Below are 72,089 nucleotides of genomic sequence, written 5' to 3' on the forward strand. Positions count from 1 at the left end.
AGAGGTTAGTTTCCCTTTTTTTAATTGGATGACTGGCCCAAATCTGCTTGGTTTATAAACAGTAAATGGCCTCATACCTGTACACCCTGCACCGGGCTGCCATGACGGTGGTCGGCTCTACAATGTGCAGGAGACACAAAGGAGGGAAATTGCATTAATATTTGAAATAATGAAGCCGTGTGGTCATTAGGCTGGTCTCCTGTGCTTCCATAGCAATACATTAAGCCAAGACAAGCGTCATGTATTTTACATGGTCCTGTCAAAGTCGAAGATGGATCCCGCGGCATAATGATGTCCTTTTAGACGGTACTGTAGGTACAAAGAAAGAAAGACACGAAGAGAGAGAGAGAGAGACAGACACCAGACTGTTCTCTGTCCTCTGGTCACACAATTGACCTGGTTTGCCTTCTAAAGCCTCCGGTTACCAATCTGAGCAAGAGCATGCCTGCATACAAGCTTGTCCTGCACTATCCCAACACACACACATACATACACATACACGTAACACATGCGCACACACACTGTGGTGAACTTCAGTCACCTTTCACCTCAGTGGAGATTTTGGCCCAAATCCCCCATGGGGCACTGTCTGAGCCAGTGATGACATCAGATCCTTGACCATTATAACCGTGCATGTCAGGTGACTGTAACACCCCTGTGTGTATGTGTGTGCGCGCGTGATCGACAAGGTAGGGTGAGGTAGCACAGTGACGCTCATGCGATAATCAGTAAGTAAGCCTCAGGGTTCAGTGCTCATTGATTCTTTAAACTGAATGAGTTCCAGATACTCCAGAACTCTGGCATGTTTAACCTTTGCACCTATTTATTCACACTTTTTGGTCTAAATAACTGATAGGTAAAGAGATTTGGAATTTCTCCAGTAGATTGTCAAAGCTGACGGCAGCAAAACCAGCTCTAACTGCTGCAATGTAATCCCTGTACATCAATACCAGAGTATGTCAACTAAAACAGCAACTGAAAGGCTTACATTGTTATATCTTTTTGTTAAGGTAAGGTGCTTATTTAAACAGACACAGCTGTTACATCACTCTCTTCAAAGCCCCCAGACTCCTTTGACAAAAATGGTCATTCACTTGTTGTATAATAGAGAAATTGCTAGCTAAATGTAATAGTGTTATTTTTTACTTTGGTGCGTTGGTTTGTTCAAAACCAAAAAAAAAAAACAACAACAAAGAAAAACTAACCAAACAAGGCAGCTGTAGACAGGACTTCTCGAGACCTGCAAGTAAATGACAGTAAAAGATCTTTATCTGTCGGGATCCTTCTGTAAGGGCCTGTGACCACAAATAGAGTTTTTTTGCATTGGCAGCGTCTATTTTCTACACAAAACCAATTAAGTTCAGCGTTTTCAGCATCCTATGTTTTTTTTTCCACACTGCCACGTTCATCAATGTCAATTCTTCCTCACCAACCAATCTAAATCAAGAAAGGGCGGGACTTCAGATATAAACTTTGTCAACAACAATGGCGGAGGAGAAGCTGATCCTTTTGATTAGCTGCTGCTAATGCCAGGACACGATTCCTTTACCTTGTTTTTATGTTTTCTTTGTAAAATTTCCTTGAATAAATATTTAACATACAGAGCAATTTAAAACAGATTTTGGTAACCTAGCAACATAAAAATCGCCGATGAGAAGCGCTCTGAAAATTAGGTCGTAGGCACCGCCAGCACAAAAAACGCTGAGCGTGGACACAGGCCCTAATGTTATCAGACACTACGGATAGCAATCTGAGCCCGTCATTGACAAAAACAACCACTTATGTGGACTTACTTTGATCATGCGCATTGGCCCACAGAGATTAAGTTACAGCCATTCATTTATTTTTGCAGCCGTTGGTGTAAGTAATCCAACCTATTTGTCATGCAGAGCACAAAAATGTCAAAATAGGGCCCAGGATTAAAAACAACAGCATTGCGTTTAACAGAATTTACATTTTGTTTCACCAAGACAGATTTTTGTGGAAAAATGTTGGAAAAAAGTTTTTTTCAGCTCAACCGGGAAGAAGTTACTGTTCTTCAGTATGAACGCAGCTAAAGCCTCAAGCATTTTGTGCAGCAGCAGACGGTGAACGACAAAACAGAATCCTTCCAAAGAAACATAAATCCTTTATGCAACAGGAACCTACAGGGCATTAAAGGTAATACAGTCTTTATAAGGGAAATGTTTCCCCTTCAGAAGTTGTCAAAAGATTTTATTGTATTTTTATTTACATTTCACACTGAACTCCTTTCCTTCCTCCCTTGGCGCCCTAATGTACCCTTGCCCAGGTCTGACAAGGTTATGTCAGGCAATAGGCTCAGAGGAGCTATTGATTTCCCCTCCTCCCTGCTGCTTGTTTGCAACATGGGAAGGGGATCACACACACACGCACGCGAACACACACACACACACACACACACACACACACACAGTAACAAACTCTTTTTCTGTTGAAAGAAAAGTATTTGAGCACTTATCAAAGAGTATTTCATCCAAATGTCATGTAGTACGGTTTATTTTAAGTCCCATTAACACATAACAAAACAAATGTTGTCTGTAAAGTGTTAATTCTGATGCTTTCCACCCATTATTATAAGATTAAAAGCCTTACACTTGCCTAAGGTGGTGAAACTGGCATTTGAAATCATGCGATAAATCATGACGAGAACCCATTTGTTTCTTCGCTTGTAGTGACATTTGTGTGGTAAAAATCTGTTTACTACAACTGCACAGAATGATGCCTTTTGTTTGTGAGCATGTAAATATCAGTTTAAAATGTGCTTTTCCAATTTTGTCTTGGGGCATCATCAAATATAATAAACAACAGACTACAAAACAACAGGGGACTTCTACAAAATGATTGTTTCTTTACTGAGAAACATTCGCAAAGTCAATATAAAATCAAATATTGCAACATTTTCTACAAAATGGAAAATAAAACTTTTTTCCAGCGTATATGACCATTCATTGCTTTATCTTCAGATTCATAGGTTTAACAATGAGTAACACTAAAGCTTGTTTACAACTGGACGGTGGCAATGGTCGTTATCTGTCTAAAAAAATTCACCTTACAAGCACCTCAATCTGAATAAATTATGATGTATAATTTATGTAGAAGCTACATCCAAAAACATTAGCTTGGTCACCAGCTCTAAAAACGCCCATATTAACTCTACCCAAAGTGTAGAGACAATATATTTCTGTTTTGGTTATTGAACGCTCCCCCTAATTTCACCCCTCTCCCTAAACTTGGCCTGTTTCCATAAGAAAGGGCTTTGCTAATGTGATTGCTGTGGTCATGGGTCTGCACTGATCTTCTTTTTACGAGGGAAAATGAGGTCTGATTGTTGGAGGCGCGTCTTGTGTCGAGGTCCCACAGCTAGATAGACAAGAACGGCCGGCCAACACTGGTGAATGAGTGGCAGTGTGCCAAAGCCAATAAGAGGCAGCAGTGGGAGCCAGGGGGAGGGGAGACACTCATGTATTATTCATAATTATTCGAATAATCCCCAGACAGTAGAGTTTGATGGTCTGTGTGCGTACTCGTGTGTGTGTGTGTGTGTCTGTGTGTGTGTGTGTGTGTGTGTGTGTGTGACAGTGATTTAAGGTAAAATAAATAAAAAATGGATTATCAGTTGGGCTCCAGCTTCTCTGCTTTGGGATGTTAGCTGTCTAAACTACACCAATTATTCCAGATTGATCAAAGAGCAGAAATTACAATATCTGCCCTGTTGTATCACAGTATTTACCTCATAACTAACCAAGGGTCAGCACTGCACTGTGTCTGCTGTATGGGAAGAAAACCTGCTTACTTTGTGGAGTTTAAAATATGTTCCCTATATGTCTTGAAAATCAAGCAGTACGTCTGTATGTTGATTTATCATATTCCCTGCTGAAGAGTAACCTGCAAGCAAGCTTTGTCCAACTTAGGTTTGCATGTACCTTATGTTGCATGCTTTTGGCCTGAACCTTCCATTAAACCTACATATGTTCTTCATGACCTGCTCCCAGCACATGGAACTAATACACTTGCTTCTGGAAAAGTGATCAAATAACCTACAAACTCAGTTTTATATGCTTTTATCACTGATGTATAATCCATATTATTTCATCATTGTTAAAAATGAAAAAATACACTGTGTGCAGACAGTTATGCATGCAGATGAAATGACTAAATGTTAGCTAGCCAGTTACAAGGGCACTCAGAGGTTAGTGATAATTTGCTGCTTATATAAAAGTTCTTATAAAAGCAGCTGCAGACAATGTTCAAGTGACAAATTCCCTGTCCAACAGCCCAAACACCTTCCAAAGACACTTAACACAGGTACATCAAAGAAGTTATACTACACTAAACTAAAGATGTACATCTCAAGAAACTACGTACTAAATATGTACATCAATAAATTATACTTAACTACAATCTCAGAACCCATCTGCTATCGTCTAATGACGATCTAGCCTCTGGGGACAACAGTGAACATGTCGGGCATGTCTGGTTTAGCTAAAAGGACTTCTAGCACTTCCTGTCCCATGTGCTGCATTGTTTATAGTCCATTTAACAACTTCAGAAGCAACCGTGTGTTCAGATCAAAGTGAAGTGAATTTTGCCCCTCCAAATATATCAACAAAATAAAAGCCGTCATCTCTTGGATCATTCCATCCCCCAGAGGAGCGCCCGTTCATCTGTTTGTGCTGAGTCTCAGTTTCACTGTAAACAGTAAGTTACACAGAGGCTGCACTCTGGCTTACTTCAGCGGGATGAAGCCGAAACAGAAACAGATTTTCTTATGATCGAGTTTAATTAACGGCTCTTCAGTTTGCTGAAATAACAACATCATGGTGCAGGTAAGCAACAAGTTAACATGAAGCTTTGTCAGGTCTGTCCTCAAGAGGAGAAGAAAACTACTTTAACATGAGAAGTTTGTTGAACGGAGGTTGGATCGATCGTTTCTGATGCATGGAAGTTGGGAAATCTAAATGCTGAATGGCTTTCGTGACACAACGTCAAGGGGATTTATCTCAAGTTGAATTTTTGATCTAGAACAGATTGTTAGTTGTTTGTTTTAAGCTGAACTCGCTGCAGATGTCTGTTTATCGGGATTAAAAAGAAGGTAAATCATTGTCAGATGACGGCCGATGGGAGCGAGGATGACATTAGGGTGGATTAAGATCTGCCTGCTTTTGCGCTCCACATGGACTGCTTTTCCTGCATGCGCCGCAGCCTGCTGATACGTGATTGGTCAATACTAATCAGACTCGCGAACTACAAAAAGAAACCTGAACACTTTCCATACTAAAAATCCATGCCCCTGCCTACAGAAGTTTACACTGTACATACTGTCTACATTAATCTGTAAGTAGAGGTTAACTAAACTATAACAAAATAATAAAACAAAGTGCAGAGTTATTGAATGTGCAAAAATTAACCCTGTGCAAAGTTTTATTTTTCAAAAATCCAGCACACCCATGCACACACCCAGGACCGGACCGTCAACAACTCCAGGATGCAATGATGATGACCCTCAACTGATCGTGTCACACATAATCTATGCAGAAGTGTGGGTGTGGAGAACTCAAATCCTAGTGAGGGTCAAAAAGGATTTTGGGGGTCGATGCTCTCATCACATCTTAAAAGTCAAATCAATCTAAAAATATACACATATTATATAACTTTAATTGAATTCCTGTTCCACTGCCTGCTGCAAACTAAAGACGAGTAAAGGATGAAGCGAATGAAAGGAAAAGGTTAGCAACACCAGACCTGGACTCCATTGTTATGCTTAACTGGGGTCAGTTCTTTGATAACCACAGTCTCTTGTCTGACTTCAGATCCGACCCTTGTTAACACTGTCTTCCATTATCACCATCATCCAGCACAGCTACCGCCTCTCTTCTGCAATCATCTAAATGAGAGAGAGAGAGTGGAGCATACACACATAGATAACAAATCAGACTTCCTGTTCATAATGTTGTGACCATTACAACATTGCACAACGAAGTGTCATGTTTCATTCCTGTTTAGTTTTGTATTTAGTGATTTTCTGTTTTACTTTGTCACTTTCCTTTTCGTTGTATTTAGCTTTACTACCTGTCTTTTGTCTTTTCCTGCTTGTGTGATTGTGTGCCCCGCCCTTATTGTTTTCACCTGATTACCAAAACCTCCCCACTGTATTTAGTCTGTAGCCAGTTTGATTTCATCTGCTCCATTTTGTGAGTATGATCCTTATGACACTCAAACCACCCATGGACTCTGCAAGTCTTTTGTTCTGCCTTTTGTATGCTTTATGTATGTGTTTAAATAAATAGTAAATCTGCTACTCGGTCCTCTCCCTATGTTTGAAGTCATAATCTCAAAGATTTTCATGTAAATAAATGTCTGTTATGTCACAATCTATTGCCGAATGTGATAACACAATGGTGATTTAGCCTATGGCCCACTGATGAAAGCCTTTGCATTTGCAATATTACTGGGTGTCACAAGCGGCACTTAGTTAGTGACGCGTTTTCCATCACCCAGAGAGGGTAGGCGGAGCTAAGCAGCATTTTTTCCGGTCTCTGCAAGTGTTGCGAGTAAACAGTAATCAAGTATGGCTGAACAAACAAAGAAAAGATGGATGACTACAGATACAACTTCAAAAATAAGTGAAAATCCAAAGAAAAAGAAATACATTCAACATTCAGATGAAGGCAAACAGTCTGAAAAGAAAAGTGTGCTCACGTAATTACCGTCTAAAGGGGAGGTTTGTGTGTTAGTGTATCGCCTTAGGTGCCGCCAAAGAGAACGAAACTGAGATCTTCGAGATTACAACTTTTGAATATTGGAAAATATTTTATTCTATCTGGATTTTTGTTTTTGGAAAAGCTAAAGAGAGACAGGAAATGCTATTTCTCTTCATTGACATCTATCCTACGCACTATTATGAAGTCTTAGAGGCCCGAAAGACTTAGAAAAACTGTTAAGCCAATTTTTGTTTGAAAAATAAAAGTACACAGACACAAATACACTATACTAAAATTGAATTTGGAATTTGTGAGTCGCAATGTGTCACTGCCTGATCTGTCAAGACCCGATCACTTGATCCTTCTCTCGAATAAAATAAACATGTAATGACTTTTTTTGTCTAGCTAGCTGTTGTACGATTAAATTGTCTACTTTATAATGCTACTGCCTACATGTGCAGGAGGCAAGCTAATATTTGAGCCAGTCTCGAGTTCAGTAGTTACCAGCCATAACAGGAGTACCGCTCAAGTGTCTGTTATGTAGTTATTTATATGCCTGAAACTGCTGGCGGGGGGTAGGTGTCGACGAAGACGACGCGATTAACTTCAGGCTGCCTTTGTTTACATTTTCCAGGGCAAAAATTTAAAGTGATACATACGACTGTTAAAGAAAGCAGGACCCACCACTTAAGCAGGTACAGGAGAAAATAAGCAAAGAGGTACAGCTTTGTTCACAGAGCTCGCCAAAATCGACACAGACCGAAAGTTCCTCACAGTAGCTTTAAAAATGCCGGACGTTTATTCAAGGGATGGAAGTTCTACCTGATAGTCTGGCATCCAAGGCCTAGCAAATATAAAGACAGTACATGGAGCTACAGTGGTGCTCCCTCCACCTCTACATTTATACAAGATGGCATGAAATGTAAAAATGTAATTGATTGAGAGGAAGACTTGTTTATCATATTCCTTTAATTACAATGCCATCTGAACCTGTCAAGACTGCAGATCTCAGATGACACTGAACTGTAAATTACCTTGGCAACAGAAGCTTCTCACCTGAACTGCCTTTGATTTAAAATGTCTTCGTTTTGGAGTGAGCTAACCTTAATAACAAACAACTGCATTCATTAGTACATGAACGTCTCACTGTATGGCAGCTGTACCAACATCATGTACTTATATCCTTCACCATGATTGTCTGAATCCAGGCTTATTATAGAGCATGCTGACAGGTTCATCTGAAGTGTGATGTCCTTTAATTTACACTTCGTACTGCAAGGCCATTTTTAAATGTCATGGGCAGGCCCTGAATCTGCTGTGCGTCCATCTTTAAATATGTGAATGGAAGTGTAGATGGTGTCTGTGTGTCTGGCCTGAATACATGTTTCTTTAGATTAGTTAATGGGATTCCACTAAAACTCTCCTAGAGACACCGTGACCTTTGAACCCAGATGGGGCAAAGGGGAGGTTTGTGTGTTAGTGTGGGCAAGTCACAACATTTCAGAATCTAAACAGCACATGCAGTAACTGTATATATATATGTTTTCATATATGTATATATTAAAGTTAATATCAAATGGTTGGCTAACCCCAAACTCTTTCACAATCACCCCTTGCAGCTTTGTAGTTCTTTGTGCTCACATTGTTCGATCATCCTTTATCTCTTCAGTGTCCAGTTAGAAAAAAAACAAAGTTGCTCAAAATGGCATTTTGCACTTAAAACAATATCTTTTCAGAATAAATATTGATTACTCTAGACCAGTGCCAACCAGTCAGTCTGGAGAAACTCAGTGGGCAGCTAAGCCATTAACTGTATTTAAAAAATGAATCTGTATTCATTTATGTAGGTTTAAACACAAACTGCTAATATTTTCCCTTTCCAGGTAACCTTGTGCCACTTCCAGCTCTACTTTAGGTTGACCACTGCCCACTTTTCTTGTTAGCTAGACCAGGCTCAGCAAGGCACAGTGCCATGACTTTTTGGATGGACACCTGTCTGTCTGTTTCTGGTGAGTTGCACTGTCTTTATATCTAGCAAGTCATACGTCAAATTTACTCCTATTCATGTTTGTGTCCAGGCGCCGCACATATCCACGGATCCCCCGCAAGGCCTTTTCTGCGGCCTCCAGGATGTTTTTTGTGGCTCTTATGCACTGCAGTCCTTTCACTCCCAGGAGTTTAAGTGTACACTGGAGTGAGTGACCAGCGAAGCCCCGGCACCCAACTTCAACAGGCTCGCAGCAATGCATTGTTGCAGCATCACTTAAAAGTTGAGATTGTTCATTATTGTTAACACAGATGTTAACAATTAAAAAAATGGACCATCACTGGATGCTCTGTCATTTTTCCTGACTGCATGATAACTCCATCTGCTCAATGGTAGGTGTCAAAATTCCCATTTTTCTAAGCACTTTAAGGAAATTGTAACACTTTGTGGTTGACCTTGTATTAAACCACCAAGTCACCAAGAGATCCATCTGGAGCTGTTTTTTTCCACGTACTCGGAAAAGTAGATGTTTGGATTTATTATTACTCCTTTAGAAATTGCGATATAAGATCAGAAGAGCTACTAAATGGACCTTTTAGCAAGTTTGTTGTTACAACTTCTTTTTACAAGGTCAAGAACTAACCCTCCAGTGTCAATGAGCAGGAATCTGGACCTGAATTAAAGATCGATCAGTCCGTTCACTCAAAAAAATAATTATTCCAAAAACATGGACTTTTAAGCATTTCAATTACATTTCCATGTAATTTTATTACACTAGTTCAAGGTAAAATGTCACCTTAAATGCAATGGTTTTATATCATGTTGAGACAACTTAAATAAAGTTAGTAACTTAGTGACTATTATTGTAAATAAAGTTCTGATTTCATTTCATTTAGTTACATTTTACCTAAAAATATACCTTAGATCTTATTAGGGCCGAGAATCTTTTTTTTGAGTCAGAGTAAAATCAATCTATTCAAATACAGTTTACTCGAATTGTTTTCATTGAGTTTACACCAAACATACATACCTTATGTTTAACTGTTATTGTAAATGAAGTATTGATTTAATTTCATTCAGTTTCATTTTACCTAAAAATATTCCTTATATTTTAATAGGGCCAAGAATCCTTTGAGTGTTCAATTATGTTTTTATTTCTGCCTTTAGAAATCAAATCTATCAATCCTTTAGGAGCAACACTGAGAACTGTTTTTCATCAATGACACTGATGTCACCATGTCATGTTCCATCAATCGCAATATTAATTTGAAGCCGAAACAATAGATCGCTGTCCACGATGCTTTGCATCCAGTCTGCAAGTCTGCGTGCTTTTGGCAGGACCCCCGTTCCTTAAAATGAGCTGGGGGAGGGCCAGCTTCCGCACCCTCCCCTCTCCCTTTCTTTCTCTATGTGAAACGCCTCGAGCATCCACGGTGCTGAACTGTCTCTAATCGATTTGTCTGTGAAGGCGAAGCGTCACACTCAGAGTACCACAATGCAATTCTCCCTCTCTCTTAGTGACATTGCTCCCCCACCCCGAACACCTAAGGGAGTCTGAGTGATGCTGAGACTCCTCTGCTGGGATAAAGAACGGGAAAAGTCCTCAATCCACCAACAACAACAGTGTAGTTGTAACACTAGTAATGACAAACACCACAGAGGGTGCTGCTTCACTGTTCTTACTATTATCACTACTGCTGCAGCACGGTTGCTACTAATAATACTTGTATCAGTACAACAGGGGCTTGATTAACACATTTCCAAGTGAAATAATCATGCATGAGGGCATACGTTTGAGAAGGATGTAATCAGATCACTCAGGGATTTCATTTTATCTCTAAAAAGTGGATTTAGTGATCCTGAAATCACCTGATCATCCTGAACCACAGAAATGCTCAGTTACAGAGTTTAAGCTGTTTGCTTTTACACACACTTTTTTCACCCTGTGCTTTTTGTGGTAAAACACACGTTAGAAAGTAAAACAGAAGCTACAGGGTCCTTTGAAACAGACGCTGAATATAAGCTATCTGGTGTATCTTCGAGATGCCAAAGAGGGGGCTGTTACAAAGTGTCAGTATTTGATGACCTGGGATGAGAACGTGTTGGACATTTGAAGGATTCCACATGAAAAGCTGAGCATCACTCTTGGTAAGGTAAATGGTAAGTTTTATGAGGATTGAAACATCACTTCTCTTCCAGGTAACCTTGTTCCACTTCCAGCACTACTTCAGATTGACCAGTGCCCACTTTTCTAACTTGTTAGCTAGACCAGGCTCAGCAAGGCACAGTGCCATGACTTCTTGGATGGACACCTGTCTGTCTGTTTCTGGTGAGTTGCACTGTCATTATATCTAGCAAGTCATACGTCAAATTCATCCCTATTCAGGTCTACATGCCAATACACACTGACTTTGTGTGCGCCGCGTGAACATTTCTATTTGCTTTTTTTGGCTTTTTGTCCGAACCAACTGGAGAGGAGCACAAAGCTGCAGACAGTCAACAACATCCATGTTAGAGTTGAGATTGTTCAGGTAAATGAAAGTTGTATGAGGATACATTGGACTGTGCTACTTTTGACAGAGAGAGTTAAAGATTTAACTAAATTAACCTGAAAAGGAGAAGACTTCAAACTTTGAAAGTGAGAAGGTCACACTAAGCAACATAAAGTGTTTTTATATATTCCAGGAGGCAAAAAGAGAGGGCTTCGGAAACATGAAACATATTTCAATCACAACAGAACACATAGAGGGACTTTGTCTTGGGGTTTTGTTTCATTATAACAAACTTTACAAAAAATAACAGTACTACAAATAATAAACAACATTTTTAAAGAATATGTGCAATTTATAATTTTTCAGAGTGTTATGAAAGACCTTTATATTAACATGTATGTGCAAAACTTTAATAACAAAAAGAAAAATATGTTTTTAGTTTAGTAAGTATTATTATGCATCCTTTCAAAATAAATACATTTAAATACACTTACATACACTATGAGTATTTGTATACTAAGTTAAAAAAAATAGTTAAAAATGTTTGTGAGCATTTGTTATTTTAGTCGAACATGTAACTAACATGCCACTGGTTTTGGTATGTTAGTCTGTGGGTGTAAGGTCAATGAGTAATTACAATGGCCGTGTACCAGCTCTTTAACAAAGTGTTACCTCAACACACTGCTGCTAATCTATGTTGGTACCCTGCTGAGTTACACAAAGCCAACACTGACCTGCTGTGTACAGCCTGACCTGGCATCTGTATGCTTCTGTTTGTGGCCACCCACTGTGTCTGCATGTGTGTGTGTGTGTGTGTGTGGGTGTTTGCGTGGAAATGTGTGTGTGCGATGGGCAGTATCTCCTGTTTCACAGCAAGGTCACAGGCAGATGGAACAGAGAAACACACACACATAACAGAAACAACCTTATTGCAGCTATTAAGGAACACTTGTACATACCCCTGAAAAATGTTTGTGAGCAGGTGCAAAATGCAACAAAAACACAATCTAATTCTGTCTTTCTTAAACATACACTGCTGCATGCACACAAAGCGTCTCACACATTTCCCATTTAGTCCATTCATGGAGCAGTTTAGTAGGGCTCAAATGGATACGTGGGTACCTGGCAGAGCCGCTGATCAAAGCCCGACTATAGCTTGGTGTGTGGCACTCATAGCAAAATGGGGATCATCACTGTGAGAGTGGAAGCTCTCAAGTTGGTAGACATGGAGGAAATCCACAGGCCGCATGAGTCCTTTTTATAGTAATGTGAAGAATAAAGGTTCTCATTTTCCTTATTTTGCTTGTCTCTTCCCTTTTAATTCTGACTGTTGTGTACAGAAAGCTAATTTAGAAATCAATTTTGCAATTTATTTAGTGTTATTTGCTCCCACAAATTACAGTTAACTAACTTCCAACTTAGCGTAGGAGACCTCCAACTTGCATTTTCTACCTATTTCTTTCATTTTCTTTTCCTAAAACATTATTTCAGGGAAGAGCTGAGGGCCAATAGTACAAACAAGTGATTGTTAGACTCACTCTGACTCTTTCCTACGAGTAAGGGCAGTTGCCAATTTTTGCAACTTTCCAAAACAGATAATCTGACAGTTAGACTTCCACAGCAATGAGCCAGATGTTTGGAAGTCCCTGTCTCTCCTTTTTCAGTTTGGCATCATTTTGCAGCACAGAACAATATGAAACAGTGTGACAGGTAAAAAAAAGTGTTTACTTTAAAATTGTGCTATAACTACAGTGAACTCTTAGCTTGCTTACATTGCAAAACATGTCAGGGATGTGTCTGTGTAGAAGCACAAAGAGGGACAAGTGTGAAACTGAGACACTGAGACACTTACTGAAGAAAATGTCAAAGACTGAGTTGTTGGGGACATAAAAAAAAAAAGAAGAAAAAAACCGACTCAGAGCAACAGAAAAAGAGGGATGAGGTAAAAGATAGACAGAATAGAAATGGAGGATGGGGGTAGAGTGAGCAGGAGGGACAGGGAGCCTTTAATTGCTTGGAGGGAGCATGACAATTGAGAGGAGAGTAGAGGGAGGAAAATCTCCAGCAGTATTGATCAGTCCGGCTCTTCCATTTCAGTCGCCTCCAACCCCCTCCCGCGTCTCCCCCTTCACCCAATTTGCACCCGTAATTTAGATTGCAGTGTGTTTGTGTTTGTGTGTGCGTGCATATGTGTGTACGTTGAGGTCATTTTGCACAGTGTTTGTCCTTCACTGTGTGCCTACATCTCTTTTGTATTCATTTACTTGTTAATGCGCCTGTCTATCACGTGTCAATGCAGAGAGACCTGAGGTATGGCCAGAAATACTGCAGTAAACAGAGTGGACACTGACTTGTGTGTGTGTGTTTCTGTGTGCGCTTATTGGATTTTTTATATATTAGGGAAATATGTCAATGTTATGAGTGTGTGTGTGCAATTAGACGCTTCTGTGTATTTTAGGGTGTTCAAGTAAGTGTTATCTGAATGTAGCAGGTGACGGGCACGGTAGTGGTTGTGGTGGTGTCGGTGGGGGGTATCCTTCCTGATCGATCTCCTCTCTCCCTTTGGAGTGACCCTGCGCCTCCTCCTGCGCCTCCGCCTGGGCCTAATGAGACACTCCTCATCATGGGACCAACACATACACACCCACACACTCACAGACACACACAGGAATATACCATATATACAAAATAAATAAATAGTAATCAAACATAAGTTTGTGTGCAAAATTGACAGAAATGATCATTCTGCAAATATTAAGAAATGATTATCTAGAAGCTATACACACAGATTCACAGTCTAGGCTAGGGGGGTCACAGTCAAGGCTGTGACCTTCCACCCCTGTCTCAGTCCCAGACTGAATCAATTCCTAACCAGACAGACCCCCCCCATCCACCACCCATTCCCCAAACACAATGACCAGAGCCCTGCTGGTTCTGCAGACAATAGGAGGGACCACCAGAACCTTTAAAGACTGTGTGTGGGGGTGTGTGTTTGTGTGTGTTAACTTGTGTGTGACGGAGTCTGAAAAGGTGAAAACAGCAGCCTGTTAGTGGAACACTTAAACTCACTGGACCAATAGAGTGTACTCTTATTGTAATATATGTCATCTATGAAGTTATGTTATGACAGAAAGCCCAATTCAATTTTGCCTACAACAGACAGAAGGATGGTGATGTTGGGTGGTTCTCTTCAACAAAGCTTTCCGGACCACCAAAGGCTAGGTATTTGTTTTGTACCTGGCACCATCAATGCACAATTAAGACAATTTTTTGTCAATAAAAAGAAAATGTATTGTTTACAGCGAATAATCACCAGAAGAGGACCTCCATGTCTTTGACAACCCCTGCTAATCTTTCACACCTGAAACTGTCTTATTAGCTTGTTAGATTGCTTCATAATTTAATGACCGCATTGATGTTCCCAAGAGGGTCAACTATTTCTCTTTGGAAATGCCATGAGCTTTACTTCATGTGCTCCCTTCATGTAAAAAGTCAGCTTTGCTCAGTCTAATTGGAGGATTGATATGGAATTTGTTGAGCACATTCATGATCCCAGCTGGATAGATTCTTTTGATTTGAATGACACCATGACCTTTTCTTTAGTGCTACACCACCCTAGGTTGTTGAATTTAGAAAACTAATTAGTAAGAACCACAGATTATCTTGACACATTTTTTGGTTTTGTCCAATCTTTGTGGTGTAATGTACATGCAGCAACAACTGTGGTCCAGTTGTTACATATCATATAAGTCTGGTAGTCATGCTTGCAACATGGCACCAGGAATGGCAGTGTGAGCTGTTTGGTCAGTCAGTCCACCACTTTGCTCCAAAACTGTTTGTTCCATTTACACTGCTCAGCCATAACATTATGACCACCTGCCTAATATTGTGTAGGTCCCCCTTTTGCTGCAAAAACAGCCATGACTCCTCCAGGCATGGACTCCACTAGACCTCTGAAGGTGTGCTGAGGTATCTGGCACCAAGACGTGAGCAGCAGATCCTTAAAGTCCTGTAAATTCCGAGGTGAGGCCTCCATGAATCGGACTTGTTTGTCCAGCACATCCCACAGATGCTCGATTGGATTGAGATCTGGGGAATTTGGAGGCCAAGTCAACACCTTGAACTCGTTGTCGTGTTCATCAAATCATTCCTGAACCATTTTTGCAGTGTGGCAGGGCACATTATCCTGCATAAGAGGCCACTGTCATTAGGGAATACCGTAACAATGAAGGGGTGTACTTGGTCTGTAACAGTGTTTAGGTAGCTTGTATGTGTCAAAGTAACATCCACATGAATGGCAGGACCAAAGGTTTCCCAGCAGAGCATTGCCCAAAGCGTCACATCACACAGGCCAGCCTTCACTCCCGATGCGCATTATTGAGCCTTGGCTGCCCGTGACCTTCTTGCTGGTTCATTGGGTTTTTCCCCTGGCCTGCTTTTGGTAGGTTCTGACCACTGCAGACCGGGAACGGCCCACAAGAGCTGCAGTTTTGAAGATGCTCTGACCCAGTCACTAGCCATCACAATTTGGCCCTTGTTAAAGTCACTCACATCCTTACACTTGCCCATTTTTCCTGCCAACACATCCATTTCCAGGACAATAAGTTCACTTGCTGCGTAACATATACCATCCACTGACAGGTGCCATTGTAACGTGATAATCGGTTATTCACTTAACCTGTCAGTGTTCATAATGTTATGACTGAATGATAAATGTATATACAAAGTTACACCAATCAAAGAGGATTTTGATTATTCCCTGACTTTCTTGCATTTGTGGTTAATAACGTCTATTCTAATGTCAGTGGTGATTTCTGAACTTTCCATCCAACACCAACAGCATTTTTATCACCTGCAAAACTAATGGCTTCCTCTCAACCTCATCTCTACTTTGTGTTTAGCGCTAGTTATTAAATGTTAGCATAATGATTGCCCCCTTGTGGTAGGGAGTGAGTTACTGCCTCAAGCCAAGGAGTTCAAGTATCTCCGGTCTTGCTTGCAAGTGAGGACATGGAGCGTGAGATTGACAAACTGATTGGTGATTTGCAGAAATGGCGGCATTGTACTGGATCAACATGGTGAAGAAGGGCGAAGCAGAGTTCTCTCTGCAGCATGGCTTGGCTCAGCTTTAAAGATAATTGTGGGGAGTAGAGGTCTTCATGGGTCCAAAATTTCGTGCCCGAACCCTAAGAGACCCGTAATTTTGCGACCCGGAACTGAACCGGACTATTATTTGAAAGCTCGCACCCAGACCGGTGCAGAACCAAGAAATGCCGGACACGGACCTGTCTATTATTTGAAAGATGGGTCCTCGAACTGAGTTATGTCAGACCCGATCCCGGCCGGGCGAAACAGACCGATCAGCACCGACTTCACAGCTGATTGTTATTAACAAGTTACCGCTAGTCAGCTGTCAAAACAACTTTTTGTCCTACCTGTGTGGCGCACCCTTCTCCACTTTGCCTGTCCGTGCATGTAATCCATCTTCTATCAAGAAAGTTCATAAAGCACATCCAGGTTTTCTGCTATTCATGTCATGTTGATAAAAACAGCAGTGTTAAACCACCAGTTATTTCCGATTAAAAGTCGTCTTGCTGTCACGCAAACGGATGACAAATGTTCAACGTTTCTCTGAACCTGCAGTCACGTGACGCATCACTCAAATCATTGTTGCTCTTTCTTAGATTTTTTTCTACTTTATTTACCTCACGTTGTCATGCCAATGCAAGTTAAAATACACACACAGACGCACACGGAACTTTAATCATGAACACGTTCTAATCACGGCCGGGTCTTCCGGGATCCACTCAGGTATTACACATAATGTTGAACAGTTGAGTCCTGACCCGGACCTGTTTGACCACCTAATACGTGGATCCTAACCTGTCCGGGTCCTCGGGTTATGGTAGACCTCTGAAGACCCCTTGTGGGGAACCCATCTGCATCAAAAGGAGTCAGCTGGGATGGTTAGGGCAAGCGGATTTGGATGCCTTCTGGGTGCCTTCCATTTGAGATTTTTTGGGGCGTCTGGACTAGCCTAGCCTGTTGCCACTGATCCGGCCCCAATAAGCAGAATAAAATTGATGGATGTTGACATGCTTACTTCACATAGTAAACAAGGTTAACTTGTTAACTAGTAAACATCAGCATGTTCTCATTGTCACTCTGCATGTGAATGGTACCTTAAGACCTTCTGTGCTTATGTACTGACTCTTAAGTAGCCATAGCTGGACTACGCATAGAGAAGTCCCTCCAGGATTTCCTATGCCTGATATCGTGGCAGGTTTTTGAAAAAGTTGCAATGTTTTTCAGGCTTTTTTTTGTGTGTAACATGTTAGACATCCACTGACGGCCGTCTATTGGATGAGCAAGCTGTCTGCCTTTGGGCACTTCAGGTCAACTACTGACGTCAAGATGCCGAATAAAATGTGTAAAAATTCGATGAAACTAAGGAAATTGCCATGGAATAATAATTTTGCACCGCATGTGCCTTTTTCAATGCTATCATATGCCCCAAAGAAGAATCTAAAAAAAAAAAAAGTTGCACTATTTTCTTAAAGCCTCTAAATAAAAACATTAACACACACTTAAAGATGATCTACAGTATATAAATGCCAGGGCACACTGACTGAAAACGTTCATTTTATATTTAATAAACTCACCATAAATGTCGATAGTCTGCAGGAATCCACAACTTTCTTTAGATGTCTGACCGGACAAGTCATTCTAGTGTGGTGTGGGAGGATATTACATAACTGTGTGGAGCACCTGCAGTGAACACAGTCTCACCCTGCCTTAAGAAGACGCTCAAGTACCTAAAATTATTTAATCTGTCTGGCTTCTGGAAAGTCTCTCATGAGAGTGTTAGTGTCCCATGACCCATCTTAATGCTTTATCAAAGGCTTTTCAACTTTGAGAAAAAAAAAAACCATCTTTGGGAGAGTCATAATCCCTCCTGTTTTTTATTATTTATTTTTTAAGTTACAACCACGCCAGTGGGGATGGCAAAGTCAGCCCATTTACTGAAATAGCTCTACAACAAATAAATGGATTGCAACGAACTTGTAACAGACATTGAAGCTCCAACATGGATGTGGTCTACAGGATATGGTAATTTACCTGATTCATTCATGTGGAAATAAAATCAGATTAATTAATTGTTCAGAATCTGTTTACCTAACTTTTTCAACCAATAAAATGTATTGACAATGCAGCTGATTGGGTCTAATTTATGTACTATATAATGAAGTAACTTTGCTTTCACTATGGTGGTTTTATGTGCTGAGGACTACAAAGAGTGATTTATGCCAACAGAAAAACCCATTCTATATTGAGCACCTTTCAGCAGCCTCTTTAAAACACTTTGGCCCTGTTAAACCATGCAGTACCTGACCGCCCTGCTCAAACTGTTTATTTGACTTGCTGCTGAGTGCACTGCTGTGTGTGTGTGTGTGTATGTGTGTGTGTGTGTGTGTGTGTGTGTGTGTTTGGATGTCTGTGGATGTGTGTATGACAGCGACTTGCATTTGTGTATGTTTATAAGTACATGTGCATTCAAGCTTGTGCAGTCAGTCTGATGTCTGTGTGTGTGTGTGTGTGTTCGTGTGTTCACTGTGGCGTTAGGCCTTGCTTCCTTCCTTCCTGTTCAAGGGGACCTGGTCCCATTACCCACCAACGCTTCTCTCCTCTGGGATGGCAGTTTCAGTGTGTGCAAGTGTGTATTTGTGTATGAGCTTGACACTTGGCTGAGCAGGGTGGTCCTACGGGGACTAGTCTATCGGTCTAGTTCCTGATTCTCAGAACCGCACACACCTGCCCATCACACCAGCCAAGTGCCCTAATTTAACCCAGACCATGTGATACACTCTGACTGACCCGCTCTTTCTTTGCACCTGTCCTTCCTTGTTTTCTTCTGTTATCCTTTTTTGTTAGTTTACCAGAAATGGTTTTTTTTAACCGCCTCTCAATGACTAAATGATGAAGTTACTTCCCTCTCTCATTTAGCCACAATAACAAAACAATAAACACGCACACACACCTACTCTCTGTCTCACTCTTTGTTTCAGACACACACACACTCTCTGAGTTGTGAATTGGGTTTGTGTAGGAGCACTGGGATGGTTTCAATATTGCATCATTGGGATGCGGCACGGCTGTGTTTGGGGTCAGAGCGCTATCATGTTGCCAATCACCAAGGCAGCTCAGAGCCCTCATCAGCTTTTGATTGCATTTAGAATGGCTAATTAAATAAAATATGACATTATGTAAATGTCTGTGTCTCTGCCATATGGCCCCAGGCGCTGCCCCCCACCCCGCTCTGCCCGCCTCCAGCACACCAGGGGCAACCAAGTGTGCACTATATGTGTGTGTGTGTGTGTGTGTGTGTGTGTGTGTGTGTGTGTGTGTGTGTGTGTGTGTGAGAGAGAGAGAGGGTGGTGTCCGAGAGTGAACAAAGCGATGGTGATCAAACATTAAGTTTCCCAAAGTCTGCTGTCCTCAAAGTTTCCCTTTACTTTCCATCTTATTTCTTTTCCCTGTTTCTTGTCATTTTAAACCTGCATCTTAAATTTCAAGTGTCTGAAATTAAAAGCAGCAGCTGTCTGTTCACCATTTACATAAACAAACAAACCAGCTGAGGTATGGGTAAACCAGCAACTTACAGTGATATATAAGGTTAAATGACTATTCTGTCATTAGAGTCTGGTTGCTTCCAGGACAGCTCTGTAACGGCTGTTTATGGAGAGAATCATTCCTTCTCATATCTGTGTCGGGATCCCTCCAATAAGAATTGGAGAAAAGATGAGCACATTTACTTTGATCCAGCACGTTTGCCATTGCTATCCATTTAACAGCTGCCTGCTGAAGCAATACACTGAAGCAAACTTGATGTACCTTTTAATGATTTAGACCAGGGGTTCCCAACCTTTCTGACTACACAGACCAGACAGTAGCAATGATATTTTTGACGGACCGGGGGGGGGGGGTTCGACACGCATGCGCATAAATCGGTCCCACGCACGGAAATACAGACTGATCGTATCTGTGTTTATTCAGTGAGGAGACTGCATCTACGTTTTTTTTTTATACGGGACCAACCAACGAGAGGGACGGTGCGATCCATAGGATCCATAGTGTGATCCTAGCAGTTTATCTGAATTTATAATGTGATCCAGCAGTGAGCAGTTTCGAATCATGCAGCGCAGTGACTGATCTGTGTGTTTCTCAGGGTCTGCCCCTGACTTAATAGCGTTGTGATCGGTCCCGTATTTCCGTGAAAACCCTTCATAAAGCATAAAATACGTCTTCACACGCTGTGACTGAGATGAGCCGGAGTTTATCAGAGTTATTATGCCGCGCGGGGAGGAGACAGCCGTTAGGAGAGGAGCAGATATGACGCAGACCTGTGTATGTTTTGATGCTCATACCTGAATCAATAACATCACGATCCATCTGTATTTCTGCGCACAGTTAAAGTATAAACTTCGTCTCCACAGGCTGTCATATGTCCATATGCTGTGTAGTTCATATATTTCACTGTTAAACACAGAGCTTCAGAGGGGTATCAGGCTTCTTGGTCAAAGTTTGATGGGATGCGAAGCCAGCTGATTGGGCGACTTTTGAAGTGTCTTTAGAGGCGCGAGGCCCTGTGCGGTTGCACACTTCACACAGCCCATTAAACGGTTCTGACTCCGTGAATGTTTGGAATGTCACAGACACCTATTGGGTTTCGCGGCCCGGTGCTGAACAACCTACGGCCCGGTACAGGTCCACGGACCGGGGATTGGGAACCCCTGATTTAGACCCCATCATAAATGAGATTTAGCCATGTAGATGTAGTTCTGCTTTGACATGCATGCAAATGTTTTTAGATATTTTTTAAAGCTTTCTGCCTTCAGCCCAGTACAATGGAGGTGAATGGAAGTGTTCTTGAGGCACCTAAAGTAATTGAAGTGTGTTTTGAATAACCGTATGGCGTTGTGTCTATCCCAGTCTATAACAGTGACGTAGTTGCTTTGGATAATCCGCAGACCCCACTGTGAACAATTTATCTACAATTTAAATTAAAAAATATATATATATATAGATGTTATATCAAAGATCTACATCGCCTCCCAATGTGAGAAGGTAAAAGCGTTTACAGTTGTTTTGAACATCACACTTTGGCGGACAAAAGCCGGCCATCATAGAGAGGGCTGAGAAGCATTAATCGTTTAAATATAGGGATAATGGTGCACACATTTGGACAATCTTTCCTGGAAGGCTTTCATAGTGTTGCAGTCGGTCGTTAATGTGAAAACAAAAAGGGGCAGCGGTGTAAAGAAAAGAGAGAGAAGTTTGTAGAGAGAAGCTCAAACCCTGTTTCATTTCTTACCTATTCACATCTGGTTTATTATTGTAATGGGCTAAATGCTAACACAAGTGTTGGGAGAGTTTTAGGTTTGGGCCGTCCATCAAGGACTTGGGATAGAGCTAGCAGTCTAGCCTGGACAAGATCCGTCAATGACTCCGAATATTCAGATTTAGTTGGCATCTCTGTATGAAGAGACAGTACTTAAGGCTACCTCACACAAGAAGACTTTGAAAAGAAAGCTTTTTTGCAAAGACTACTTGTAGGGTAGAGTATCTTGCAGGGTCACCATTTACAAGAAATTCCTTTTGCTCCCATCATGCTCCTGTTGGAAATGTACGGAAAAGAAAAAACAAACAATGGAGCAAAAACAGAAACAACGCAAGATTAACTGGGTTAGCGTAACAAACTAGCATGCCTTGAGTAAGGCATTTTCTTCCTTCCTACTTGATCCTTTTACTTTTTCGCTTCTAGCCGCTGTCGTCCAGCTATTACATCACATTTACTATAGGACACGGTGGCAGCAGCCCTCGTGAGTTTAGAGTCTTGCTCCTTCCAGGAGTCCCCAACATGCCTGCCTGGTTTGCTGCTTCCTGTTTGCTGCTGGAGAAAGCACACCTATTGGTTTTTGACAATGCTGACATCATTGAACTTGATCCAAAAAGTAAAACTTGTAATGAAATTGAACATGTTTGACTTTATTGATGCATCAAGAAGAGAAAAAAGAAGAGAAAGAAACGACATTAGACAGCAAGCAAAACTCCAAACATTGGAAAATTGTCAGTGTCAATGGAATCAGCTGAAAAAGTTTTTGGTGTACAGTAAGGGACAGTAAGAAAGCGTGTTTTGGATCATTGAGGTAAACTGACCAATAAATGCTTTGTGAATTAAATTTGATGATGTACTGCAGCATTTTATTGTTATCTCTGTTTTCAAATTAAGCACTGAACTTTAAAATGTTACATATCTGTCCTCATGATTGTTGCTTATACACCTTGCTGGGGGCACCTTTTCAATTTCCATTGCATCGGTAAAAGTGTTGCAGAACAAAAATGTCTTTGCTCTAAAATGACCACCACCAACAGCATATGATATGGACCCGTTTTCTTCCTGCAGTTGTATCTCACAGAGGTGAAGTGCAGTTAACCTTTTCACTGAAGACCTGATGTTCAGCCCCCTTCATGCTTATTGTCTGATCTCAGGATGGCCACTTCCTTGATAGTATGCAGGCTTTCTTACCGCTGACTTTGCCAGGGTATGGTATATGTATCTGTGTGTGTGTGTGTGTGTGTGTGTGTGTGTGTGTGTGTGTCTGGGGGGTTGCGGCCTGTCCCTGCGATAAGGCGTATGGAGCAGACCCAGTGTTACAGGCCAGTCACACATACAGATAAGAGCAGATAACATTCAGTGGAAGAACTGCTGCAGGCTCGACACAGCACTGTACACCACACACAATACAGAGTGTGTGTTTTCTAGCAGTTGTATTTGGGTGTGTGCTTGTGTAGACATATAGGCCTTTAAACTGTGTACATGTGTGTGTCTGGGAGCAATCTTCTGCACATGGGTTTGTGAGCGTGCCTCCCTACAGAAGATTATGAGGGGTTATTACTGTAAAAAAAGAAGTTTTAAAGAAATCCTTTGTGCTTGCAGTTCACTCTGCTACACTGTGCTGCTGATTTAAACAGGCTGCAAAGGATGCTTCAGCACACTAATGTCCTTGTTAATGTATGTCATTCATATATTTGACCATGTTCCTTTGCAGAGAAATAAAGTGTAACTGTAAGCTTCTGCACCGCCTTTTTTCATTTTTACCCTTTTGGATGAATTTGAAGTTGAAAGTTTTGATTTGTCCAGTAAAAGCACAACTGTATTGGTGCTGACAGGTCAGCTCTTTTGGTTGGCTTTGACTCTTAAGAACTGCAGCTTTCTAACTCAGATTTCCCAAGTGTTCCTTGGAAATACAGTCCTTTACCGGCCTTGATCCTGAAAAAGGAGGTTTTAACCCCAAAAATGTCATCCATTCTTTTTTGAACTACCATTCTGAAGATTCTAGTTTGACATTTTGTTTCTTTTTGGAGGCAGGAGTGATCATATTTGGAGTGGAAAGGATGTCCTACACCTCTCCTGGTGACAGGTCTGCAAAATGTTAATCATGCTGCATTGAAGACAACTTGAAACAAGCTATTTAGACCATAAACCCATTAGGAAAATGTTTACTGAGTGGAGTGAGATGTCAACCAGTGGACCTGCCTCCTGCTGGCCAGGGGAAATAATGCAGGTTTAAGGCACTTCTGGGTTTGGCTTCATTTTTAACACCAAAAGGTTTGGCCCACATCATACCGTCTGTGGTTGATGTTAGGTCAGTTCAGTGGCGATGCAAGGCATCGAGGCTGGAGGAGGCAGCTCACCAATGCCAATATAGATTACATTTAGTAATGTCCTTGGAGCTGCAAGCTAGCTACTATACATTTACAGTAGGAATCAATTGAGTTGTATTCATTCGGAGGATAAGTAAAGTCACTGAGGTTAAGCTAGCTGTCAGGAGTAGAACACACTGTAGCCTGGCTGCTTTGTAATCACACAGTCTTTCAATTTCTACATCAGGTTATGAAGCATTTGAACTGTTGTGTAAAGAAAGAAGATTGAGCCAGGAGCTCATACAGTAGCTAAGCATAGTGCAGCACTTCTTTGCAAGCACCGCTTACCTGGCAAACTTCAGGACAACAATATTATCGAAGGTTACTGATTCAAGCTGTTGTTAAATGAAGCTCCATGTAAAACCACAAACTGCCAAGTGTTTATATCATTTCCCCCTGCTTCCAGTCTTTATGCTAGGTTATAGGCTAGTTGACAGTAGGAATCAATTGAGGTGTATTCATTCGGAGGATCCAGTTCTTCTCTCAGAAAAAAAAAAGAAAAGACAGTGCTATATTTGCCTCTGCATGAATTTCCTGATAGTTTAAGCTATTTGTTTGAATACAGAAGATCACACATGCAGGTGTGGATGCAGTGGAGTTTTCAGAATTCACCTTTGAGTTAAGTGGCTGACTAACCCTCAAATTCCACAGGATCCGTCTCCGGCGCGTTCCGTGTGCGCCGCGACCTCCAGAGTCGGTCCCGCCCATTCAAGTCAATGCTCGTGATTCCACAGCACGCACCACGGTCCATCTCAGTGTAAGAAAAACTAATGTAATCTACCTGCATGTAACTCCTTTTGATACAGAAGGAGTTTATACAGGTTAATACAGTTGTTCACCTAAAGGTAAAACAAATCTCTTTTGATCTTAAACTGTCCTGTCTGCTTCTACGTTGCACTGTCCTAAGGCAGTCGATATCAGCTTGGAAGTTGAGAAGCTTCTGTATGTTAAATTATTTTTCTCTCTGGTTGCCTTCATTCCACTTCCATGCTTTCTTTCCCCCCTTCTATTTTTTATAACCTAAAGTCTCTCTCTCTCTCTTTCCTCTCTGTCCATACACCATAACCAGACCGCAGAAGGGGCTGCTGCAGAGCGAGAGGTTGTGGTTGGCACACATACGCCCAGAGGGGCCCAGGCCTGTCAGCTCAGTAGCCCCACATCTGGAGCCTCCCGCTGGGCCAGCAGCCTCCCTCCAGCCCTCCTTCTCCACCACCACCTCCGCTCCCCGGAGACCACTGAGCACATATACCACACACACACATGCACACACACACACAGGCACAAACACATAGGAATATGTACATGCACATACATATTTGCATAACTCCACACCTCACTGTCACTGATGCACGCACACACACACACACACACATTACAATTGATATACTTTGGTACAAACAAATACTTGTACAGTATACACCTATATGTAAAATCACAAAATGTACACATACAGGCATGCAAGCATTACACACGGAAACATACACACACCCAAACGCCCACTCACACACACAATTTACAGGCACACACATTAAAGTCTGAAACATTATGCTAATCTACAGCCGGCGGCAGAGCATGGCACTCTGCTCGGCCTCATGCCAAAGTCCCTTTCATTTTTATAAGATTAACCACGAGAAGGACACAGAGAGGAGAAGAGACAGGCTCTGCTGTGAGAGAAGTTGACTGGACAGCAACACCTACTCTCTCACTCTGATGCTTCATAACACATCCACTAATCAAAATACACATGACAGCAGCATTAGACAGTAGAGTTAAACAACAGGGCAGACTTTATGTCCTGCATCAGTAACAATTTCTGCCCGCAGCAAAGAATAATAAAAGCAGTATTCAGCTCATGTTTTGTGTTTGACTGATATGGATATTTGAAGGCCATAACCAAAATGTACTAGTACAGTCATCTAATACCCAGGAGGAGAACACTTTAGTGCTGAGCTTCAGTGCGATCTTCCTCCGATTTTCTGCTAAATTATTTTATTTTCACTTTTCACTGTCGCTCAAAAGGGAGCTTCTGTGAATCCTTGTTATTGTGTAAACCTGCTCTCATAATCCTACACGTTTCATTTGTCCAAAGACTCCTGGAGGTCATTATCCGCTGTTAGGAATATCTTTGCATTTAAACTGGAGAAAGCAATAATTCTGTGACGTCTTTCGAGACATGTACATATCACCTGTTATAATTCTAGCAAAGAACAAACCTGCAAAATCTGGGTAAAAAGCCACTTCTTCATAGCTTTGTGATTTTGGGAGACAAAAACAGCCTGATCTCTACTGTGGCAGCAAAACACCAGACCAATTGCCATCTCAAAATTTGCTTAAAATCCCTCTTTACACTGAATTGGAGATGGCAGTTGTAGGTCTTTGCAGCGATTCGGATCTTCAAATCTCGTTCAGCTGCGAGATGAGTGGTTCACCAAGTTGTTCAGTGACATTTCCGGTTCACCTGTAACAACAAAGAAACGACTCCCTCGCTCCTTCCTCACTCTCACTCTTGCATTCACTGCGCTTCTCGTAAAATCATCACCATGTAACAGTTACTCGGCCCAACTTGTCCATTACAAAACCTTCTGATGTTCTAATGTCTGAATAAATAAACATAATGTAGTTTGTGTTCATCTGTCAGTGGTCAGTGGTGTGAACTGGCTTTGTATGCACGCCTGAAACACTTCTGCCCCACTTTATCGGGTCGTATTGTTCACGAGAACCATTCTCGCTCAGTCGACAAGTGAGTGAGTGAGAGAGAGACATTTGTTCAAGTGATATGTTTCATAGTTCTCCTAAACAATGACATGGTCATTTGATAAATACAGCCCTCCTCCAAAAGGCTATCGCCGCATGCTAACATCAATCAGTCTGGTTTTCTAAAAGGAAGAAGGAAGGGATCGGGAAGCTGCGAGCAGAGCGGAGTCAGACGCAACTCTGTCGGGCGTTAACATCAAACGAGAGAGAATTTAATGAACGGCAGGAACAAATCAATGCATGGAATTGAACGGATCATTCAATTCACGAAAAGATTAGTTCTTTTTGACCGAATCGTTCATGACCGAAACACCTCTATTCTGAAAGCAATCTGCAAAGGAAACTACAATAAATATGGCAGGACTGGGCTGAACCAGGAAGTAAGTCAGCCAAACAAAATACAGGTTTGTTAAGGACAAAGAGGGTGATAATGTTAGACTTTTGTGCAATGTAACATAATTCTCTGTGAGCAAAATGTTACAATAACAACAATAATGACCAAAGTGAGACTAATTAAAAAAGGAAATGTGTATAAATAACTTTTTGATGACATTCAGTAAGTCAGTGATGTCAAGAGAAACAAAAGCGAAATGTACTGAGGCAGAAAAGCCACATGAACTTCTTGTGTGCACAAAGGACAGTGTGAGTAATGTTAATAAAATATATCATAATGATCAGATAACAATAAGAAATAAAGAGGTGAGTTTTGCTCCGCTCACTGTGGTACATAAAGAGCAAAGCGAGCCAGCCGAGGGCCAGAGCACACTAACTCATTGCCAGTCAGTGTGGCATTGTGTGATGATAATAAGGATAACTTCCTCCAGGATAATGGAGTCGAAGCATATTCAGGCCTCAGTGTGCGCTGTCCCCGAGGATGGCCCTGTCTGCTGTGAATATTCTGCATTTAAATGGTCCATTAGAAGGCAAACAAACACAGACAGGCCTCCATACTAATGACCAACGGGGTCCAGGGGTGAGGCAGGGCACCCGCCATGTCTCAGTGTGTGTGTGTGTGTGTGTGTGGATGCGTGGGAGAGGCACAGACAGTGTATGCGGTGGGTTGAAAACAGTGAGAGTTTAAGTGTGTGCGTGTTGGACTGGGAGGCTGATTGTGTGTGACATGGGTCAGGAGGGTATGGGGGGTGGGGGTGATGGAGAGCATTGGCTTTCTGGCCAGAGGGGAATCCTCCTCTTAGTCCCAATGGGTGCCATTTGCATGTCTGTCCCATTTGTGTGTGTGTGTGTGTTTGCATACTCTAACATTATCCATCTTCTGAATAATATGTCTTTGTTAGCTCGCATGCATTTGAGTGTGCATGTATGTGCATATTGCCTGTCATATTGTCATGTGCACAAGTTCATGTCCATATTCACTTGAGTGCATGTATGCGTGTGTGTGTGTGTGTGTGTGTGTGTGTGTGTGTGTGTGCGTGTCACATAGAGAGTTGCAGGGGTTATTCTAATAAGGGGATGCTAGTTGTGGGCCCGGGGCCCTGGTCAGCCCTTTGCTCATTATCATTATTAATATTTGAGGAGTAGCCTGTGCAGGGCGGACAGATGCCCTCTTCTCTCAGCACTCGGCTACTCATGAAATGTGACAGGGCTCATCCTCGCTCCCCCTCTGCTGTTTATCAAATAGGACTGAGGACTGAAGGGTCCAAACGGGGAGGGGGGGGAATGAGGCCTGATTTGATTTTGATGGAAACTACCAAGATCACAAACAACAAACACTCTGGCGAAGTTTGAATTTTGATCAAAATATGATGCTAAGGTGGCTTCAGATCAAACTCAGAGAGATTGTTTGGTTCACTTTTGGCACACATGACCACTAGACTGTCCACACACTGTCCGTCTAAGTTTTAGCCAGGCTTACGTCCAAAACTACAGGTCCCTGTGCAGGACACAGTGTTGCATGGACAGTTGATCTCTTGATGTTCAAAAATCTTAAAGTCAAGGTGAAATGCAAAATGTCATTATAATCCTTTTAGAACACATCCCCGGTAATATTGTGCATCTATTTGACAATATAGGCCAAAAAAAATACAGAAAATCAATTTCTTCGTATTCTTATATCAAAATCAGATCATTTTTTCTTCCAGTAAAACTAAATTTCACGCTTTCTTAAGTAAGTTAGCACCAAACAATTTCAACCAATCAATCTGCCACATTTAGCCGCAGAGCACCAAGAACGCTCGGTCAGTTAGCTAGCTACTGCGCTGTGGAGAACGTCTGTCTACGCCCACTTCTCAACGATCAAATCAAATCCCTCTAATGATATGTCCCGTCTGCACATCCTGTTTCACTCGGAAATACGTCACGATATGGAAGCTAGATACTCTCGAAATGCCGTTTCAGCTCGACTTTAATGATTAACATTTGCACATCAACAGTCCCATCACCAGGTCAATCTTTAGTGTCTAGTTTGATGACCTGTTAGCGGCTCGGCTCCAGCAGTTTTCAAATGGAAACAAACTACATGTGTGTGAAGTGCCATCCATCTGTTTCTGATGAGTGCCAGTTTCCTTGTAAAAAAATAAGTTCGGCTGCAAACTGCTCTACCTCATGACGCTCTACCCGGCGTGTTCACAAGAATAGACAAGCAAACAATTTTTTTACACTTTATTTTTTAAAGGAGTCAAAATTCTTGCTGCAGTTGAAAATATTTCATTTGTGCGAAAAAGTGAATGATATGGGACCTGACAAAATTTGCATCATTAGCAATGTCCTCTGTGACTTTGTGTCTATTTGCATCTTTGCACTGACTTTGTTTTATTGCTTTGCTTTTGGTCTGAACCAATGACTGGATATATAGATGGCCGACGCGTCTCCATCTGCTCTCATTGTACGAAATTGAAGCCAAAATAGCCCCCATGTTAGGCGCTGCCATCTTGCAATGGTGCACAAACACACACTTAACTTACAGAAAATAACACAATGATCCCACACGGGGGTGTGTTTAACAGCAGAACAGCTTCTTGTGTTGGTCTGAGGTTAACGTTCACAGGTATGGAAACTTCAATGACTATAGTGATTGTTTTTGTTACGTTTCCTCTCATCGATCCTTCTCTACTCTGCTAATCCGGAACTGATCGGCTGCAGGAGCCGTATTTGTCAACAGAGCTGTCAATCATCCTTTTTACAGCATCAAATAACTAATTAAAATTAAACTTGTCAGAAAAATGAACACTTGGACATAAATCAGCATGTTAAGAACTAACTATAATGACAGAAACCATGTTTGAGAAAAATGTATTTGACGTGTATTTTGACTGACTCATGTCCCATCTGTTAACATGGAGGAGGCGGGCTTTATGACCTATACTGCAGCCAGTCAGCAGTATAAGTAAACTTTATCTAAGTTTAGTCAAAGTAACTTATGTTCACAGAACACAACGCGAGCAGAATGACACACATCAAAATACAATCAATTCATAAAAGAGGCTAACCATACATTCACTGAAGTTGTGAATTTTAGAGCTTCGGGCAGAGAAGGAGAATCTACATGACTGTCATTAGGGAGCAAAGAAGGCTCGTCCGCACTCTGAGCTTTATCTGAGATGTACAAAGTTGTAAAAGAAGTTTCTTTCCTTAAAAACTTTGAAAGAGGCAATCTTCTGAGGCACGCGAGTCATAAACAATTCAGGAGCTGACCATGTCATTTCTTCTCACTTTTTAAATGTTTGGTTTTTCCAAATCCATCCATCTGACTAGCATTATTATTATTGCATTATGTATTTCCCATTTCCATTGCTAATCTCAATCCATCCAGGGAGCTGGGTAAGGAGAGAACTGTATCGACTATGCTAACTATATTCATGGACCAAGTGAGAGAGACAGACAGACAGAGGGAGAGAGACAGACAGAAAGACATACAGAGAGAAGGAGAGAGAGAGCAGTTGTTTGTTCTATTAATTGCTGGAAACAACAGCAGTCGTTCTTCAAACAAGCACTGACTCCTCTGTGATATATTTGCATATTCATGAGGTAAAACTTTCTTTTAAAAAAAAAAATCTTATCTCTGTTGTTAGCGGGGGGCTGTAGGTTTGTGAGGGTTATTTGTTTCTTGTGACATTCTGGGAGTTTTTCCCTGAATGCCAGCCACCCAAAATAGCCCAGCTCGGCGTTAACATGAATGCAAACACTCCCATGCACATTTTACTGCAAGGATGCAAACAAAAATGTTGTGTGTTAGACCACAAGACTGATTGTAAACGGCAAAGCATTGTCCAGGTTTGATAGTTGTCACATATTTGTTATATCTACTTTAATTGAAGCTTTATGTGCACTTGTAGTATATTCAGAAGGCATAGGCGTCGATGATGCACATGGAGAGCAGAAACAGAAGCCACACACACTTGAAGTACACAATCTGATCATCTTTTGATTACCGTGTTTGTGTGTGTTCGTGCCTCATATCTGTTTACATCTCCATAGTCAAACTACAAACAAGATACAGCACAGACAGACAGTACAGTACCCTGTACGCACACACTAACACAGACACACTACTGTACACACAAGCACTACAAAAGACAGGCAAAGTAAGACAGCAAAGTAACAAAACGCAGCAGCAGCAGAAACACGCAGGCAACAAAGCGAAGGCATGTTATTAATGGAGCGTTGTCGAGCGAGGTGTTTATTTTCGACACGTGTGCTAGTTAACTGCAACAAACACTCTCTGTGTTGTACACGGGTCCAAAACAACACGCTCGGGGACCGCACCGAGCCAAACAAATGATGTCTTTTTTTAGTTAATCGTATATTTATACAATAGGAGGGAGGGGAAAATGCAGGCACTGCATGCATTAATAGGTAAGAGTGTGGAATTAAGATGAGGAAAGAGAGGAGGGTTTTTGGTTAAATGAAGGTCGATGTTTGTTGTGTAGCCTTTTGTCAAAAGCAATGATAAACCAAAAGGTGACGGTGTAGAGACCAATGACATTATTTGTATATATAGATGGACAACGTGTCATCATCTGCTCTCATTGTACGAAATTGAAGCCAAAATAGCCCCCGTGACAGGCGCTGCCAACTTACGATGGTGACGTCATTTGGAGCCAGAGCTGCGCACCAGAGATCGGTGGGTGAAGCCGCCATAGCCACTTCCGCTAACCAAAACACAGTTAACTAACGGGACAAACCAGCAAAGATCCCGCACGTCTACATATTTAACAGCAGAACAGCTTCTTGTGTTGGTCTGAGGTTAACGTTCACAGATATGGGAATTTCAATGAAATTCGTGTGTTGTGAAATGTCGTGATTGATTTAGTTACATTTCTTCTCGCCGATCCTCCTCCACTCTGCATGTCTACATCAAATAACTAATTAAAAGTAAACTTGTCAGAAAAATGGACATAGACAACACTTGGACATAAATCAGCACGATAAGAACTAACTATAGAAACCATGTTTAAGAAAAATGTATCTGCCTTGTATTTTGATTTGATAGTTTGACTCATGTCCCATCTGTTAACATGGAGGAGGAGGCTTTATGACCTATACTGCAGCCAGTCAGCAGGGGGCGATAGAGAGGGTTTGGTGTCACTCGTAGGGACAGTCTATGATAGAGACCAGTAAACTGAATAAAAACAAGAATATACTGGAGCATTAATGGGGGTGATATCTTAACAGTCTTTCTTCCTGCTTCTCCTGGTCAGTCACATTTCCACTTCCGAAGATCGCTTGCCATTTTCCACCGCTCCATCAGATGCCGTCAGACTTCTCCTCCTGTCTCCAAATTTACAACTGTTGTCGCTGTACTTGTAACTGCTGACTTGTCAAGCGCAAGACCGACACAAAGCTCTCCGCAATCTTTCTAATGCACGCACTCTCTAATACATGTGGAAACAGACACACACACACGCCTGCAACTAAGACTTAAATTTCTTATAATCCTCAGACATAACCTGATCGGTGATCCTGACGCCGTGTCTGGAGATTTCAATAATTGACGATGTTACGCCGCAGTGCCTCGTGCGTAAATGTGCACAGCGGCTCTTAATTTACTGCGGGGCAGTGGGATCGCTTCAGTGGTTTTAACTTTAATCCGTGCATCAACATGTATCGTACAGTGACCTGTGTGTGTTCTGCGTGTACAGGGGCACAGAGGAAAGAAAATGTGTTAAAGTTAAATATGTCGGACTGAACCCGGTTTATGTGAGAAAAAAGGCCTGTGTAAATAGCAGCCTTTCGCCTCACTTTGCGCGTAGATTGTGCGCCGCGTAACAAGCAAAAGCGGCCAAAATCACCGGTGTAAATAAGTCCCATCGTGTCTTCTCAGAATCAAAGCCCTTGTAACTCTAATTTACAGAATAGGCTGTCGTCAGTTTTCATATGGGACTATTTCTGCTGAAGAAAGTGCTTCTAATGAAAATTGTATTGACTTAGAGGAAGAGATGAAAAAGACTATGAAATAAAGAATAGACTCTTTAAATGAACTGACCCTTTAATCTAGATTACAAGAATTGGTCCAATAGCTGTTTTAAGGCTTTTCCATCCTGAGAAAAAATTAATATAACTACTTGGATTTTGTTTTCATGAAAGCGTAACAGGACAGATAATCAGCTCCAACCCAAAAATGTGCAAACTGGCCTTCAGAAACCCACATTAGTCGTAGAAAACTGGCAGTTTACCCCAGAAGTTACTGAAGCTTTGTAATCAAAATGACCTTGTAGGCACATATTTGTGCGAACACGCCTATACCCCCATCCCTCCATCAAAACGCACACAGACCCCTAAACACACACATGTACAGCCGTACACATGCTAGCGATCATCATGGTCTTCTGTTTCGTCAAACCTCAGATTTGGCCTTTTTGCCTCCAGCTGACAAGTGTGTGAGGGGAGACTTTTTGCCTCATTTTTGGCAAAGGATCAGACAACCTGCACAGTGGTGTATTAAAATGTCAGCTTAAAATGAAAATAAACAACTTAGGGGTGGAAAAAGGCGATACTGCTAATATCAACCCCACCCCCGGACAGACTTGCTATGGGCCTGGGGCAGAGTGAAGATTGACAGGTGGGGAGGCTGGATCACACAGCCGCAGGGGGTTTCCCCGTTTGAACGGCAGGAGCTTTAGGTCTTTAGGTTTGTGAATCTAAGAATAAATAACGATAACGCACAGACTTCATTCTGCTGCACACATACATGTATAAACACAAATATATGCTATGTGTCGCAGCACAAATGCAAACATGCCACAGCAGCATATCACTGTATGGAAGGATATATACAGTATACTATGCAATGGTAGAAATAAATACAAAATAAAAATGAAATCTGACACTTGTGTGTTATTATCTGTGTAAAGTTGGAATGCTTCACCTCTGCTTGTATCACTGACCAGCGAATACCACATGTCAGAACAGGTGCAGAGACTTTTTACTTTAGATACATTTCAGATCAGAAAACTCTTTTGTATTAAATTATTTTCTTAAGCACACTGAACCCTTGACCTTTACTGTATACTGTGCACGCATGCACACACACACCACAAATGCAGGAAAAATTGCAGAGAATATCAGACCGTCCAAGACCTCTGTGCTTCCGTGTTTCCTTAAACTCCAGTATTGTTACGTTATTTATATGTTAGCACTTAAAAGCAGGTGTCGGTGTGCTCACCATACCATGCTTGAAAGCTCATTCATTATGTGATACTTTATGGCGGTCCATGCATGTTAGTCAGGATTGGTGGTGGCTTTTTTTCCACAGAGAAGAGTGCCATAATGATGAGAAGAACTGTTGTCTTATGTTACTAGGTTTGTTTTGTTCAGCCAAGCGAATGAGCAAGCAGCTAGTCTGCTACTTTCCTAAAGCTCTGATAGTTTCTTTAGTCTAATTCAGAGATTCTCAAACTGTGGGGCACCGCTCCTGTGTGGGTTTTTTTGTTTGGAAAATGTAGCAGGCGGAATTATGTTCTGACGTCGGACAACCCGGACTCATTTTCGGGTGGCCGGTACACAAACGCGTTGCCCTCGCATATGTCAATGATTTCTGTGAGAAGCACATCACATGTAGACTTCCACACTCTAATTGTACTCTTTTCTTCACTGTATGAAGTTTTAATTCACAATCTACTTTAATCTGATCACTTTGTTTTCCTTCACTCCCCAAACACACTCTGCACAGCTGCTGGCCCCGCCCCCCTCTATCTGTCTGTCTGTCTGTCTCTCTGTCTGCTTTGTTGACTACCCTCATCAGCAGTCTGTTTCATTAAGTTACAAAAGTTAAATATTTTCTCTCGCAATTCAAAACAGCATGCAAGCCGCGCGTGCACGAGGGATGTTATTAATGACTTAGCGATCAAAACGATCGATCGATCGTTACTAAATAACATCTGCAACTTTTTATAAGCTTTATAAACAGCGATAATCAATGCATTTACAGTAGGGACATACGTAGATACACAATAGAGATCTGACATATGATTGTGTGCTGACAGAGAGCGTCCGATGTCGGACCCTCTTTTACCGTTAGAACACTGTGAGGAGTAAACTGGTCCCGCTGTTGTTTATTTGGTTGCCACGGCTTCACGTGTGATTGACGTCCTGTGACTCCTGTCACTGTTTCAGGGCCGCCACTGCAAAATGTATGTAGCAGAAACATTGGTTTTCTTAGCACAGATTGAAATTTATTGTTATTGTTCTGAGAAAGTTATTGCACATTTTATTATATTTCAATTTGAAGAAATTCTGATGGAGCAATTGAAAGAGTTGGGGTTTTTTTGCACAGCAAATTACTTAGAGAAAAGTGAAAAGAATGATCACGATCATGACTTTCTTTCAATAAGAGTTATTTTTAGAAATGTTTCTTTCTCCAAAGGGGGGCATGACAGAAACAGTTTGAGAACCACTGGTCTAAGAGATAAAAAATATCGGTCAGCTACCACAAAAAGATACACTATGATTAACTAGCTCACCAGCTAAAGAATAAGTCCTGGACATGGACTGTATAGCTTTTAATAACCTGGTGTTTGGCTCCTCTACAGCACCACCCTCTTGACCAAATATGGTCACTTCAGGCTCCAGAAAACCAACATTGCAACAGCCAATATGACGAACTCTTTATGAGGGCAGTTGACAAACCAATATGTGATGTCATGGTTATGTCTATTATTTAAACTGTCTATGATTACAATCTGTACTTAACTTTCTAGTAAAGATACACCTCTGGTGACTGTGGTGGTCATTAACGGGGAAAAGGCAAAGTAAGGTGACGTTATAAATAGAGCTTCAAATCCTTCAGAGACCAAAACTACACCAAAAGGCCAGAGTTTAACTCTCCTGTGAAGAACAAAAGTCAAAGTTAACTTTCACAGGGTACATCATATGTTACGTAACATCAAGTATATAACATAACTTACATGTTTAGCATCAAGGCGACTGTGGCTCAGTGGCGGGCATCTGACAAACTGAAGGTTGGGGGTTTGTTTCCTGACTGCTGCAGTCACATGTTGAAGTGTAAAACACTGAACCCCAAATTGCTCCCGGTGGCAGAGCCATCGGTGTCTGAATGGGCATCGATCCTCAGTGGAGACTGGCACTTAGGCCTTTGTCACCAGTGTGTGAACGTGTGTGTGAAACGATGAATGTGACATGTAGTGTAAAAGCACTTTGAGTGGTCAGAAGAACTAAGAACTAAGAACTAAGTACTTAACTTTAGTTACGTCCAGTTTTAATGTCACCTAGATACTTAACTTACGTACTTATTAGAACCCAAATCACAACTTTTATTCTAAATCAAACAAAATTGTTGAAATTGAGCCGACACAGTTTTCTTTACTTTCCAAACAAATATCACACAGAATAAGAAACATTTACAAGTTAAGACTTTAAGAGTAAATAAAAATGAAACAATGTTTCCGATGAACAGAAATATGTTGATGTGTCTGCTAGCCCACTGTGTGAGAAAGGCCCCACGTTAAAAGCCACAGCATGTTCACCAAGTGTTTATAAAAAGACAGCAAAGAGAGAGGGAGAAGGAGCTGAAATGTGAGGGTCAACTATTGAACAGGGGGAGATTTAAAATCACCATTTGTGATGCACTATGGCACTGTTTGGCACTGTTCCCTGAACTGCAGTGGAACCCTAAAGGCTCTATTATATTTCTTTATAAAGTTTTTTCCCCACTGGAAGGGCAGCCTAGAAGCCATTTAATCACGTTTTCTCCACTAGACATTCACCCAGGAGGCCACTGTATTACGCTTAAACCAGTGGACGGGCACATTGGAGGATACTTTATCCAGTTTTCTCCACTAGAAAAGCACCACAGAGTGCACATATTAGTTTTCTCTATCGGAATGGCATCATGGAGGGAACCCGATCAGGTCATTTTCTCCACCGGACGGAGAAAATTGTGTTTTCTAAACAGTGAGGGACATCTCGGAGGTCACCTGATCAGGTTTTCTTCACTGGAAGGGCACCATGGAGGGCACATTATCTTGTTTAATCAGTTGTAGGGCATTCATGATGCTTCATCCTCCTCTGAATCCAACAGGGAGTCCACCTGGTAGACTGACAAAGATATCATGTCTGAGTCCAGAACACAGCGACCTGAGTTCAATTCCAACATGGGCCCTTTCAGGCGTGCTAGGCCCTTCTCTCTTCCTCCCGTCTATGTCTCTCCAGCTGTTCTTTCAATAATAAAATGCCAAAATCATCGTCAATCTGCAATTTAACATGTATGAATTCTCATTTTTGATCATATCAAAGAGCGAAAATGCAGTTTAAAGCTGCTTCTGATCTACAACTTACAGGATGTGATTTAGGTCTTCAACAGGCTTACAGACACTTACCCATGTTCACACACACACACACACACACGCACACACACACACACACACTCATACACACATTTTCAAAGCCATCAGTGTGACCAACTACCCTGTGACCTTGTGGGAGTTGGTCTCAATTCTGGCACTTAAGCCTCTCTCTGTCTTTCTTCAAAGGCGGGCTAATACTCTCCCTGAGGGCAAACACTGGCACAAACTGGCCCCCACCTTCATTTTTCCCGCCCGGATCCCTTTCACTCTGTCTCTTTCTCCATATTTGTGTATCTCTCCTCCTCTTCTAGTTTGCAACTCCATCCCTCACTACAATTCCCAAATCCACTGTCTCTTTCTCCTTCCCTCTGTCTTTTTTCTTTCCATCCCTCCTTATTCCCACTTCCCCCCTCCTCATCCGACCCCCTCTTCTTCTTCCTCTCTCTACTTTTTGCGTGGTGTTCGGCGGGGGAGCCACGGGGCAGAGAAATAATTCAAAGTCTTTGCATATTGCAGGCGCTCTGGTCAGCGGCGGAGCCCCATTGCACTGACACATTAGTTTATCTGGACTGACCCAGCAAACAGCCTACACCATGACAAATAGCCTGGATGCTGCTGCACACACACATGCACGCACGCATGCACACACAAAGACAGAAGACAGGAATATGCAGAACACACATTCAGTCGCTGTCTGTGGGCTGGGAAGCATGCGTGCCTGCAGAGCAGACAGCTTTAAAGAAATCTCCTACCAAAAAAAAGGAGGAGAAAAAAAAAACCAAATGAAAGCAGCAAGGGAGAGACGGAGTAAAAATAAAGATAAAAAACGAGAGAGATGTACTGTAGCATCCCTTTAGGTAACAGAGTGATTTTCTGCATTGTTTAATTTTTAATCACTTTGCCTTCCCCAACATTCCTCAGCTCTTTTTTGCATATTCTACATATAAATATAAAATTAATGTCTGAGAGGCAGATAAAAGGGAAGAAAATACAATTCTCACAAGAGCAGCTGAGAATCATTTGTTGTTCTCGAGAACAAATTAATGCCAACGATAAAAAAGTGGAGCTGCTGAGGCCACGCTTTTTTCACCCCCTTCGTCTTTTTGTACAACTTCACACGTTCCTTTGTTCCACAGGCGAAGCTTTGCTGGTCATTTTAGTGTGTTTCTGGAGCAAATTGTGTCCCCCAGGCAGGCGGCTGCAGACTGGCAGCTCCTGTATGCACCAGTGGGAGGACGAAGAAGATTGACGGAGAAGTAAGCGAGTGCTGAAGCTGCTGCGATAGTCCTGTCGCTGGTTACTGGAGTTTCTGTGCTGGATGCCAATAAGAGACTAGTAGCGTGTAACGTAACTCAACCTACTAGAAGACAGTGATGAAGATATTTCCATGTATCATCACTGTCTCTGTTATGACCCTGGGTCATTTGTTTTCATGTTTGATTTGACAGATCTGTGACTCTGCTCTTATGAAGAGTGTGTGCAGAGTGTAAGGGTGATGAGCAACAGGTTGTGCCCCATGATTGGTCTGTTTGAAATACTGCTGTCCATAGATTGGACAAGCTGATGCTCGGTTTAAACCTCAGCTGACAGTGACTCACTCTCCTTCACCTCTGCCAATAATTAAATCAGTTTTCTGGAATTGAACCGGAAAGCTTGAATAGATTTGTTAGTTTCCATTCTGCCAACCTGAAAAATAGTTTGTTGTTAATATTCCACTGTAAAGATGAAGCACTTACAGTAGCCGCTGGGTCAGGCTGTGCACCCTTTTTTAATTCAATAATAACTTTCAGACTAGCTTTAAACTGTTTAAATGTGACATCAACAGTCCCGCTGAAGTCAGATGAAGTGGTGCACAGAGCGATGGATGGGTCATTTTTCTGACAAGTTTATTTTTTATTAGTTATTTGATGCTGTCAAAATGATGATTGACAGCTCTGTTGACAAATCCGGCTCCTGCAGCCGATCAGTTCCGGATGAGCAGAGTAGAGGAGGAACGGCGAGAGGAGACTTAACAAAAACAATCATGACAGTCACTGAAGTTTCCATATCAGTCTCTGGCTCCAAATGACGTCACCATCGCAAGATGGCAGCGCCTATCACAGGGGCTATTTTGTCATCACTTTCGTACAATAGGAGCAGATGGAGACGCGTCGTCCATCTATACATACAGTCATTGGTCAGAAGATTTAGAAACCCACACCATTAACTTTTTACTGATCTAATAAGATGCTTAAACATAACAAGGTTGTTTGGGTTCCTAAACATAACCAAACTGCAAAGATTTAGGTGCGGCTGTGGCTCAGTGGTAGAGTTGGTTGTCTCTCAATTGGAAGGTTGGTGGTTCGATCCCTGACTGCTACAGCCACATGTCGAAGTGTCCTTGGGCCCCCAAATTGCTCCTGATGGCTATGCCTAGTAGTATGAAGCCATAGATCTGATTAGGCACTTGAGCCTTTGTCATCAGTGTGTGAATTAGTGTGTGAAAGGGTGAATGTGACATGTAGTAAGAACGCTTTGAGTGGTCAGAAGACTAGAAAAGCGCTTTTTCAGAACAGTCCCCGTGTTGATAATTGTTGCACATCCAAAACAAATAAATGTAAAATGTTTAAACTTTACAAATTCTAAACCCTGTTGCTCGCTTACAAAACAGCAACAGAAACGTCTCCTGCCTACCTGAACGCCCTCATCCAGGTCTACACTCGGTCCTGCCCACTACGCTCTGCCAATGAAAGGCGCCTGGTACTCCCATCACAGCAGGGCCCTAAGTCTCTAACTAGACTCTTCTCCTCAGTCACCCCCCGGTGGTGGAGCGAGCTACCAAACTCCACTCGGTCCGCAGAGTCCCTTTCACCTTTAAGAAGAAGCTGAAGACCCAACACCTCTGACCTTGATGACAATGAAGCTCTCTCAGATGTGTGTCGCTTTGGACAAAAGCTTCTGCTTAATGAAATTGTAACATTGTACTTTGAATGTCGTATTTGGGGTGCCATATCGTTGTATTTTGAAGCTTGAGCCACCGACAATGCTGCTGTAAGTTATACTTTCGTGTGAGAAGCTGTTGTGATTTCAGATATTCAGATATATACAGTTCCACTTTTATCGATTAGGGGACATCCTAGAGGCAGATAGAAAGAAAAAGTATGGTCAAAATTTAAGCAGCAGAGGTTGAGATATTCTCACTCGAAGAGTCAAGCTCCAAAAATAATTAAATCTCCACTTCCCTTAATACAAACTGACATTTTGTTTGTTCTGTTAAAAATGTGCAGCCTCCAAGACGTTAGCATTGATAACTTTAATGATATCACGACACAATCAGAGTTTCTCCAGAGTCATTTAAGACATGTTTAACATTTATCTCTAAATGAGTAGTGCATTGATCCAAAATAGCATAGCAATAATGTTAAAATAATGTCCACTGTGACGCACGGTACCGAGCCATTCCCATCGTAAATCATTTTCCACGTGTGACCTTACAGTGCTTGAATGAAGCTTCTGTCAAGCCTAAAGCGTCCCAATATTGCTGCCATTGATACTGTTGGTGGGCACTGACGGTCATTAGCCTGCTATCATTCACTGGATTATTTCATATTAGTTTGCAAAGTTGATGTTTTTTCTACTGAAGCGTTTTTAAATGCTAAAGGTTCATAAACCTAACTTAACACTTCATGCCCCCATGCATCTCATCTGCTGTTTTATATTTATATATATAAACCAACCCATCCCTTCCCCTTCAATTCCTGGCTTTTCTCCCTCTCACTCTTTGAACTGTTGGAGCAGCGAGGCTCAGGGTGTTAGGAGGGAATTTGTCCGGCTTTGACAGGGCCGAGTCGTTTTCCCTCAGCGCTCTTTGAAGAGCGGCCGCTTATCGACACCAGGGCTAAGCGCCGGCCCTCTGAGCTCGGGTTCCCTCACCGCTGGGAGCATGGTGAGGCTGGTCTGCTTCACGATCTGGTCACACATACACATGTACACACACACACACACACACACATGCACAGTCCAATGCTCAGACACTCAACCAGTTCTAAACACAGTACACATGTAGATACATACATACACAAAGAATGGAAATGTGGCATGCACAGTAACATGCATGTAAAGGAGACACACATGCATTCACAAATCATGCACACAGGAGGCATTTGCAAGAAAGATGTAGTGACATTTGAATGTGTGGGGAACGAGATAATAGGGATGATGGAGATATGGGCACAAGCATATGCACACACTCTCACACACACTAACCTTTTCCTTTGGCATACAAGGGAGGAAAACATAGAAATGCTTGCAAGAGGAAGATCAATGGGGCTTTGTGGCCTCATGGTGTGAAAGAGGTTAGCTGAGGAAAGTAGAATTTCATATTGGGATCTAACATCTATTGTGGAGAACGGACCGCTGCTTCAGTCTGCGACTCAGATTCATCAGACATGAAAAACAGTTCCCTGTTGTGGCCTTGAACTTCGACCTGCTGCATCCTCTCTCTACCAAGAAAACTTTTAGTTCAGTTCGCTCTTTGAGCAGTTTGTAGTTGCACTACTATACGACCATCGTCATGAACTCATGTTTGAGAACATCACCACTTAGCATTGTGTCATAACACAATGTTCACTTAGGTCCAATGCAGGTATTTTATTAAAAATCCAAGCTTTTAGTCACTTGACCTTCACCAGGGCAAATATTTAATGAAAACTACAGTAATGAGCAAACTTATAATGACATGAAATAGCACACATTTTTTCAGTGAAGTACAAATAGAAAATATATTTCACAGCTGTAGTTCTCAAGGTCCTAATTCATAAGAACTCTTTAGATAGAGCACATCACAAAAACTGAAGATTAGCAATAAGGGAAATGATACTATTTATACAATGTATGAAACTGAGAAGAAGGCATTAACTCACAAACTTTGGTAGGTTTCAACACACTATGGATGTTTAAACTGACACTCTAAAACTCATTACTAGAATATAAGAGGTTGTTGGCGCTCTTTTCATTGCATCTTGTAGGCAAGTTGTAGACTGCTAGAGTCTACAGCCACACTCCTGAGCTAACTGCCAACTTCAGCATGCTCAAAATTACAGTGTCAAGAGGCTGATGTTTAGCAGCTATCATGTTAACCAAGTTCTCTTTGTGAAGCTTGGGCATGCAGCAAATAATGGTTACATAGCCAAGTCAGTGTGCACGAATTTCAATGTTTTTCAATCAGGAGTATATTTCTTGTCTGCAAAAAGAAAAACTTGAAAGTCTAAAATAGATGGTCAAAAATACACAAGGACTTTAACAGAGGAGAGTGGACTTTCAGTTTCCTTAAAGTAATGTAAATGTCTGTTAAGTCACTATCTATCGCCGAATGAGGTAACACAATGGTGATTGAGCCAATGGCCCACTGATGAAAGCCTTTGCATTTGCAGAATTACAGACTGGGTGTCTATGGCGACCAGTTAGTGACGCGTTTTCCATCAGCCAGCAGTGTTCGGTCTGCCAGAGAGGGTAGGCGGAGCTAAGCGGCTGCATTTCCGGTCTCTGCAAGTCTTGCGAGTAAACAGTAATCTACTATGGCTGAACAGACAAAGAAAAGATCGATGACTACAGATACAACTTCAACAATAAGAAACAAATTTGACGCTCAGATGAAGGCAAACAGGAAAGCGACGGTCAGAGGGGAAAATCAATAGTTACAACTGGAGCCAACCGTGGTTGTCACACATGTAACACTGTCTGAAAGAAAACGAAACTGAAATGTTCAAGATTAACACTTTAATGTAGAACTGCAACCGTTTATTAGTTTGTCAACCTGTGACTATTATTAAAAGAAAAGTCAGAGGATCACCAAAGTCAGTCGGACACATCTTCAGGGGACCATGAACGTTCGGACAATATTTCATGACAGTCCATCCAGTAACTATTGAACTATTTCATTCTGAACCAAAGAGATAATTTGTGAAACTGTCTAAAAATAATCTGTGAAGTTCATGAGATTTCAATGTGTGCCAAGGATCATTGAAGCTATTCATGAGCCTGCTTGAGGTGGAAGTTAAGACCCTATGTTAGCTTTCCGTTTATTTGTCACCTATCTGTGAGCAAAGAAAAGGAAATGAAACAAATCCAAGTGAGCAATAAAAACCTGCAAAAACCTCTTCTGCTACAACTTTGTCACAGTTCTGATTTGGATAGCAACAAACCTACTTTTTCTTTTTCTCATTTCTATATGAGATCCCAACTTTTCTAAGTTGGTTGCATGTGTGAAAATACTTTGTGGAGGACTAAGTCCTTTGCAGTGGCCTTACACCTAAATGAGGTATGTCATATCTTTGCCATGTGGCCTTAAAGGAGACACAGACCATGTCACGATGAGCAAGTCAGCCTTGGCTGTAAAATGCTAATAATGGAATGGCTTAGACTATCGCCTGGAAGAAGATTAGAGTCCAAGGTTAAAGTCGGGAGAAAGGCCGGTAACATTTGATAAAGACCGAAAGTAGAACGGCAAGGTAAGAGGAGAAGCTAAAAGAGGGATATCTGAGAATTTCAGGGAATGATAAAAAGCCAGGGATTGTCAGGGCAGAGAGACTAAACTAGCTTTATCATTGCGGAGGAATTTAAAGCAGATGAGGTTGAGGATTTCCCTTGTCACAGCCACGTTGGAAATATTTTGACGGCTGTTGATGGACGACATTAAAATTAACTTTCACCTTCTAATGGCAGTCTTGTAATGTCTGATACTTTGAAGATAACAGGCTTAAAATGAATTTATATTCATTATCTATATCTGTTCCCATGCTAAAGATGCCACTGCAATTTGAGCTAAATCTGGCTTTCAGAAGGACAGGCAAAAAAAGAGAGTGAAAAGTGCAAATGAGAGAAATAGAAAATATAAAAAAGATAAAAATGTCCATATGTTTCAGAAACGGGCTATCTCTCCCTCTCACTTTCTCTCTCAGCTTTTGTCTGTGTCGCTCTCCCTCTCTGGTTCCAGCACTGACCCCACTCATTAAAGCTGATTAAAACTTTTCCAGAGAGCGCTGTTTGCCCTCAGAAGACGATAACCTCTACAAGGCTGCTACATAAAAGAATAATAGCCGACTACAAAAGAGGGTTGGACAAAGAAAAAAACCCCTTCGCCCGGGCCCAGCAAGGCCCCAATTGGAACATTTTAGAAAATTAATGAAATTTTAGATCAAATGAATTATAAATTAAGGAGAGGGAGAGAGGAAAAAAAAGATGAATAAGTCATAAGAAAATGTACTCTTGCTATCAAACTGTAGGAACATGTTATCCTCCACGAGGCTTGAAAAAATAGGGTCAGGTTCAAGCCATGAGGATTGGGAGGAAAACAAAGGTTCCCGCTCTGCTCGGCTTTGAAGATAATTGTTGCAACTGTACTTGAAAGGGGACTCTGGCCCCGGCCCCTACTGAGAGGAATCCACTTTGACTCAGTCGCTGTTTTTGTTGTTTTGTTGTTCGCCGTTGTTTTCTGGCGTAGTGGCAGTGGGGATTTGCGACATGTGGGAATGCTCCTTTTTAACAGAAATCACATCAAATGGAAGCACAGGCTGAATGTGTGGCGCTCTGGCTTCTTGTATCTAATTAATAAAATCCCCTTTAATGTGGTATTAAAAATAAAAAACGGAGGCAGGGTGGCGGAGGGTATATAAATTGGTTCGTGCGAAGTTGGAAGCCTTGGAAAAGTTGCGGTTATTTTGAGTTTTTTTCCTTCCCGTGTGCGAGGTGGTGGCTGCCGTGTGACAGGACTAACATGACATTATCAGAGACGCGTGTGACTCCCCTCAGTACTTGTCATGTTCGCATTCAGCGGCTGTCAAATGTGACTGAAAAATTCATAAAAGTGAGAGCTTGGCCCGTGTCAGCTGTCATTTTGTGCTGTTAAATCTAAGGTTACATGTTGTTGAAATGTTGGTTGAAGTACTTTACAACAGCACTCTGTCTGTCTGTCTCACACACACACACACACACACACACACACACACACACACACACACATACAAGGCATGCCACACACTCACACGGCTGAAGGGTGTTAAATGGATCATTAGCACTGAGCTGAAGAGGCACTCAACCTTTCTCCAGCAGGGGTCAGAGGTCATGGACCTGAGGAAACAAACCTCTCTGTGATCAAAGGGCGGTTAACGCTGGTCAGCCCTGCTGAGTTCATTCACTTTTACAAGCTAACCTCGTCTGTGTGTGTGTGTTTGTGTGTGTGTTTGTGCTAATAAAACACAATATTATTTTATTTATAGACAGAATTAAAGAGCGATTCTGGCATTTTTAGACCATGGCCCTACTTTTGCTCACTACATAGACTGTTTCAGCCGGCAGCCACCTGCAATGGGTACAATCTCATCTTTTAAAACACAAAATTCAAACCCTAACACGGGGGGGTATAATGTTGCAGCCATTAGTGCCAGTTTTGCTGTTCCAAAAATATGTGAAAAACAAGACCCAATTACTGTTTCGCCATCAAGTTCTCAGCAAAGAGAAGTAATAGAAAAGTTTGGACATTTTAAATACTTCATCTTTTGAATATTTATTCTGTGTATTGCATGGACTCAGATTAATTATGGCTAATGATATTAATAAATTAAAGTTAAATATTCATGTAAGAGAATAGTATCATGCACTGAATTTTCTTCCTCTATCTTATTTTGACCCACACATTGTTGTTCGAGCTGTATGTACTGCCGAGCCTCCAAGTCACTATTCAAAGGGCTGATTCTGTTTGACCATGAACACTGAGCGCTGAGGGTGAATGCTTGAAATTCTCATTAACACCAGCAAAGCACCATATTCAGCAAATGACTCGCTCCTCCCGTATCCTTGATACAACCGATTCAGAGACCACATTGTTATTGTACTGTAGAGTTGCGACCACTAGAGTTACTCTCCACTAACATTTGGATTTTGTATTCATATCCATGAGCCTTTGCCTTATACCTGCTCTGTCTGTGGCTCAGTGGGCTGCACTTGCTGGTGCTGCAGCCACCAAAGAATTGTACCTCCCTTCCTAAATGGTAAATGGACTGTACTTCTATAGCGCTTTTCTAGTCTACATGTCACATTCACCCATCACACACTGACGGCAAAGGCTCAAGTGCCGATCTCCATTCGGTGTCACATACACATTCATACCCGATGGCTATGCCTTTGGGAGCAATTTGGGATTCAGTGACCTGTCACAGAACTATAACAGTCAGGGATCGAACTCCCAACCTTCAGATTGAGAGACGACTGCCTCTGCCACTGGGCTGCAGCCGCCAACTAGTGTAGATACGGTGCTTTTATTTTGAAGGGTAATAACAAAAGGAACGATTGTGTCATGGGCTGCAATTGACTCTGTAGTGTGAACCATACAGTTGCCGTCTTGTACAAAGTACGGGACCTCCGTGTTGTTACATTTATATGGTCCGCAGCACATAGTTTTGCATTTCAGTGTGGTATTTTGTCCCTTTCTTGTTTTTATACATATGTATGTTTTTTTTTCGTAAAATACGATCATTTTAAAGCTGCAGTACGATATTACTATATTTACAGTCTGGCAACACTGCTCAGGTAGTAAGACGCACTGTTCTAGGCGTGTTCACACACAGGGACCCCCAGCAGTGTTTCTTCTCCTCAGTTAAATATCATCGCATTTTGTTTTATAGTCCAATGGAGTGTTTGATGGGTCAGAGGACTGGGAGACGGTGCTTTTACTTCCTCTGTTTCCTGTCATCATTATACCACTTTAGGAATCCCAAAAAGGGAGGCCCGCAGATGAGGACACACTCAGCGCTACCTCCTCCCTGACGTGCTTCACCTCAGGGAGATTTCTGCCTGAGCTCTGCACCAGCTAAAAACTCCAGCTGGAGTTTCATGCAGAAACACACGCTCTCACACTCTTGCCAACAACTTTACACCCACAAATAATAACACTGACTTTCTAGTGTCCATTATCCAAGAAGTTGAGAATATATGCCTGGCTACTATGCATTGAGCAGAAATAAAGATTTAGGGCCTACCTTTCTTTGATATTAAGCACACAGCACGTTAGTTTACCTGTGATTTTATCTTTGACTGAACTCTCATGCTCAAATTCTCAGAAGAGGTAGTGAACAGCAGCCAGCAGCATGTCAGCTTTCAAAGAGGAAGGTAAAGTGAAGTACTGAGGCGTACAGAGAATTGTTGCAAACGGCCTTTTTGCACTAGCAGGTAGCTCGGTCAAAATCCCCCGAGGCTGACATGTTATTCCCCTGTTTGAGACAATAACTTGCCCTTTGAGCCATCCGACTGTGTGTGTGTGTGTGTGTGTGTGTGTGTGTGTGTGTATCTGAGAGCAAGTGTGTTGGATATTGTGTTGTGAGTATAATAGAAAGCCAAAGAACACATTTCCCTCAGATTGTACCCTGATGTGTGTGTTTGTATGTGTGTTAAGAGAGGAATAATGCCCTCTCATAGCCAGCGTGCTCAGTGAGACAGGAAAAAACGAGGTTAACAATAGATAATCGGACATGGGGTGCTAGTCTTCCTTACAATAGGCCAACGTTGGTGCTCACAGCTTGTTACCGTATGCTCCTCAATAATTAATGTGCTCTTTCCTGGCTGCTCTGCTACATGCCAGGCTTTGATATAAGGTTACTGCACTTAGGGTCCCGCCACAGGAGGGCCGGCCGCTCTAACAGTGCAGCGTTTCATGTTTTCCTATTCTAAATGCCCATACAGGCTTCTCTCCATTTTGACCCCCCTGTGCACTAATAGAACAGGTAGTGATCAAGGTCACAGGACTTTTTCGAGTTAGCCTCAGCATTCCTTATGTTTTATGTTCCTTATGTTTGTCCCCATACTTGTTGCTACAGGTACGCAGTTTCAGGAGATTTCATCAGAGTTTATCTGGGAGGTGGTTGGAGACAAAAGGATACAAAAAATCCTAAATACCATATTATTAGAAATTGAGTCATTAGTGGGTTAAAGTTCAGGCTCTTCATGTTCCCTGTTTCGTACTTACACCTACGAAGACTCTAGCACTAGACTTTGTTAATAACCCCTCTTATTATGAGCCACCTCTGAGGTATTTTGGATGCCTTTAGAGCCTGCATGACACACACCAGACTTTCAACTTTCTCCAAGGAAAACCAAATCACAGCGTTAATAGACACTCAGAGCAACTGCTCCTGCTTTGCTAACATGTGGGAAGTCAGGTGACGCAGTAGAAAGCATGGGAAAGTCCACTTTGGGTGGAGGTCAGGGGTGATGAATCCTTAAAACGATGCTTACCGACAAGAACAGGGTTAGAGTGCGAAAATAAAGTCATTGAGAGTAATTAGTGTAACTCACCATGATTTGTTCCCTGAACTCAGCCCAGTGGTTTAGTGCCTACACCCAATCCTGGAACGCATCTACGATCGTCTGACAACGATACAGCCTCTGAGAGCGACAGCCAGCTTTTCAGGTATGTCAGTGGTTAGCTACAAAGGACGTAAGGGCAAGACTTTTTTTTCCATGTGCTGTTAAATGTTTGATGTTAGTGGTCGCTGATTGGTTCCGAGATGGCATTATATTGATGCTATTGATGAGGATGACAGGATGTAGGAAAATGTAGTTTATGCTGACTAGGATTTTCTGCTGATGATGATTATATATATATATTTTTTTAAACTAAAAGATACACTGCCTGTCTGCACCAGTGTCGGGTCGCACTTGAAGCTGTTTGTTGGCTCTTACTGATTTTGTTCCCTCCTGTCTCGATCGCTGCTTGTGTTGTATTAACTCTCAGATGTACGTCACTTTGGACAAAAGCGTCCGCTAAATGAAATCGTAACATTAAGGCCGATTGCACTTTTTTTTCTCTCACCACGGACTGTTTTCCTGCATACAGCCAATACCCACTGAAATGCACCAAACACCGAAGTATCACATGACGTCAGACTCTGTATATGTAGACATAAAAATTAGATTTTTTTGAAAAAGAACCATTTGGGTTAAAGACTCAATGAGGAAGAAGGAGATTTCTGGTTATGTCAGATCTTTTCTAACACCAGTAAGTGAGGCCAGTCCAGTGCCCCTGTGAAGCTCATAAACCAAATAAAATAAATACAATAAGTAAGTAAAATGTTGGGAGGCTATAAAGGAAAGACATCTTAAGCTAGCTACACCCTCTCCTCAGGATGACACTACTTAGAAGATCTACTGTAGAATAAAATAAAAAAACAATGATATTAAATGGGAATCAGGGCTTAGTTGGCAAGTGAGGTTATATAGCCTACACCTTCTAAGCAGAACACACATTTAGGATGATGCAAAAGGTCAGGTAGGTTTGTGTATTTTGTAGCGATCGTAGATAATGAGAGAGAGAGAGAGATGCAACAAAGGTGTCTGGAAAGAATCAAAACCTTTGCATTGTTAGCATCTTAACCAATAAGCCACCAAGGGGATCAAGTTAATGCTATTTGTGGGTGGGATAGGAGAAATTGTGTATATACATTTAGTTTATTCAGTTTGACAAGCTTCAGTCAAGAGTTACTGCAGAAATGAAAATTGTTCCTCAGTTCTGATTTATCTGATATCTTGGGAAACATCCACTGAAGGACTCGAGGCTGAAATGCTGCCACTAAACATATGTCCAAACACTTGCTTTGCTCTTATTGGCATATTGGAAAAAATATGCGTAGGGCCATGAATATTGTAATTGTTCTCAATTTCTCACACAAAATGTTCGAATGTTTCGTTTCCATTCTTGCAGGAAGGAGCTCTGTTACATAACTAGTTTCCTGAGTCAGCGTTCACAAACAGCTCACTAATAACCTGCACCGAAATGACCTTTTGGCCTGGAGACAAATTTGTGCTAATGCTGCTCCCAAGAGGGAAAGTTTAAGATCAACGTCTATATAAAGTGTGAAAACTGTAACAGGAAGTTGGCAGGCCCCTCACTGTTCTGACATATGCAGAAACCCCCCTACGCACACAGATCTGTCAGTCAGTTTCAGGGGCACAGCTGCAGCAGGGCATGGGGAGAATTAGCCCCCTACTGTGCCCCCCACACCCCACCCGTCCATCTCCACCCATCAACCTTCCCTCCACTATTTCTTCCTCCCATTCGCCCCCTAACCGAGGGGCCTCCTTTTCCTTTGGTCCTAATCATGGATTTTCTCCAAATAATGTGGTTTATTTTAGTAACGGGGCGGGTAGGAGTCAAGCTCGTCAGGCCTGTCCATTTCTGCCATTTTAATTCTTACTGTATGTGCTGCAGAGAAATGATTTGACAGGAAAATACAGGCCTCTGATTGTACTGTAACAAGGCAGAGCAAGTGCTAATGAATGTGGTCAGGTGTCTCTTTACATTCTGTCCTTTGCACACTTTGCGTAAGCATTGTACTTCTTCATTCCTTTCCCCACATATTGAGACACATTTGTGCCCATGGGAAGATGGACAGCACATGGAGAGATGAGTGACATTCAAATGAAAAAGAGAAGAGGATGATAAATATGTAAAATGTGTGTGGTAAGGACCACAGCAGTCATTTTCTCTGCTTGCAGTCCTAAAAGCGAGGGAATGAGTGGCCATCTCTCTACACCGAGGATTATGTCGGTCAGCTTTTGTGTGCGGAAGGGTTTAGGGGTTCACACCAGATTAAGGACTGGAGGATTAAATTAGGGGACTTCAAGAAAATCCCTCAGACTCTGCTCTGTTTATCCCTGTGTAGGCAAACACCAGTTTAACTTAACCATACATTCTGTTGTGTGTGTATCAGTGGTCAAAGCACATTAAGTGCTTATGCACTTTTAATTACCAGAAAGGGTGTTTTGATCGAATGTCACTGCTAAAAGAGAAGAGAGGAGAAAATTATGATTTCTGATTCCTGGACTATTGGCATACTATCCTAAATATTACAAAAATAATAAGTGTTAAATCCTCTGGGCTCTAGCTGCAGTTTACTTATTCAGCTAACCTGCTCAAGTTGGCAGAGTGTCAGAAAATGAATGCATATTGAGAGGATTATTGATTGATTTTGTCTTAAATAAATTAGTACAAGTCTAGTGGAAGTGTGGAAGATCCCATGAAATACAAGTAGTCTTGTAGAGCTTTCAGTTTATTTATTGTGCTTTCAAATTGCACATATTCACTGTAAAATGCACAAAATAACATTTTGTTAGGCCTTACCATGCATTCTTTCTAAGAGGAGAAAAATCACTTGGGCTGCCCTCTAAAAGTCGACAAATAGAAAGTAGAGAAAACCTCCGGTGGACTCACATTTTGTCAGTTAAATATTTATTTATTTATTTATTTTTAGCAGCATCATTGTACATAATCCACAGAGGTCTCCAACCATCCATCATCTCTACCGCTTATCCTGTTCAGGGTCACGGGGGGCTGGAGCCCATACCACCTGTCATTGGTCGAGAGGCGGGGTACACTCTGGACTGATCGCCTGTCAATCACAGGACTGACACATAGAAACAGACAACCTTTCACACTCACACCTACAGGGAATTTAGAGTCAACAATGAACCTAACGCCTGGATCCCACAGGATCCATGTCCGGCACGTTCCGTATGCATCGTGGTTCTGGTCCGTCAGCAGGCGCGAGCCCTGGCCCACAGGAAGCGTGTCCGATCCGCAGTGCAGGCCCAAGCAGCTGGATTCGCAAGATCACAAGAACGCGCGAGAATTGCGAAATCACGCGATAACATCCATGTTAAACAGAGCAACACACAAACAGTTCAGTTTGTACCTCCGGGGTTGATTATCTGCTCATTTGGAGATCATTCCATGATTTTTGTGCTTCTAACATGGCAGAGTACACTACTTAATTAAAGTGTTCTATTTTCCAGACTTCAGTGTGTTGTTGTTATGAAAACAGAAAAAAACAGGAGTCTGTACCGGTCTGTACATGGTGTCTTATTTTGAAATGACCAGATGCTGTATGCTGTTTTCCTATGTGACTTGTGTGAATGATCTGCTCCGTTCAGCTTGACACGCGCTTGAAACGACCTCCGTCAAAAATAGACTCCGTGCGTATCTTTGGCGTAGCAGAGCGGAGAGACGCTTCTGGGACGTGCCGGAGACGTAAGCTAACTAGCAAACTAAAGTCCTTCTCAGTTAAATAATACAGTAAAATGACAAAGGCAAAGAAAGCAGGCTGGCTGTTTCAGCTGACAGCAGGCACTTCAGTTCAGCATGAGTCTTATAGGTAAAACATGAGTGGTATATTGGCTGATTTCGTTTGGTGTGGCACTGAATGTATAGTTGAAGCGTCATATTAAACATCCAAACCTGATTTGGCAGACAAAATTCAAACAATCACAACCCCATGATCCACAAAGCATTTGCACTTCCCTCCCTGCATATGTCAGGCCTTCACTGTATGCATTTAGTCAAAGAGCTTGAGTGTGACAGGCCTCTTAGTACTCCCTCATTCAAATCTAACATTTCCTTTCATGTATGGCCTCGCACCACATGGCTGACCACAAACCAGCCTCCAAGAAATCTCTAAAATAAACATCTGCCCCCTCTTTGAGCTCATATCAACATCCATATGTGACACTCAGGCCTGTGTTTTACCGAAACGTCCAGGGCTCTTAATGACCTAGGCATCTTATGTTTAAGAAAAGGGGATTAAACCACGTTCATACCTTCATTTTTTAAAGAAAGCATCCATCTTTACAAATCAGAGGGTGAACGCTTGCAAACCCAAACATTGGACCACATAATGACAGCCAAGGCCTCTGGTAAAGAGGCCGCAGAAGTTGTAAAATAATGTGGGGAGGGAGGGAGGGAGGAGTGGGGAATGACCAGTGCTTAAGTATGGGTTTCCTTCTGGGTTATACATGTCTTTATGTGTGTGCAGGCCTTGTGATCAGCGAGCCCCAGAGTGGGACGGTCGCCTCAAATAGAGTGCGACAAGCAGCTTCATAAATCAAAGAGCCTGAGAACCGTGTGATCGGGAGGTGATGCCACACCGGTGTCAGGGAGGAAACAGGACTCCTCGCCCGTGTTTCTAAACCACCCTGACCAACATGTTCATGACTAATTGTACAGCAGATTATAGCAAACGAAAGTTTCATCCCACTGCGGTACACATTTGCTCTCTGACATTCACTTAGTTTTAGGAGGAGTTTTTGAACAACATCTAAGTCCCAGGGTTTGGTCATTTTAAGATCAGCAGTTGTGGTCGTAACTGAAACGATCCTGTGTGGCATTTCATGACATTTACAAACAGCTTCCTCCAGATGTACATTACAAAAGAGAAGTTTCTAGATTACTCTTAACATACATACATTTAATAACATAACATCACAGGTATAATGGTGCTTTTACTTGTGGAAAAGAGGTTTAATAATACCAGGAATGCCTATAGTAACACAAACTGGAACAGAAGTTCTTGTCATTTTGGCTGTTTGGCCCGGCACTGGAAGTTCCTTGTTTATCAATATTTAAAAAGGAATTTAAAAAGTATCCTAACGAGTTCAAGGTGTTATTTAATGTTTTCTCTCCCATGCATTCTTTGATAATAGCAGACAAGAGACGTTGAAATAACAGACTGGAAGACGGGGGTAGATTAGAGTAAATAAAATAAAAGATGAACACTGTCTTTGCCTGGAGTCACACATCCCTTGGCCATACGCTGCAAGCGCAGCCAGTGAAAAGAGACCGTCTGGGGCACTTTCGCACAGGAAATGATGCGTTACATGTTTGATGTAACCAAAGCAGAACTTCCAAACATTCTTAAGTTCCATTAATATTAAAAGTTCCTAGCATGTGATATTGGACTTGGCATATATCATTGCTGATTTAAAAAAATATATTTTTAGCATGGGTAGAGCTAAAATGTGTATATATATTTAAATAAGCCTAAATAAAATAGAAATTAGGGAATAGGGGGAAAAAACACATTTCACACCAAAAAAGCACAAAAAAACTAAACTTTAGAGACATTAATGTGAACAAATGTGAGGTAATTTCATTCATGAAAATAATGACAAAAAATGTTCATCAACTATCTTTTTTCCGTATGCATATTTCCCCCCGCTGTGTGTCTAATCTCCGTCTGTCAAAATACAAGCAATTCATTGCTGTATGGATAACCCGGTTGGAGAAAACAGGTATCACAAAGGTGGTTGTGGACTTTCTCTGGTAACCCAGGCTTTTTGCTTCAGACTGTGTGTGCTCACAGAAAAAGAGGCATTTCATGCAACATTTGAAGCTTCTTCTGCACAAAAAGGAGTGCTCATCAGCTGTCTGCTTCAGTCAAGGTCATCTTTAGTCTATCCTGCATCTCCTTCTATCCCATTTTCGGCCCATCCAGTCGAGGCAGATGGCTGTTCAACATGAGTCTGGTTCTGCTCGAGGTTTCTGCCTGTTAAAAGGAAGTTTTTCCTTGCCAATGTGCCGAATTGCTAAGTGCTACTCATGGTGGATTGATGTTGGGCCTCTCTTTAAATAACTTAACAAAGAGTCGGTCTAGACCTGCTCTTTCTGTAAAGTGTCTCGAGATAACCCTGGTTATGATTTGGCACTATACAAATAAAATTTGATTGATTGATTGATTGATTTAGATGTGGTGTCTTTATCATTAACTGTATGGACGAGCTGCTGAAATTTAAAGTCTTAATTTTACCTGCAGCAAACAGGTAAACACAGGGGGAGGGTCATATTCTCTCAAGAGAAAAAAAGGTGGACTTAAAGTAATGACTAAAATGTGATGACTTTTTATTGACTTAAAGTAGACTAAAACTATAAAGGGTAAACATGTCTAAAATGTTACTGAACCTAATAAGCATTTTATTCTGATTAAATGAACACCGCAAAACAAAAGCAGAAGCACATTAACAAAACAGAAACCATAAAAACATTAACACAAATAAAAGTTTTCTGATTTAAAAAAATTATCAGATTTCAGCCAGAAGAAAAAGAAATCCCCCCGCCCCCTCACACAATAATTTTCATGCAGTCCCTTTTTTTCTTATCTCTGGAGAGCTATATATTGATGTAATCTATGCATAAATGTAGATGCATAATGTTGCTGTGGACATCTATGTTATGCAAATGAAGATGCATCACGCTTAAATGCAGAAAACCTTCAATGTGCCTTCTGTTCCGAGCTCACTTAATAACCACAAAAGCTCCTTGAGTGGCAAACGAAGGACAGATTGCGCCAAAACCAATTATTGCGCCTTTGTTTTAGTGGTTGTTAAGTCCACAGATCTCCTAAGAGCTGGGGCGCTGTTTTGATGTCTTTGAGTCAGGGTTGTTGGTGGATGGCATTAGCCGCAGCAATAGCCACAAAGAGCCAGGCGGCGATGGGGGCCCGAGCCTCGGTCCAGATGGCACGCTGCCACCGCGACCTTGTCAGCACCTGCTCCCCAGGCACTTTGTCCGGGCATCGCCGGCGGGAACTGAGACGGGCACATCATGCCACCTCATCGCCATGGCAGCTAATGAGTCCCGTGCCCGCTTAATTAAGGAAACCAGCTTAATGCAAGAAAGAGGGGAGGCTGGGGGGGACATAAAAAAACACAGCATATGCTGGACTGCCACCAAAACAACAGAAATAAATAATTAGCCCCCGAAAAAAAGAGTGATCGCTAGAGCCAAAATATCATTAAAATTTGAAATGTAAATCTCCTTATCAGCCTCCCAATGTCACGAATTAGCACTACAGCTCGACGCATTAAATCAAGGCTAAAAATATTCAATTAATAAATGAATGAGTGGTGATGAACTTTTGATTATTTTGGGCTACAGTCCAAGTGTACCTTATCTGGGAATGTCACCTTGGACTAGGCCTCGTTGGTCTGTTAAATAGTGTCAGAGCATCCTCCTTTATCTGCTTATTTATTTCTTTTTCTTAAAGAGCACTCCATATCGTGGAGCCTCTCCGCTGAGACGGGGGCTGTCCATGTTTATGCCTGATTAGCCAAAGCACCACAACGTGCACTTCCTCTTTGCTCCAGCAAAAAAAGGCAATAAATCATTTAGATTTTATTAAACTCAAATTAAAGCCGTGTGCGTGTGATGGAATTACGCCGTTTAAAATGTTACAGCCCCGCCCCTCCCTTTCGATACGCACATACACACATGCACGCTACACCTTCTCCGCCTCCTCTGCCCTCATCAAGCACAAACACGCACACACACACACTCCTCCGCCCTTATTATGCAGGACAAAAATGTCCCCTTTAAGAATGTCAGACAGTTCCAAAAAAAAAGGGGGTTCAGAAAAAAATAAAAAATTCTGTGTCCCTCCACATCTGAGGGCCCAGAGAGCGAGGGAAGAGGAAGGAGAGAGGAGGAGGAAGAGGGGGGGCTAATGTGCAAACTTGTTTCCGTCCTCTACGGCTCGCCCATCATTTATTCAGCAGCTCGGCGCTCGAGACGGGCCACTCGCATTTGCTTGATACTCAATTATACATTAGTGTACATCACTTGGCAATCTGTTCATATCAATTTAATTGGATTTTAATATTGCCTCTGATCTTGTTGTCCAATTAACAGTGCTGGCTGGCAATAAAGCAGAACCACACACTATGTGACACCTTTGATCCCCGCCATATGGAGCCCTTCCATTGATTACCGGCACCGCCACTGAATTTCACTCCCTCAATATGGCCTGTGATGAATGGAGGTGGAGGGTATGTGTGGCGGGGGGGGGGGAGTGTGTGAAGGGGTGTGGAGTGTGAGGTATGTGTGGAGGCATCATGCCCCCCCCCAATCCCTCCACACCCACCCAACCACCACTGATGTGATAAAAATTTCACTTCACCGCGCAACTTCATTTATTCTGTTGACATTCGCCTCTGATTAAAAACAATAAAAAAAGAGAGAGAAAGATGGTGCGGCCATGCCCTGAATAGCATATGCAAATCCAACCCTGGGCATCTATCTTGTTGAAGCCAAGGGGACTGACTGACTGCCTTCCTGGCACACTGGCACTGCTTTGACAATGACAACACGCTTTAAAGCAAAACCTTCTTTCTTGCTATTTCTGGCCTCTGTCTTCCTTTGTCCTTTGTTTCTATCCTTCTTCTCCAGCCCCTTCTCATCCCGAACTCAAAAGATATGACGTCTTTGACAGTGGCCCAATGGAACATGACGCCGCAGGTACCCTTTATAGTTATTTCTGTGCGCTTTTTCAGGCTCAGTAGTTCGATGTGCTGCTGAAGTCAGGTGAAGTGGTATGAAGAGAGCAAAGGTCCATTTGGGGTGATGACCGGGGGCTATGGATGTGTCAAACTAACATGGGACCTTTATCCAGGACTTTTTTTAAGAAGCTGACTTCTTAGCATCATACGTTAGTGACATAAGGTAACGTGTGTTTGCATCCAAACCCTGATCTTTTCTTTTACCGAAGCAGATAATATTTCTTAGCAAGCTATATTTTTGAAGTCTAACTGGATGATTTCTAGTTATTTAAAGTCCTGCACATGTAAAACTGAAGCTAGAGGGATCACATCGTCATATTTTGAAGTGCAGGGTGACTAACGAAGTTGCACGTGTTGTCTGTTACCTCTTTCCTCTCTTCTGAATCTCTTCTTTGCTCCTTTGTCCTCCATCTCCTTTACCTCCTCCCCTCACACTTCTCAGTGAGGAATTTGTGGCAAGTTTTGGCACTCATGGAAGGAAGAGAATATAAAGAGGTAGAGAATAAAGGTCCATTTGGGTGAAGTGTCAAACTAACACAGCACCATCATCCAGGGTCCAGGGTTTGACTTTTTTAAAGCCCCCCTCCAGTGAAAAACGAGTGTTTAACCTTGTCAACATCTCCATGTGATGTTCTTCATGTGCTACAAGACATATCAGGGACAACATCATGGTAAATGATGGATGGTAAATGGACTGTACTTATATAGCGCTTTTCTGGTCTTTGCAACCACCCAAAGCGGCTTTTACACTACATATCACATTCACCCATTCACACACACATTCATACACTGATGGCAGAGGCTGCTACATAAAGTGCCCAACTGTCAATCAGTTATCACATTCATACCCGTTGGCTATGCCACCGGGAGCAATTTGGGGTTCAGTGTCTTGCCCAAGGACACTTGACGACATGTAGTCTTAGGGAGCTGGGGGATCGAACCGCCGACCTTCCGATTGAAAGAAGACCGACCCTAGGACAGGCTGAACAACACGTTTTCAGATTGGCAGGTTTGTGATGTCACAAACCTAAGGAGCCAATCCTGTTAATGGATGGGGTGACGCTATGCACATCAATATGTGTAACCTATGGCAACCACTTGCCGATGCGCGATCCAGCTGAAACTATCGTCGTAATTTTTGCAAACTCACTACTGACTACTAACATTGCTACTACTAATTACTACATTTCAAGCTAGCTAAGTTTCAACAAGTTTCCACTAAACGATGGCAGAGACGTGTTTTGTTTTTGGCTGTAATTTTACGAAAGGAGAAGCGTAGCACATAGTGGGCGGGGACTATGCAGATTCAGGAGTTTGTTAAGTTTTAAGGAGTTTTGCCTTGGGAGGATTTTTACACGGTTATTAAAGGTGTTTGCAGAAAAAACATATCAGACACAATTTATTATTTTAAGCAGAGCATATTTTATCTTCAAACATGACTGGAGCTGCTCTTTAAGAAGTTGACTTCTTACAAAGTACATTTGAACCCAAACACTAATCTTTGGGTTTTCCTTTGCTGAAGCAGATAATATTGGAGTAATATCTCTGAGAAAGCTTTATTTTGAAAGATCAACTGGATGATTTACGGTTATTTTGAAATTCCTGCACATGTTAAACTGAAGCTAGAGGGATCAGATCTCCATATGGTGAAGTGCAGGGTGACTAACCAATCTGCAGAATTGTAAGAATTGAGAGTGAGAAGGTGTTGTCTGTTACCTCTTTCGCTTTCCTCTTTTTTACAGTCTCTTCTCCTCCTCCTCCATTCTTCCTCTTTACCTCCTCCCCTCTCACTTCTCAGTGAGGGATTCAAGTTTTGGCACTCATGAAACAACAGTCAGAAAGGGAAGATGAAGAAAGAGAAGAGAGGGGGAAATAGAAGGAATGCAGATTATTTCCTCTTATTAAAAAAAGAAGCAGTTGAATAAGGAAGGAAGAGGAGGATGTGGAGAAAGAGAAGAAGAGGGGCATCCATTTTTTATGGACACTTACATGAGTTTTCAAACAATGAAAGCGGTATGGGACTAGAGTAAGAGGGCAGAGGGAGGGGACTGGCAGACTTGGCCAGTATGAGCTGAGGTGTGGGAAGTTGAGGTGAAAGTATTGAACCAGTCTTGTTCACATCAAGCTGGAAGACAAGATGAGGTGGTGTGTGTGTGGGGGGGGGGGACCGGAGATTTAGGGATGCAAGTCAGGATGGGGGGGCTGCATGGAGCAAGAAAATGGGTTGCATGGTGGTTGTTTGGTGGGTGCGGATGGGAGTACCAAATGCCCTAGTAAGACATCTGAAACGCTTTGAAGGAGTGTGCATGTCTGCGTTTGTGTGTGTGTGTGAGTATTGTATTTGACCCAGTTCATGTTAAATCACACATTCCTAAGATAGGAAAAGGTGGGTTTCATGCGCATGGAAGTGTGCACGTTTGTGTGTTCGTGATCTTGCATGCATACGCTGTGTGCATGTATGTGTGTTGGTGTTTGACGGCGTGTGTGTGTGTGTGTGTGTGTGTGTGTGTTAGGCCCGGGGGCATCGTACAAGAGCTGATGTCTGGTCAAGTGGTCAAGGCTTCTGCAGAGAATTGTGCTCAGGGCTATGGGCCGACTAACCCTCATCACTGCACTGTAACAAGGGAATGTACACTCACTCTCTGTCTGTCTGTCCGTCTGTCTGTGTGCCTGTCTGTCTGTCTATTCATCTATCTATCGATTAACACCAATCAAATATGGACACAGACACTGAACTCAGCTCACCTACTTTTAAGACACCAAAGGTTTCTTCAGTTATCTGTGCCACTCTCTCTCTCTCTTTCTTTCTTTCTTTCTCTGTGTCCCTGTTTAAAGCACCACTGAGTAGCGGCCTATCATTAGAATAATTAATTGTTCAACCAAGTGGCGTATTCAGAGGGAGCCACTCGGGCAGAAGCAACAAGACAGCAGTTAGTGAGGAGGAGGAGGAGGAGGAGGAGAGGACGAGGAGGAGGGTGAAATCGAGCGTGAGGCTACAAAACACAAACAGTTTTCCTGTTATGAGCCCGAGCATGCATGAAAGAGGAAAAGAAAAAAGAACTCAAGAAAATTACGACTCCTCGTGTGTACTGGATGTGTATGATGAATAAATTAATCAAACTCGTCTTTTGACCTTTTGAACTGCCAAAGAGAAACTGCCTGGAGAGAAGAAGGAACATTTGTTCAGGTAGCATGGAAATGTCCGGAGTCATCGTTAAAGATTCAGTGATCCCAGTGAAACAAACATTGTGTTGTTGGATGAACCACAAGGAAAAGAAAAGAAAGTCTCCCCACGACTTTCCAGCTGTTTCAACTTTATACAACTGATCAAAGTAGAAAGTGAAAATGTATTAAGAGCACTTTGATTACAAATAATAAGGACAATAACTGGTATCAGACATTGTTTAAGAAAATCACACATTTCCATCATGTGTAAACTAAGGCTGCACGATAAATCGTTTAACCACTGCAATTGCGATGTGCGCATGTGCAATAGTCACATTGCAGGATGTGGCATGAGGCAAATTTTTTGCCTTACTTTTTTGTTGCTTGGTGCAAAATAATTACTCACCATTTTCTTGTTTTCCATCACTAATCTACAGGAAAAGTCTGTCTGATATCGCATTAGTGCCGCCTTATAAGAGAGCACACTGGATGTTAAACAAAAAAGCTGTTTGATCAAAAATAACTATTTGAAATGCTGAAGACAGCAGTATACCGACAACTCCCTGTTCTGCAAAGTAAAATTACTTTTTCCCTCCAACGGGTCAGATGGTCTTAAAAAGAACAATCTGAAAGCTCTTTCTGGTTTAAAATAAGTATTTTAGCTAAACAAAAAGGTGTCTCTGTCTCTGTAGGGATCCTTACCCAAATGTTCTTATACGTATTCGTTATTCGTTATCGTGGCAAAACAAGCACCTTTAGTGGATACACTGATCGGTCCAGCAGGGATTACATTGACAGTTTGAACTGTCAGACAACAAAGATTGTAGTAAAGGAAAACAACAGGTAACGCCCCGAATGTAATTGCGAAGCTGTGTAAGATATGTTGCTGCAGGTTGGTCACATGTAAACACAGAGACACAAAACTCGTCTCCAGACTCGAGGACATCAAAATAAGGTCGGACTGATGTAAACAGGTTACAGTAAAGTGTTTAAAATCCTCCCATCAGTGACACACAGAGGAGGGGGTGATAAATGATGGTTGGTGGGGGTAGATATGTGGAAGATGGGCAGGGTGGGTGGGAGGGAGGGGGTACTCATCCTTTCTTATCTGCCATGTTGCCCAATCGATAACTAGGACATCTAGATAAGGCCTCGCAAGCCTTGTGCACACACAGTTATCCCACTGAACCACTGAAGGACACACACACACACACACACGCACACACGCACACACGCACACACTCACTATTTGCACTGAAAATTCTAGCACTGGGGTAGGCCTACTCAATTAAACTTGAAAGAGGTCCAGTAAGAGACCATCATAATGTCTGACCTGCGTTATGACTCAGTACCATACATTTATACATTTTGAACATCTGTCAAATTAAATAAAGAAAATATAATTAGGCTTAATAGTTTTTACAACAACGCTTATAACTTTTACAGAGAGCTCTCACAATGTAACAATAATAATAATGAATAGTTCAATATTGGTAAGGAAATATAGTGTGTGTTTGTATGTTGGGTCTCCCACAGGAAATTTTGAGTGTCAAAACCTTTTTTTCCTGTATTTTTGGTTTATTTTATGCCCCAGTTTGTGATGGAAGTGTCTTTATTTGTAAATGAAAACAAATAATAATGAATAAATAAATAATTGTCCATGTAGAAATCAAATGAAAGAGAGAGACAGCTTTACCTCTTCACTTAAGCTGCTATCTCTCTGCCTCCTGACATAGTTATCAAGATTTGACTATAATAGGGGGATTCACTTCATATTTGATTTAATGTTTGCCAAATTTTATTATATGTTTTGCCGAAATGCAGTTGCATTAGACTTTTTCTCATGGTGAGTTTTAAAACAGCCAATGACTATGAAATAAATAACATTTAAACGCAGTGTACACTGACGGACTGCTGGAGAAAGCGAGAGCGAGGGGGAGAAAGAGAGGGCTCATACCGGTACATATAAGAACAGAACTGCGGAAATAAGAGGAAAACTGGTCATGGTGACGAAGCCTGATGTAGCTCTGTGTCACTCTCAGGTTTATCAATAAAGTGTTTGAACTAAACTGCAGCCTGGAGTCTCTGTTAACAGAGACATACGCAGTGACAGTGTCAGACAATGTCCGCGTTTAATAATCGCCACAGTCACGGAACATATACGAGTATGTCCAGTCTTAAAAGTTTTCTGTACTCTCCTGTCTGCTGGCTCTTCAGTCTGTATCTGTATTCTCACACACCTCACTGGGTCAGTCGCGATGTTAATCTGAATGACAGATTTGATTGGCTGAGTAGCGTCACGAGTGATGATTTACAACAAACTCATTGGTCTGCGAGTTTCTTGGACTCCCAAATCACTACCGCAAAGACAAAAAAGCTGCGCAGGTTAAAATAGATGCGCTTGTCAAAACTATAAATAGGTCCGGGTCCGGAGACGACGGCAGTTGGGTCCGGATCCAGACCGCGGTCCGACATTTGGGGACCGCTGTTCTAACACATGCACAGCTTAATAAACAAAGAACCCTCATGCACACTCAGTGCACACTAACACACTCACACTCCCCTTTTCCCACCTCTCGCCCATCAGTGGCCTCCTAACTCACCCTCTCAGCCGTCTACAGGTCTAGATACACATTTCTGATACATGTCAGAGTAGCGACCGCTGCAGCTCCTCCCGCCCTGCCCATCACTTTGCCATGACATTTGTCGTTAAGCTGTGGCGTGTTACGCTTGATCGGCCAGCGACTATTTCCTCTGGTGGAAGGCACATCTGCTTTCTCTATCCAGACTCCAGCCGTTTGGGTCCCAGAAGGCAGTGCTGAATTAGCGAACACTGCAGCTTTATGCAGCGTTATGAACCGGCTGTAATCTGGCTATGAAGTGACCCCGAGACCCCTGTGGAGAAAGAGCGAAGGAGGGGTGGGCAGAGAATTTGAATGGATGTGTTTGTGTCTTTATTGCTGTTTAAAGGAGGGAGAATATCGACTATATTCCACTCGCATACAGTACACTGGACTCGCTTGACATTTTTAATCTCATTTTGATGGTGCTAAGGCCATATCTCACAGGAGTTCTTTTTGATCTTATTCTGAAATTCAGAGCAGCTCTTACACTTTCTCTTTACCACTTCCTTCTCTCTCTTAGAGCTCTTTTCTCTCTTGTCTTTTCATTGCATGTACTTATGTGCATTTCTGCTCTAATGTGTGCGAGTGCAAGCTTTTGCATGAGTGTGTAAGTGTGTGTGTGCAGCTGGATGACTGGCCAAGGTCTTTGAACACTAAGACCTGGATGAAGGATTGAAAGGCCCCTTGAAGCCCTCTGGAAGCCCCTTCAGCCAGCGCTGACACCCTCCAGGGGCCGAGGAGCTAGGGAAGGGAGATCAAAACCGGAGAGGGGAGGCCAAGAGGTCGACGTGAAGCGAAAGATCCGGGGAGCATCTACAGTCCAAGGAAGTATCTGTGGTCTCTGCAGAATTTCTAAAAGGGTCAGCGCAGTGAGCAAAAAAAGGCTTCAAACCAGGAAGAGTGTGCTGCTGTGAAATGCCGGCTCCTCTAGAAGAGCTCGGGCTGAAACATTGCCCTGAGGGTCTATGCCAGGTCCAATGCCACCCAATTCCTGTGATGGTGGGGATGCTCTGAAATATATCAGGCTCGAAATGTTTTCAGATGCCTGTTGAATTCCTGACTTATTAACTTTGGGCCGTCTTGAACAACACTGCTGACTTCTTATTGGGTTCTGTTGTGGGTTGCATTTGTGCCCCAGTATCTGTTCAATGCCTGTCATGGTTGCTATGCAAGGTGTAACAACGAAGGGAAATAACGATGAAGATTTAGTCCCTCTCATCTGACACGGCCTCTCTTTAAAGAATCTTGTGGAACCACAAACTGTTTAAGAGCCGCTTTCAATTGCCTCCCACTCACTACTTTACAATTCAATGAGAAACAATTAAACAAGTGAGTAGCCTTAGCCATGACACCGAAACAATGAGGAAATGTGATGGCGATCAATAGCGAGCCTGCGATTCACCACTCAAGGTCGGTGAACTTTGAAGCACACTATGTAGGCTAATGGTCATTGAATGCCGGTCTGAATGAATCCCTGGCTGAATCCTCCAGTTATAATCTTTAATTCCTGCACCGAGAATTTCCACAATTAGTCTGCCCTCGCCCCATCCATCACTGGCCAAAAAAGGCACCTGGGGCACACAGCAATAAAAAACAAAAAAGAGTCAAGAGGGCATTTCTCATTTAATTATTCAGTCATTATTTTGCTAAACAGATGCATAGTTTGATGAATATTTTATCTGTAATCAGTGGACTCTGTCTTAGACTTTCTGGGTTTTGCTCATCTGTCTTTCTTTCTCTCTTCTAACCTTCATCAGTACAGTGTAGAGCAGCTGAAGACACATATGGGCATTGATTTTCGCCCAGAGCCATGTGGGCTGAACTCAAAGAGAGCTTGTCAGAAGAGTCGGCGAGAGGGGAGAGCAAGAGAGAGAAAGAAAGTAAGAAAGAAAGACAGAAGGGAGGACGGAAACCTCCCCAAACGAGCATCTGACAAAAACAAGGTGCCGGTCTGACCCTCACCACCTCCGACATGTTGAAACTCTGAGAGGAAAAAGATGCTGAAACAACAGCGAAACAAGAGCAAGGAGGCAAAGATAACAAAAGAAAAGAAGTTGCTTTCATTTCCCCACTTTGTGGTTGCCTTTTCTACATTTTCAACAAAGAAATTAATGCCCACTTCGAGTGTGTCCGCTGGGCCACAATCTGTCGGCGTGCTTTGATGTGCTCATTGCAGCCTCCTCTGAAGTCCTGTACGCTGAGTTCCTCTAACAAAGGGAATAAAATAGGAGGATAAAGAAAGACGAGAGAGAGGCCTGTTTTTGTATTTGGCAAGGCACTGCTTGTATTCCTAGCGGACATTCTGCCTTCAGCTCTCGTTCCTCGCACTCTTTTCCCCCTCTACATCTCTCTCTCTCTTCCTCCTCCCTAGCACCGGTCCTTGTTGGAAGGTAGGGACTTGGAAAAGTTAATGATCAAACAGGTAAATCTCATTTTCGTTTGATGTTTATTTATGTCTTTTCTCTTTCCCTGCAGCATTCTACCCAAGACCGCACACAGGTTTGTTCTTTCCTCAGATTTAAGTGCCAAAATGTACCTCTGTAAAACTTCTTAACAGGTGTGAATACAGATACACCAACATGAGATGATGATTTATGTCAAGGACAAAAAACTACTTTAAAAACTGCCTTTGCAAATGTTTTGGCCTTTGTCAACTGATACGGATAACATGTTAGCAAAGAGTTGCCTGGCCACTCAACAAATCTAGGTCCAATACCATCCAATGCATGTTCAGGAAGAAATGAATATCTGGAGTCCCTGGATCTTGATGAAACACTGGCTCCTAGTTTAACATCCGCACATAAAGTGCTTTCTGCTGAAACAGGATACTGTAGGTCCACTTCTGCACAGCTAGATTTCTGTTGTCTGAAATCAATCACCACCCTCAATCTGAGAGACACACACACATCCCTTGTTTCACATCAAAGGTGTGTCTGTGTTTTCTGTGTTGTGTAAGCCTGTTCTTATTCTGTACACTTGACCTTCTGGCACCAAGGCCCAGTTATGGCTGATAGAGACAACAAACAAAGAGCGATCACTATCTCCCAGATCATTACGCAACCAACACCGGGGAAGGTACGGTACAGAAATAGCCAAAGGGCAAGGTGGACACACCGTCGTCAGGGCTCATCTTTCACACAGCATGTACACCTGCATGCTGACACACATGCATGTACACACACACACACACACACACACACACACAGATGCATCATGTACAGGCCTCCCAGGGACATAGATTTACAGTAGCCACATGCACATACAACAGTAGCTGTTGTGTGTAAAACTTCACAAACACATTTTAACTTAAAGAAAAAGGTTGTCGGGCTGAGAGAAATCTACGACCCTAACGGCTGGATAAGCTGAGAAATACATGAAGCTGAAAAGAAAGATGTTTGTCTACATCTCAAAATGCTGTAAAGTTTTCCCTTAGTAACCAGTATAACAGATTTACACCCATAGATACCTGCTTACAGGTTCAGCAGGAGCTTCTTCCTATCCAGAATAATAACTAAATGTGAAGGACAGTCAGGTAGCAGGCAGATACTCCAAGGCCACAGTCCAGCTGAGCTAATAGTAATTCACCTGAGCCACTCACAGAGAGTATGTATTTGGAAGAACTAGCCTGGATTAGAGGCACCCTATAATAATTCAGTAGCATACGATCACGCCTTTTTGAACCATGTTCTGTTCATGTGTGATAGGCCTCTTGTACTGTTTATTTTAAATCATATTTTAAACCCCAATCAATCATTTGTTTCTTGTTTTGACTTTCAGAAGAAATGCATGAATTTCCAGCCTGTTGTTATTCCAGAGTTGTCAAAGACTGATGCTTTGTGCATCCCTAACCCCTCACTCTAGGATCCCATCGGCTATAGTCTGACGACGTGGGGCATCTGGGCACACCTGTGAACATGCCGGGGCATGTAGCCAGCGGTTAGAGATCAACGACTTCCTTTTCTGTGTGCTGCGTTGTTTTTCTTATGATTGACTTTTATTAACGGGTCTTATCTTTGCCGAAATTTCAACATCATGATGCAGATTAGTAAAAAGTCAAAAGAAGCTTTCTCAGGTCTGTCCTCAAGAGGAGAAGAAAACTACTTTAAGATGCTCTTTTGTTGAACGGAGGTCAGATCGATCATTTCTGATGCATTCAAGGAGGGCGGGGAATCTGAACGGCTTTAGTGACACTGCGTCAGGAAATTAATCTCAAGTTGAATTTTATATCTAGAACAGATTGTTAGCTGTTCGCATGCAGATGTCTGTTCATAGAGATTAATAAGAAGCTAAATCTTCGGCAGATAGCTGCTGATGGGAGTCAGGATGTCATTACAGCGCATTACGTTCCGCCTGCTTTTGCTCTCCACGTGGACTGTTTTTCCTGCATACACTGCAGCCTGCTGATTGGTCCATATTACTCAGACTATAAGCGCACTACAGACAGAAACCAGAACACTTGCTGCCTACAGGTTCTACGTGTCTATGTTGAACCTGTAGAGATTACTAACCCCTTAATGTCTCATGAAGACACACAATCTGGAAAAGTGAAGACAATCTGAAATGAGCAGACATTGGAATTCCAATGTATGTACCCTGTTCCTGTGCAAATGGGAGATAAAGTTACTTCATCTACTGCAGCTGTGGCTCAGTGGTAGAGTCGGCCGTCTTTCAATCGGAAGGTTGGTGGTTTGATCCCCAGCTCCCTCAGTCTACATGTCGAAGTGTCCTTGGGCAAGACACTGAACCCCAAATTGCTCCCGGTGGCATAGCCATATGAGTGTGAATGTGTGAATGTGACATGTAGTGTAAAAGCGCTTTGAGTGTTCGCATGATTAGAAAAGCGCAATACAAGTACAATCCAGTCCATTTACTTTGTTGATACGGTTACTTGTCAAACTTTACTGAGTCGTCCAACCATGCATAGACCTTACTCATCATGCCGTTATAAGCCATCATCACTAGCTTCAGTCTGACCAGTCTGATGATAAAAGTGCTTTTTCCCCCCCATTGTTCAAAACACTAAGGCTTGAGATGTGCTCCTGGTGTTTGGATGGTTACAGCTAGTAAAAAAAACCTCTTTAACTTTGAGCTACTGCATGGAGTGTGGTTTTCCTGTCCAGTGGAAATTTGATCAACTTTTTAGGTGCCTTGCCATCAGCTTTACCGAAAATAAAGTGGTTCTGATAATTGTAGCTTAACTGTTGGCCTGTTTGTTCTTACGGTGTGAAAGGTGTTTCCTTACCGTATCTGACTTTCTTTTAGCAATGTTGCTATGTTACCAGATCTCAACAATAACCCTGGAAAGCACAATGTGATCAGAAGCAAGAGAGCAGAAGTTTGAAGTAAGACCTTAAATCTAATAAACTGCCATTATCTATTGTACGTCTGCACAGGCATCAACCAGTACCAGCGTTCTGTATGAGGTTATTCATTTGTGTATTAGGCAGTGTCCATGGCTGGCCACTAACCAACCATGAAAGGCTTTGGCCCAATACCACAGAGCCATCACTAAAATAAGGCAGAGTTTCTCATTTCTGCCTCACACCGCCATCTCTCATTCCTCCCCTCAGGGTTCATCTGTGAAATTAAAATAAAGTGAATGAAGTTCCCCTTTGAAGAATGGACAGATAGAGAGAAAGGGCTAAAACGACAGAATGAGAAAGAGACAAGGGGGAGGAGTTGGGGTTGGGGGGGCTATTGGAGAAAGGATGAGCGAGGGGCAGTTTGTGTTAGAGTGAGAGAATTTTGCAGGGCTGGGGGGCAAGTGATGGGAGTGCAATTAAAAGTGCACACACTGGCAAAAATCTGGGTGCTTTCAAGGCAGAGTAGCCGCAGACCTCTTCGGGGAACTCATCACACTAAGGCAGCACGTTTGAAGATGTGGTGGGCTCCGCTAACTGACGGTTTATTACAGGCGATGAAGAACTGCAGCCTTCTGTTAGGCCTCTTGGAAACATTTCTCTCCTTTCTTGATTTTTATTTTGATTCCTTACAGACTAGTTGCCATCAAGGCCAAGTGTTAACATTATTGGGTCGATTTAAACCTGTCAAGGTTGGCCTTCCCCACGTCCAGAGGGAATGTCTTGACCTGTGTTTTCTTCAGCACCCTTTAGAACTGATAGCCTTACAGATATGTCCCTAAATCTGTCAATCAAATGTTAATTACTTTATTAATCACCAAAGCTTAAAGGGTCAAATCAGTGATTATTTCATCAACAGTTAAGACATCACTATGACAACCAGCTCTTCACCAGCTCTCTTATTGCCCTAACACGACAAAATATGACCAGCTAGATGACCCTGTGGTGTCGTAAACTAATGCTGTCCTCCAGCTTATTTAAGTTGAAATCAGCTAACATAGTATGAAGAGCACTTTTGATGGGCCAAACAAACAGACATTTGTTAGGAACAATACTGATAAGATGTATGTGATTTAGTTACACTAAATATGATTCAGCTACATCAAATTCTACCGTTTTCAACTGACATAATGACATTATTTACAGTGTTAGAATTTAATTTAGCAGACGCTTTTGTCCAAAGTGAAGTACACAAGCAACGATCAAGACAGGAGGGAATGAAGTCAGTAAGTGCCAAAAAAAACCAGCTTCGAGTGCGATCGGACACCTGTGCCAACAGGCAGTGTATGGCGTTTTCATTTTTATTTTGTAATAATAATCATCATCACCAACATCAACAAGATCAGTATAGTCATCATCATCTTCATCATCATCATGAAAATCCTAGTCAGTATAAATTACATGAGGTTGCATTGAGGGACTGGCTGGGATGACAAGGAGCTCAGTCTTGGATAGGTTGAGCTGAAGGTGACGTTCTTTCATCCAGTTAGAGATATCGGCAAGGCATGACGAGATACGTGCCGAGACTGTAGTGTCACAGTGTCGTATTTCAAACCAAATGATAATTATTTTCCTAAACTTTACAAAGTAGGCACATTTGTTGACGCTAGTGGGGACCATAGCTTATGATATTTTGAAGGGTTTGGACTGCTGACCAAGCTACCATATTTGTTGAGTTTGGAGTAAGAATTTTTGTCACAACTCAAGAGTTGCAATTTTGCAAAATGAGTAATCAAGCAACTTTTAAGTTTAGAGGAAGGTTATTAATTTTGAGTTTTGTGTTCATTATCTTATTTCCTTGCTATGGTCAAGTTGCAGATGCAAAAGCACGGTCAGGGGATGCAAACACCATATTGTTATACTCCAACTGAGATAGAGAGATACAGAGACAAGTCTGAACACAGACTGTATACATAATGCACATATCCATCATTGCATCATAAGCCTTGAGTTTGACATTTTGGCTGTCCCAATGTTGGTTTTCTGGAGCCAGGAGCCACTGTATTTGGACCTGGGTGTGGAGAGGAGTGAGGGCCTGGCAAACACTAAGTTATCAAAGCTTAAGAGTCTATGCCTGTGGCTTATTCATTAGCTAGCGAATGAGCTAGTTTGCTATTGTGTTCCCAAGGAATGAGATTCTATTGGTGGTGTTAGCTGATTACTAAAGAAGCTTATTAGACCTTGTGGTACGTAGCAGACTCGCCACTCATTTCATCTACGGCCTGTCGACTTCTCTGCAGGGAAAGCAAAGTACAACACTGACAACACTCAGCAGACACTGATACCTCCTTATTAGTTCTAACATATCAATGAAATAATGAAAAAATAATTACATTTTTAAAAATGCTGATAAATTTAATATGGGTCCAGATTGGAGCCAGCCTCAAGTGGCCACTCTAGGACCTTTAGATTTGACCTTATCCTTAATTTCTGCTTTACATGAGCCGCCAGTCTTACTGAGTATGTTCAACTGTTGCTTTGTTTAAGTTTGTTCCATGTCCATCTTTCCAAGTATACATAACGTTTACCTCCTCCATTGGCGGCACATTAGCTTGTTGATACATCATTGCTAACTAAAGAAAGAGAAGAAAGTTTCTCCAGTGGTGGATTCTTTGACATTGTGAGTATAAGCAGACTTGCTTACTTGTTTTCCTGCTTATGAGCCCATCTGTGTTTTAATTTCTGGTCACAAAGCTGTTTGGACACAGAGGCCCATTTATGTATGTGTGTGTGTGTGTGTGTGTGTGTGTGTGTGTGTACGTGTGTTCCTTGCACTGTCTATGGGCCATTCTCTCCTTTCCTCACCTTGTGGAAGCCATAATAGCCAGTGATGGATCGCGGAGCTGACATGTCTAATTGCATTCCTTCCTACTCTGTTCTGTAATGACAGCTGTTTTAAGGGCAAACCTCACCCACTGTGAGTGTCAAACACTGTACAGCTCACAAGTAACATACTCACACGTACACTATCGGACACACACATGCCATTCCTCACATAATGCAATATATTTGCTTTGTATAGCTAAAAATAGATGAATATTTGTATGCAAAGCACCTTGCAGTAGCAGGACAGAGTTTAACCTTGCAACAGTAGAAACAGCTTTCTAGATGTTGTGCTTACACGCAACAAACTTAAAGAAAAGAGAAAGACATTTTATAAAAGAAAGGGTAAGGACAAGAGGAGGAGAGAAAAAAGAGTAGAGGAAGGAATGATAAGGGAGCATCGGCAATAATGAGAGAGGACAAAAGAGAAAGATGAGTTTGGAAGAAGAAAGTAAAGAGCAAACGAGGAGAAAAGTGAATGGAAATAAATGCAAAATGAAAGACAAA

Source organism: Semicossyphus pulcher, unplaced genomic scaffold (genome assembly GCF_022749685.1).
Source record: "Semicossyphus pulcher isolate SPU_LCO1_2020_fin unplaced genomic scaffold, fSemPul1.0.p SCAF_12, whole genome shotgun sequence".
In the NCBI taxonomy this organism is placed as follows: Eukaryota; Metazoa; Chordata; class Actinopteri; order Labriformes; family Labridae; genus Semicossyphus; species Semicossyphus pulcher.